The sequence below is a fragment of the Oncorhynchus gorbuscha genome, linkage group LG21 (genome assembly GCF_021184085.1).
Source record: "Oncorhynchus gorbuscha isolate QuinsamMale2020 ecotype Even-year linkage group LG21, OgorEven_v1.0, whole genome shotgun sequence".
Lineage (NCBI taxonomy): Eukaryota > Metazoa > Chordata > Actinopteri > Salmoniformes > Salmonidae > Oncorhynchus > Oncorhynchus gorbuscha.
The window spans coordinates 54,665,919-54,738,007 of NC_060193.1; the positions used below are offsets into that span (position 1 = coordinate 54,665,919).

At 42.2% G+C, this 72,089-nt stretch overlaps 1 protein-coding gene and 1 long non-coding RNA gene across 2 annotated transcripts; one reads left to right on the forward strand and one right to left on the reverse strand.

Annotated features, from left to right (window-relative positions):
- Positions 1-20,749: 20,749 nt before the first annotated feature.
- Positions 20,750-45,688, reverse strand: LOC124008790. Its single transcript, XR_006834161.1, has 2 exons — positions 45,560-45,688; positions 20,750-22,383 (listed from the first exon to the last, which is right to left on the reverse strand). It is a non-coding gene; the product is annotated as an uncharacterized LOC124008790 (long non-coding RNA).
- A 1,918-nt stretch (positions 45,689-47,606) lies between these two features.
- LOC124008312 (POU domain, class 3, transcription factor 3-B) lies at positions 47,607-50,936 on the forward strand. The gene is made up of 2 exons (XM_046319478.1): positions 47,607-49,595; positions 49,909-50,936. Exons 1-2 carry the CDS (start codon positions 48,372-48,374, stop codon positions 50,017-50,019), a joined length of 1,335 nt encoding a protein of 444 aa, XP_046175434.1. The 5' UTR covers positions 47,607-48,371; the 3' UTR covers positions 50,020-50,936.
- The last annotated feature ends 21,153 nt before the right edge of the window (positions 50,937-72,089 follow it).

Here is a 72,089-nt window from a genome sequence, read left to right on the forward strand (position 1 = left end):
ATACTCGGCCTTGTCTCAGGATGGTAAGTTGGTGGTTGAAGATTTCCCTCTAGTGGTGTGGGGGCTGTGCTTTGGCAAAGTGGGTGGGGTTATATCCTTCCTGTTTGGCCCTGTCCGGGGGTGTCCTCGGATGGGGCCACAGTGTCTCCTGACCCCTCCTGTCTCAGCCTCCAGTATTTATGCTGCAGTAGTTTATGTGTCGGGGGGCTAGGGTCAGTTTGTTTATCTGGAGTACTTCTCCTGTCCTATTAGGTGTCCTGTGTAAATCTAAGTGTGCGTTCTCTAATTCTCTCCTTCTCTCTTTCTTTCTCTCTCTCGGAGGACCTGAGCCCTAGAACCATGCCCCAGGACTACCTGACATGATGACTCCTTGCTGTCCCCAGTCCACCTGGCCATGCTGCTGCTCCAGTTTCAACTGGCCTGGGCCCTAGGACCATGTCCCAGGACTACCTGACATGAGGACTCCTTGCTGTCCCCAGTCCACCTGGCCATGCTCCTGCTCCAGTTTCAACTGACCTGAGCCCTAGGACCGTGCCCCAGGACTACCTGACATGATGGCTCCTTGCTGTCCCCAGTCCATCTGACTGTGCTGCTGCTCCAGTTTCAACTGTTCTGCCTTATTATTATTTGACCATGCTGGTCATTTATGAACATTTGAACATCTTGGTCATGTTCTGTTATAATCTCTACCCGGCACAGCCAGAAGAGGACTGGCCACCCCACATAGCCCGGTTCCTCTCTAGGTTTCTTCCTAGGTTTTGGCCTTTCTAGGGAGTTTTTCCTAGCCACCGTGCTTTTACACCTGCATTGTTTGCTGTTTGGGGTTTTAGGCTGGGTTTCTGTACAGCACTTTGAGATATCAGCTGATGTACGAAGGGCTATATAAATAAATTTGATTTGATTTGATTTGATTTGAAATAAGTCACCCTGTCATACTGTAGTTGGGTGATTTTGCAAATGCTGGAATTTTGTGTCTCAGGGTTAGATTTTTAAGATACCGTTTTCCTCACATCCATTAAGATTAAGATAACCTCCAACTTTTTTTTCAGGTTTCAATGTTTTTTTATTGAATTTTCTGAAGCATTTCATGACTGGATTTGACTGTTTTGCACTGTTTTTGTCCTGTCTCACACCCAGACTTTTGATCTGCTACTGTATGTATTAAACTTACAAAAGTCATGATAATTAGAAAATATTTAATTCACTTGTTCAAAAAAAGAGTCAAATAAATGGAAACTATATGCATATTAGATGTGAATAAGCCATTTTGAACATTTTTTTACACAAAATACAGTCGTCTCTAATTATTGTGTCATGACCGCCACGACAAGCAAATTACATGAAAAGGCTGTGAACTTGGTTACCATGGATTTGAATAGCGACAGTGGTGAACATGGATGCCATGAAGGGAGATTGGATGGATGCCATGAAGGGAGATTGGATGGATGTCATGAAGGGAGATTGGATGGATGCCATGAAGGGAGATTGGATGGATGCCATGAAGGGGGACTGGATGGATGCCATGAAGGGAGATTGGATGGATGCCATGAAGGGAGATTGGATGGATGCCATGAAGGGAGACTGGATGGATGCCATGAAGGGAGACTGGATGGATGCCATGAAGGGAGATTGGATGGATGCCATGAAGGGAGACTGGATGGATGCCATGAAGGGAGACTGGATGGATGCCATGAAGGGAGATTGGATGGATGCCATGAAGGGAGATTGGATGGATGCCATGAAGGGAGATTGGATGGATGCCATGAAGGGAGATTGGATGGATGCCATGAAGGGAGATTGGATGGATGCCATGAAGGGAGACTGGATGGATGCCATGAAGGGAGACTGGATGGATGCCATGAAGGGAGATTGGATGGATGCCATGAAGGGAGACTGGATGGATGCCATGAAGGGAGACTGGATGGATGCCATGAAGGGAGATTGGATGGATGCCATGAAGGGAGATTGGATGGATGCCATGAAGGGAGATTGGATGGATGCCATGAAGGGAGATTGGATGGATGCCATGAAGGGAGACTGGATGGATGCCATGAAGGGAGACTGGATGGATGCCATGAAGGGAGATTGGATGGATGCCATGAAGGGAGATTGGATGGATGCCATGAAGGGAGACTGGATGGATGCCATGAAGGGATATTGGATGGATGCCATGAAGGGAGATTGGATGGATGCCATGAAGGGAGATTGGATGGATGCCATGAAGGGAGATTGGATGGATGCCATGAAGGGAGACTGGATGGATGCCATGAAGGGAGATTGGATGGATGCCATGAAGGGAGATTGGATGGATGCCATGAAGGGAGACTGGATGGATGCCATGAAGGGAGACTGGATGGATGCCATGAAGGGATATTGGATGGATGCCATGAAGGGAGATTGGATGGATGCCATGAAGGGAGATTGGATGGATGCCATGAAGGGAGATTGGATGGATGCCATGAAGGGAGACTGGATGGATGCCATGAAGGGAGATTGGATGGATGCCATGAAGGGAGACTGGATGGATGCCATGAAGGGAGATTGGATGGATGCCATGAAGGGAGACTGGATGGATGCCATGAAGGGAGATTGGATGGATGCCATGAAAGGAGATTCAAGTTTTGATATTGGAACATTATAGAAAGGTATTTAAGGTATTTATGACTTGAGAAGATAATGTTTTTATTGTAAGTCATTGCCAAATAGCCTATAATTTAAAAAAAACGATCATTACATATTGTATTATTTTAGGATGCTTGAGGAATTTTGATGTCTATTTATGTGACTTATTATGGTTACGGACTTCAATTATAAATGTTTTATTTTTCTATAAGATACACCCTAAATCAACCAACGACAGGACAAGGAAATAAACTATATATACAAAATTATGTGGACACCCATTCAATTTATTGGATTCGGCTGCTTCAGCGACACCTGTTGCTGAAAGGTGTATAAAAACGATTGATTGGAAAGTTGCGTCTTGTGAAATATGATGAAGACTCTTGCCCTGGTATTATACAAGATGTTGATGCAGAGAGCTGTGCTCTAGTCAAGACCATGAGTCATGTGGGAGCCAAATGAGAGAGGACACTGAATGGTTCCAACCAGAGAATGTGCTTGGGCTTTTCCCTGAGCCTCACCCAGTGACAAAACGCCATATGATGCTTGATGCGCGGTCTGGGAGGAAATTTTATCTCTCGTTAAGCAGTATGATGAGGTTTTGAGGTTTTTCACTTAATGGTGAGGTTGGATGAGGTTATGAGGTTTTTCACTTAATGGGTGAGGGAATTCAATCATCAAGAATTCAATCATTTTTGTTTCAATATGAACCCTTTTCTTTTACAGGTTAATATGTTTAGGCCTGGTCCCAGATCTGCGCTCACCCCACAGCCTGGTCCCAGATCTGCTGTTCCCCGCAGAAATATCTGGGAACTTGCAGGTGCCTTGGTGGAAGAGCGGGGTAACATCTCACAGCAAGAACTGGCAAATCTGGTGCACTCCATAAGGAGGAGATGCACTGCAGTACTTAATGCAGCTGGTGGCCACACCAGATACTGACTGTTACTTTTGATTTTGACCCCGCCTTTGTTCAGGGACACATTATTCAATTTCTGTTAGTCACATGTCTGTGTAACTTGTTCCGTTTGTCTCAGTTGTTGAATCTTATTGTCACTCTCTGACCTTAGAGATCCTTATTATTCTCTATGTTTGGTTAGGTCAGGGTGTGACTCGGGTGGGAAAGTCTATGTTTTTTATTTCTTTGTTTTTGGCCGAGTGTGGTTCCCAATCAGAGAAAGCTGTCTATCGTTGTCACTGATTGGGGATGATATATAAGTTGTGGTTTTCGTTTTGGGTTTTGTGGGATCTTGTTTTCTGTTTAGTGTCTGACAGAACTGTGCACTTTCATTTTTTGACTTTGTTATTTTGTTTGGTGGCATCAATAAAGTTATGATGGACGCTCACCACGCTGCACTTTGGACTCCTTCTACCAATGAGAGTCGTAACACTTATGTTCATACAAATATTTACACGTGTTAAGTTTGCTGAAAATAAACGCAGTTGACATGGAGAGGACGTTTCTTTGTTTCTGAGTTTATCTTTGTTTTTTGAGGTTTTGAATGGTGTGTTCTATATCTGCAATCATATTTAAAATGTACTAATGTGACATTAAAATGTTTAATGGTATTTTTCATCCGTTGTTTTATGTGAAACGTCATTTCCACCACACTCTGTCATTACCACAACGCTAAGTCATTACCATCACGCTACATATCTTGAGGAAAATGTGTATTAAATTACAATTGATATTGATGATTTTCCCATATGTGAACCTTATATGCTTGTTATTAAGATAATTCCTAATGTAAAATATTGAGATTTTGTATGTGGTACATACATGTTTGAGTATCATCAAGGCATATATGCATATTTAGACATGACAATTTGTTATTTATTTTTTATTTCACCTTTATGTAACCAGGTAGGCTAGTTGAGAACAAGTTCTCATTTACAACTGTGACCTGGCCAAGATAAAGCAAAGCAGTGCGACACAAACAACAACTCAGAGTTACACATGGAGTAAAACAAACATACAGTCAATAATACAGTAGAAAAAGTATGTATACAGTGTGTGCAAATCAGGTAAGATAAGTGAGGTAAGGCAATAAATAGTATGAGCTCAGGTCAATGAGGCCTACAAGCCATAAAGAGCAAATAGAAGTTCAAAATTGTAATGTTCACAAGACCTTAAGTCACATATGTCAGAGTCAAGGCCCGCGGGCCACATCCGGCCCGCGAGAAGGTTTTTTACGGCCCCTGGGATGATCTTGATTTATTATTAGAACCGGCCCGCAGACCGCAGCAAGCCGGCAGCCCGCAGATCTTTTACACGCACCAATACTACATTATGATGACGCACCAAGCAGTAGGCTGCTTCATTTCAATATTTATTGGCACAGCAGTTGTCAGCATCACAGTAAAATTAACTTGAGATGAGATGGAGCTGCCTTGGGAAAAACTCGTGGGTTTGACAACCGACGGAGCACCTGCGATGTGTGGACACAGGAGCGGACTGGTGACAAAGATACGGGAAAAGATGCAAGAGGAAAACGCGACAGGTGAGCTGACAGCTTATCATTGTATCATACACCAGGAAGCGTTGTGCGGTAAAGCCTTGAAAATGGAGCATGTAATGAGCATCATCACGCGCACAGTTAACTTTATCAGAGCCAAAGGTTTGAATCACCGCCAGTTCAAGGCATTTCTGACGGAGTTAGAAACGGAGCATGGTGATTTGCCTTATCACACAGAGGTGCGATGGCTAAGCCAGGGAAAGGTGCTTCAAAGATGTTTCGAGCTTCGTGAGGAGATTTGTCTGTTCTTGGACAGCAAAGGGAAAGACACAACACAACTCCGAGACGAAATGTTTCTGTGTGAAATGGCTTTTCTGTGTGACATTACGAGTCATCTGAATGCAATGAACTTGCAGCTGCAGGGTCGGGATCGTGTCATCTCTGATATGTACAGTACAGTGAAGGCATTTAAAACCAAACTGACTCTGTGGGAGACGCAGATGCGGAAAGAAAATTTGAGCCACTTTCCCAGCTGCCAGACCATGAAAGAGAAGCTCTCTACCAGTGCGTTCCCGAGCGCACAGTTGGCTGATAAAATAGGTATGCTTGCCGCTGACTTTCGACGCCGATTTGCTGACTTTGAAGCACAAAAAGCAGGTTGGAACTGCTCGGTAACCCATTTGCTGTTGACGTGGAAAGCTCACCACCAAACCTCCAAATGGAGTTGATTGACCTCCAATGCAATGATGCACTGAGGGCAAAATATGCTGCAGTGGGTGCTGCGGAGTTCGCCCGTTTCCTCCCCGACACAATGCCCCAGCTGCGCATCCAGGCTGCTCAAACGTTGTCTATGTTTGGCAGCACATACCTGTGTGAACAACTGTTTTCTTTGATGAACTTGAACAAAACATCACACAGAAGTCGACTTACTGCTGAACACCTCCACTCAATTCTGAGGATTTCCTCAGCTCAGAGCCTTACCCCGAACATTGATGAACTTGTGGAAAAGATGGGACACCACCAAGTATCACCCTCAACCTCAAACAAGTGAACATTACTGTGCAATCACATATTTAGAGTTTTTACTCAGTTCAAGTTTAAAAGTTAAAGTTTAATATTTGTTTTCACTGCATGTTATTTCTCCTTAAACAAAGTGTTGTTTTTGATTAATAGATTTTTGCACTTTATTTTATTGTATTTCAATCCAATTATATTTTTAAAATATTTCAGTTGAGTGGATGATAGAAAATTGCTATTATTGTTTTTTTCTTTGAAGTAAATTTAGCCCACTTTTGCTAAAATAGAAAATATAGGCTACTGATGGTGCCTTGAATACCGGTTTCTTTCATTTAATGTTCATGTTATGGGGATTTTTATATAAAGGAAATTTGTCTTTTGTGTCTGTTGAAAATTAAAGATTACTGACAGAGCCATAAGAAAATATTGCTTTATTTATCTGATCATATTGGAATATATTTGTTAGGTTTTCAGTAGGTTCAATTAGGTTCACTAGACTATATGCGTCATTTAAAAAATGTTCAATGAACATTCGAACAGTCCGGCCCTCGGCTTGTAGCTAAATTTTTTATTTGGCCCTCCGTCCATTTGACTTTGACACCCCTGCCTTAAGTTGATAAAAAGATCTAACACAACATTAGGTGATAATATATGTATTATTATGGATTTATAATCAGCTATAATGGGGCGGTCATTTTGGACTGGGAACACACAATTAATTAACATGAAATGAACACAACAGGAGGGTTAAGAAAACTTCTAAATAGTTTTTTTTTAAACATGATTTAAAAAAAGGGAAATGTATAAAATACCACACAACTTCTGTAATTTCCTTTTCAACTAAAATAGCAACATTTATGACGTGATGGGAATGACATTTCCCCTCTGGTATTTGGGGAAACAAACAAAAATATTTATAATATTAAATAGTATAGTCTCAGCCACTATTCGATCAGATAGGTAAAAAAAGCAGTTTCAAGAGGTTTCATTTTCAATAACAGTTATTTATACTGGCAAATGTTTGTCTTCTCAATAAAGAACGAACGAAAGAAAGAGAGAGAAAGAGAGCATGCGAGACAGAGCATGAGAGAGAGCGATTGAGTTTTAAACTACCTTTATTAGGTCTGGGAACTCACAGCACAATATACACTCAGACAAAAACATGGTTCAACGTCAATTAAAAACACAACACCAAATCTCCCTCCACAGTAACTAAACATAACATCCTCTGTATACACCATATGCTCATAAACAGCCCAATAATACAGTAGAAAAAGTATATATACAGTGTGTGCAAATGAGGTAAAATAGGGGAGGTAAGGCAATAAATAGGCCATGGTGGTGAAGTAATTACAAGCAATTAAACACTGGAGTGATAGATGTGCAAAAAATGAATGTGCCAGCAGAGATACTGGGTTGCAAGATAAATAAATAAATACAGTATGGGGATGAGGTAGTTGGATGGGAAATTTACAGATGGGCTATGTACAGGTGCAGTGATCTGTGAGCTGCTCTGGCAGCTGGTGCTTAAAGTTAGTGAGGGAGATATGAGTCTCCAGCTTCAGTCATTTTTCCAGTTCATTCCAGTCATTGGCAGCAGAGAACTGAAAGGAAAGGCCGCCAAATGAGGTGTTGGCTTTAGGGATGATCAGTGAGATACACCTGCTGGAGCGCGTGCTACTGTTGGGTGCTGCTACGGTGACCAGTGAGCTGAGATAAGGTGGGGCTTTACCTAGCAAATACTAATAGATGACCTGGAGCCAGTGGGTTTAATGAAGCGAGGGGCAGCCAACGAGAGCGTACAGGTCACATTGGTGGGTAGTATATGGGGCTTTGGTGACAAAACGGTAGCACTGTGATCGACTGCATCCAATTTGTTGAATAGAATGTTGGAGGCTATTTTGTAAATGACACCGCAAAGTCGAGGATTGGTAGGATGGTCAGTTTTACGAGGGTATGTTTGGCAGCATGAGTGAAGGATGCTTTGTTGCAAAATAGGAAGCCGATTCTAGATTTAATTTTGGATTGGAGATGCTTAATGTGAGTCTGGAAGGAGAGTTTACAGTCTAACCAAACACCTAAGTATTTGTAGTTGTCCACACATTCTTATTTGGAACCGTCCAGAGTAGCGATGCTGGATAGGTGGGCAGGTGTGGGCAGCGATTGGTTGAGGAGCATGCACTTAGTTTTACTTGCATTTAAGAGCAGTTGGATGCCATGGTTGTATGGCATTGAAGCTTGCCTGGAGGGTTGTTAACACAGTGTCCAAAGAAGGGCCAGATGTATACAGAATGGTGTCATCTGCGTAGAGGTGGATCAGAGAATCAACAGCAGCCAGAGCGACATCATAGATGTATACAGAGAAGAGAGTCGGCCCGAGGATTTTATTAATTTATTTCACCTTTATTTAACCAGGTAGGCTAGTTGAGAACAAGTTCTCATTTACAACTGCGACCTGGCCAAGATAAAGCATAGCAGTGTGAACAGACAACACAGAGTTACACATGGAGTAAACAATTAACAAGTCAATAACACAGAAAAAAAAGAAAGAGTCTATATACATCGTGTGCAAAAGGCATGAGGAGGTAGGCGAATAATTACAATTTTGCAGATTAACACTGGAGTGATAAATGATCAGATGGTCATGTACAGGTAGAGATACTGGTGTGCAAAAGAGCAGAAAAGTAAATAAATATAAACAATATGGGGATAAGGTAGGTAAATTGGGTGGGCTATTTAACGATAGCCTATATACATCTGCAGCGATCGGTTAGCTGCTCAGATAGCAGATGTTTGAAGTTGGTGAGGGAGATAAAAGTCTCCAACTTCAGCGATTTTTGCAATTCGTTCCAGTCACAGGCAGCAGAGAACTGGAACGAAAGGTGGCCAAATGAGGTGTTGGCTTTAGGGATGATCAGTGAGATACACCTGCTGGAGCGCGTGCTAACTCTGAGGCACCCCCATAGAGACTGCCAAAGGTCCGGACAACAGGCCCTCCGATTTGACACACTGAACTCTATCAGAGAAGTAGTTGGTGAACCAGGCGAGGCAGTCATTTGAAAAACCAAGGCTGTTGAGTCTGCCGATAAGAATGTGGTGACAGAGTCAAAAGCCTTGGCCAGGTCGATGAATACGGTTGCACAGTATCGTCTCTTATTGATGGTGGTTATGATATCATTTAGGACCTTGAGCGTGGCTGAGGTGCACCCATGACCAGCTCTGAAACCAGATTGCATAGCGGTGAAGGTACTTTGGGATTCGAAATGGTCAGTAATCTGTTTGTTAACATGGCTTTCGATGACCTTAGAAAGACAGGGTAGGATAGATATAGGTCTGTAGCAGTATGGGTCTAGAGTGTCTCCCCCTGTTCCTGGTTCTAAATTTTTTGAATGGGGCATGCTATTTAAGATGGTGAGGAAGGCACTTTTAAAGAATAACCAGGCATCCTCTACTGATGGAATGATGTCAATATCTTTCCAGGATACCCGGGCCAGGTCGATTAGAAAGGCCTGCTCGCTGAAGTGTCTTAGGGAGTGTTTGACAGTGATGAGGGGAAGTCGGTTGACCGCAGACCCATTACGGATGCAGGCAATGAGGCAGTGATTGCTGAGATCTTGGTGGAAGACAGCAGAGGTAAATTTGGAGGGCAAGTTGGTTAGGATGATATCTATGAGGTGCCCGTGTTTACGGCTTTGGGGTGGTACCTGGTAGGTTCATTGATAATTTGTGTGAGATTGAAGGCATCAAGTTTAGATTGTAGGATGGCCGGGGTGTAAAGCATGTCCCAGTTTATGTCACCTAGCAGCATGAGCTCTGAAGATAGATGGGGGGGTAATCAATTCACATATGGTGTCCAGGGCACAGCTGGGGGCAGATGGTAGTCTATAGCAAGCGGCAACAGTGAGAGACTTGTTTCTGGAAAGGTGGATTTTTAAAAGTAGAATCTCAAATTGTTTGGGTACAGACCTGGATAGTAAGACAGAACTCTGCAGGAGATCTCTGCAGTAGATTGCAACGCCGCACCCTTTGGCAGTTCTATCTTGTCAGAAAATGTTATAGTAAGATATGGAACTTTCAACATTTTTGTGGTCTTCCTAAGCCAGGATTCAGACACAGCTAGGACATCCGGGTTGGAGTGTGCTAAAGCAGTGAATAAAACAGATTTAGAGAGGAGGCTTCTAATGTTAAAACTTCTTGTGACTCTCAAACCCGGATCCGGGAGCGTAATCATCGCCTGACACGAAATAGCATAACGCAACGGACATACATCTTCCTAGAAAATATTCCTGTTCATGAAAATCACAAGTGAAATATATTGGAACACAGCTTAGCCTTTTGTTAATCACCCTATCATCTCAGATTTTCAAAATATGCTTTACAGCCAACACTAGACAAGCATTTGTGTAAGTTTATCATAACCTAGCATAGCATTATGCCTTGCTAGCAGCAGGCAACCTTGTCACGGAAATCAGAAAAGCAATCAAATTAAATCGTTTACCTTTGATGAACTTCGAATGTTTTCACTCACGAGACTCCCAGGTAGACAGCCAAAGTTCATTTTTTCCCAAAATATTATTTTTGTAGGCGAAATAGCTTCGTTTGTTCTTCACGTTTGGCTGAGAAATCGCCTGGAAATGCTGTAGACACCTTGGGGAATACGTAGGAAGCGTAAGCTCGTTGATGGTACATTCACAGCTGAATAGGGAGTCATTGGAACGCAGCGCTTTCAAAATCTGGGGCACTTCCGGATTGCATATCAGGCTTTCTCGGGCTTTCGCCTGCAACATCAGTTCTGCTATACTCACAGACAATATATTTACAGTTTTGGAAACGTTAGAGTGTTTTCTATCCAAAGCTGTCGATTATATGCATATTCTAGCATCTTTCCCTGACAAAATATCCCGGGAACGTTTTTTTTCCAAAAATGAAAATACTGCCCCCTAGTACCAACAGGTTAACATGCATGAAACCAAGGCTTTTACGGTTACAGAAGTCATCAAATGAGAGCACCTGGGGAATAAGAGTGGAGCTAGGCACTGCAGGGCCTGGATTAACCTCTACATCACAAGAGGAACAGAGGAGGAGTAGGATAAGGGTATTGCTAAAGGCTATAAGAACTGGTCATCTAGTACTTTCGGAAAAGAGAGTAAAACGAGGGGGTTTCTGGGCGCAATAGAATAGATTCAAGGTACAGACATAGGTATGGTAGGATGTGAATACGGTGGAGGTAAACCTAGGCATTAAGTGATATTGTCTCTAGAAACATCATTTAAACCAGGTGAGGTTCAACGAATGTGTGGGAGGTGGAACTAAAGGGCTAGCTGAGGCATATTGCGCAGGGCTGGAGGCTCTACAGTGAAATAAGACAATAATCACTAACCAGAACAGCAATGGACAAGGCATATTGACATTAGGGAGAGGCATGCATAGCCGAGTGATCATAGGGGTCCAGTGAGTAGTTAGGCGGGCTGGAGACACGGTGATTCAGACAGCTAGCAGGCCGGGGCTAGCAAGCTAGCAGAAGGGCCTTAGAGGTACGTCGTGACGGAGGAAGTCTGTTATAGCCTCCTTGTGAGGAGCCTCCTCGTACGGTTACGTCGGCAGACAAGTCGTGATGGATTAGTAGGGTTCCGTGTAGTGAAGGGGTACAGTCCAATTGGCAAAATAGGTCTAGTGGCACAAGAAATTGTTCGATGGATCTCTTCAGATAACAGTCCAATATGCTCTAGACAGCTATTGGGCCTCGACTAACAGGCTAGCAGATGGGCATTCAGTGGATGTCGCAACGGAGGGGCCTGTAGAAGAAAATAAATGCGGGCAGATTACATCGGTAGTCCACTCGTGATGGATAAGCAGGTCTCCATGTAGAAGAAGGGGGTCCAGGCCAAATGGCAAAATAGGTATAGTGTTCCAAGAAATTGGCCGATGGACCTATTCAGCTAACAGTCCGATATGCTCTAGACAGCTAGCAGCCCGTGGCTAGCAGCCCGTGGCTAGCAGGCTGGCAGATGGGAATACTGTTCTTTGTGTCTTCCAAATTGCTAATTTAGCTGCCCCTGACACAAAGTTAAGAGAACTGCACCCCTTCGACTAAACCTGTACTTTGGTCCAAATATATACAGTTGGGAAGAGAAAACCTCTCTCAAAGCTGAGAACCAACTAGCGATCACGTCAATCATCTCAACCAACCTGGGACACTGTAAAAACAGATTTACCAGATTTTCAGACTGCACAGAATGGACAACCCTCCCCAACACTAAGATCCAGGTGTACCAGATGCATGCTGGTGGCTATATCCAAATGTATTATCCTCCATTGGAGGTCAGCTGTCTTCTTATCAATAGGCAGTTTATATAAAGACCACCAACAGCCTTATAGGAAGGCACCTGGACTAAACACACCCCCCCCCCCACCGTGTCGATTTTACCCCTTCCAGGGAAGAAGCACAGGACACTTTTACACATATTAAATCAAATCAAATGTTTTTGATCACATACAAATGGTTAGCAGATGTTAATGTGAGTGTAGAGAAATGCGTGTGCTTCTAGTTCTGACCATGCAGTACTATCTAACAAGTAATCTAACAATTTCATAACAACTACCTTATACACACAACTGTAGAGGAATGACTAAGAATATGTACATATAAATATATGGATGAGAGATGGCCGAACGGCATAGGCAAGATGCAGTAGATGGTATAGAGTACAGTATATACATATGAGATGAGTAATGTATGGTATGTAAACATTATCTAAAGTGACATTGTTTAAAGTGACTAGTGATACAATTTTTTATTATTAAAAGAGGCTACAGATTGGAATCAGTATGTTGGCAGCAGCCACCAAGCTTTGATGCAGCTGTACTGACCTTGCCTTCTGGATGATAGCTGAATAACAGGCAGTGGCTTGGGTGGTTGTTGTACTTGATGATCTTTTTGGCCTTCCTGTGACATCGGGTGGTGTAGGTGTCTTGGAGGGAAGGTAGTTTGCCCACGGTGCTGCATTGTATAGACCTCACTACCCTCTGGAGAGCTTTGCGGTTGTGGGCGAAGCAGTTTCCGTACAAGGTGGTGATACAGCCCGACAGGATGCTCTCGATTGTGCATCTGTAAAAGTTTTTGGTGACAAGCCAAATTTCTTCAGCCTCCTGAGGTTGAAGAGGCGCTGTTGCACCTTCTTCACCACGCTGTCTTTGTGGGTGGACCATTTCAGTTTGTCCGTGATGTGTAGGCCGAGGAACTTAAAATCTTCCACCTTCTCCACTACTGTCCCGTCGATGTGGATAGAGGGGTGCTCCCTCTGCTGTTTCCTGAAGTCCACGATCATCTCCTTTGTTTTGTTGACGTTGAGTGTGAGGTTGTTTTCCTGACACTACACTCCGAGGGCCCTCACCTCCTCCCTGTAGGCTGTCTCGTCGTTGTTGGTAACCACTGCAGTGTAGACTGCAAACTTGATGCGTGCATGGCCACGCAGTCATGGGTGAACAGGGAGCACAGGAGAGGGCTGAAAACGCACCCTTGTGGAGCCCCAGTGTTGAGGATCAGCGGGGTGGAGATGTTGTTTCCTACTCTCACCACCTGGGGGCGGTCTGTCAGGAAGTCCATGATCCAGTTGCACAGAGCAGGGTTGAGACCCAGGGTCTTGAGCTTAATGATGAGTTTGGAGGGTACTATTGTGTTAAATGCTGAGCTGTAGTCGATGAGTATTCTTACATAGGTATTCCTCTTGTCCAGATGGATTAGGGCAGTGTGCAGTGTGATTGCGATTGCGTCGTCTGTGGACCTATTGGGGCGGTAAGCAAATTGGAGTGGGCCTAGGGTGTCAGGTAGGATGGAGGTGATATGATCCTTGACCAGTCTGTCAAAGCACTTCATAATGACGGAAGTGAGTGCTACGGGGCGATTGTCATTTAGCTCAGTTACCTTAGCTGTCACGCCTTGGTCATTGTATTTTGTGTTTTTGTTATATGTTTGGGTAGGCCAGGGTGTGACATGGGTTTATATGTTGTATTCGTATTGGGGTTTGTATTATTTGGGATCGCGGCTGATTAGGGGTGTTGTTAGTCTTGGCTGCCTGAGGCGATTCTCAATCAGAGTCAGGTGCTTGTCGTTGTCTCTGATTGGGAACCGTATTTAGACAGCCTGACTTTCGCTTTGTATTTCGTGGGTGTTTGTACATGTCTCTGTGTTGTAGTCACCAGATAGGCTGTAATTAGTTTCACATTACGTTCTGTTGTTTTTGTATTTAGTTTCAGTTATTTCATGTACCGCGATTCTTTCATTAAAGTCATGAGTAACCTACACGCTGCATTTCGGTCCGACTCTCTTCTTTCAACAGACGAACGCTGTTACATTAGCTTTCTTGGGAACAGGAACAATGGTGGTCCTCTTGAAGCATGTGGGAACAGCAGATTGGGATAGGGATTGATTGAATATGTCCGTAAACACACCAGCTAGCTGGTCTGCGCATGCTCTGAGGACGCGGCTAGGGATGCCGTCTGGGTCGGCAGCCTTGCGAGGGTTAACACGTTTAAATGTTTTACTCACGTTGGCTGCGGTGAAGGAGAGTCCACAGGTTTTGGTAGCTGGCCGTGTCAGTGGCACTGTATTGTCCTCAAAGCGAGCAAAGAAGTTGTTTAGTTTGTCTGTGAGCAAGACATCAGGGTTCGCGATGGGGCTGGTCTTCTTTTTGTAGTCTGTGATTAACTGTAGACCCTACCACATTCCTCTCATGTCTGAGCCGTTGAATTGCGACTCTTCTTTGTCTCTATACTGACTCTTAGCTTGTTTGATTGCCTTGTGGAGGGAATAGCTACACTATTTGTATTAGGTCATGTTTCCGGTCGCTTTGCACTGATTAAAATCAATGGTTCGCGATTTCAGTTATGCGTGAATGCTGCCATCAATCCACGGTTTCTGGTTGGGGAAGGTTTTAATAGTCGCTGATGGGTACAACATCACCAATGTACTTGCTAATAAACTCGCTCACCGAATCAGGGTATACATCAATGTTGTTGTTCGACTCTATCCGGAACATATCCCAGTCCACGTGATCGAAGCAATTTTGAAGCATGGAATCAGATTGGTCGGACCAGCATTGAACAGACCTGAGCACGGGTGTTTCCTGTTTTAGTTTCTGTCTATAGGCTGGGAGCAACAAAATGGAGTCGTGGTCAGATTTGCCGAAAGGAGGGCGAGGGAGGGCTTTGTATGCGTAGCGGAAGTGAGTAACAATGGTCCAGAATTTTACCAGCCCATGTCACACATTCGATATGCTTATAAAATTTAGGGAGCCTTGTTTTCAGATTTGCCTTGTTAAAATCAGGATAGGTGGTTTCCAGTTTACATAGAGTCCAATGAAGTTCTTTGAGGGCCGTTGAGGTGTCTGCTTGGGGGGGGATGTACACAAAGATGATAATAATCGACGAGAATTACATTTACATTACATTTAAGTCATTTAGCAGACGCTCTTATCCAGAGCGACTTACAAATTGGAATTCTCTTGGTAGATAATGCGGTCGGCATTTGATTGTAAGGAATTCTAGGTCAGGTGAACAAAAGGACTTGAGTTCCTGTATGTTGTTATGATCACACCACGACTCGTTAATCATAAGGCATACACCCCCGCACTTCTTCTTACCAGAGACGTTTGTGTCTGTCGGCGCGATGTGTGAAGAAAACAGGTGGCTGTAACATATCCCGAGTGAGCCATATTTCCGTGAAACAGAGAATGATACAATCTCTGATGTCTCTCTGGAAGGCAACCCTTACTCGGATTTCATCTAGATTGTTGTCAAGAGACTGGATGTTGGCTAGCAGTATACTTGGGATTGGTGGGCGATGTGCCCGTCTATGGAGCCTGACCAGAAGACTGCTCGATCTGCCCCTTCTGCGGCGCCGTTGTTTTGGGTTACCTGCTGGGTTCTGATCCATTGTCCTGGGTGGTGGACCAAACAGAGGATCCGCTTCGGGAAAGTCGTATTCCTGGTCGTAATGTTGGTAAGTTGACGTTGCTCTTATATCCAGTAGTTCTTCCCGGCTGTATGTAATAAGACTTATGATTTCCTGGGGTAACAGTGTAAGAAATAATACATAAAAAACGAAATACTGCATAGTTTCCTAAGAACACGAAGTGAGGCGGCCATCTCTGTCGGCACCGGAATTATTATGTACATGGCCTTGTTTTCCACCTCCTTGAACTCCCCCGGCTCTGGGGTATGGAAGGAAAGCAACATCCCCACATCCTCCTCTAATGTCCCCACCGCTGTACTAACATTCAGCGCAGGGAACACATAATCCAGACCCTCTGTCCACCGATCAGAGTTGGAAGTATCAGTAGCATTCTGCAGATGAAGTACTGGCATGGAATGAACACACAGAAGCCCCAAAATGCCACAACCAGAAACAAGAGTGTGTCTGCGTGGAGAAAGTCTCCTCAATGAATGGGGGAAAGGTGCATTTATCCCCAGGACACAACCGAGCCCAGGTGTGTCCCATTTCGCTGACGACCCTCCCTGCTCCGCCCACCGACATCCTATTGAGGAAAACAAGAGCAAAGAGAAAGAATGCCAGACAGAATGGGGGGGTTTCACACCCCCCAACCACACCAACCAAACATAAACACAAACAAAATACTGCCCTGGTTAACGCTACCCCACTGCTCCAACCAACCTCATCCTCCTCAGACCTTAGCAACATTTGTGCACAGGAAGCAACCTGTTTGAGGAAATCAATTAAATGAGGACATCAGGCTGTAAAATAATTAGTCTGTGCCACTGGTTAGAGGCAACTAGGTTATTGGCTAGCAGCACCCTTCCCCTATAAAACAGCTGGGGTAGCACCCATTTCAACATAGACAATCTGGCTCACACCTTCTCCACTACACACTCCCAGTTCTTTTTTTTAAGACATCGGAGGTTAGAAAAAAAAACAAGTCTTCATCCCATCTCTGCCCCACTGAGGGAGGGAGGGAGGGAGGGAGGGAGGGAGGGAGGGAGGGAGGGAGGGAGGGAGGGAGGGAGGGAGGGAGGGAGGGAGGGAGGGAGGGAGGGAGGGAGGGAGGGAGGGAGGGAGGGAGGGAGAGGGGATGTGTGTAGGATGCTACTGTCGAAGGCAGCGGGGGAAGCAGTTCCGCCTTCAACAGCATCCCCCTCTCCCTCCCTTTATTGCTCCCCCTCTCCATCCCTCTCCCCTCTTTGCCCCCCACTCCTCTCTTGTCTGCTTCGATGCTCTCTTCCCGACAGAGGCAGCGGTCCATCTCCGGGTGCAGATTGGTTGTGACAGCAGCACTATTTCAAGTGGAGGTTTGAGCTAAATTGGAGTGAGCAATACCACCTGTTCTGTGTGGAGGGGGGCCTAGCCTGTTCTGGTCCAACACTGTACTCTGGAGAGATGAGGGGGGGGGGGGCTGCTACCTGCTACCTTCAAAGCCTACAGCCTTGCATGCAATCTGCCCCAGATGCTCCCTGGGTACTTTGGGTAGTGTGTGTAGTGTGGTGCACTCCTCTTTGCTGCCTGCATGCCTGTCTGTCCGCCTCCTGCCTGCTTGCGGTTTGGAAACAGAGTCTCAGCTTCTCTCTCCTCTCCTCTCTGTTCTTAGAGGGTGTTGCTCAAGGCACTGGAGTTCAAACTCAACACTCATGCATTTTCACATCACATTCCATTACAGTCTGATGAAACCCCACCAGAAAAAGGCACCAACATGGATCCAACATGGATCCAAACTCAAAAGAGCTACACCCACAATGGCTATGAATAATCTATAATGGATGAAACAGAGTGGCGTGGTGAGAAGAGGATGTGTGTGTTGCTGATTGCTTGTGAACGGTGCTGGCTGACGATGGGACTTTTAGTTTGGAGAGAAGAGCAGGGATGGCGTTGAAAGGTTCAGAGCCCAAACTATTTGTCATTGACACATACGGCGGAGTTCACAGGCATCAGAGCAGTGGAGGCTCCTCCAGGGGGGAAGTGGAGGCTCATCCAGGGGGGAAGTGGAGGCTCATCCAGGGGGGAAGTGGAGGCTCCTCCAGGGAGGAAGTGGAGGCTCCTCCAGGGGGGAAGTGGAGGCTCCTCCAGGGAGGAAGTGGAGGCTCCTCCAGGGAGGAAGTGGAGGCTCCTCCAGGGAGGAAGTGGAGGCTCCTCCAGGGAGGAAGTGGAGCGTGGTCTTTTGAGGAGCACAAATAATGTATATTTTTATTTTTAAAACATTTCACCTTGTGGATCTGATCTTGGCATTGGCATCCTAATCCACCTACTAAAATACTATGTGTATATATATCTATTATCTGTAAGTTGCTTTGGATAAAAGTACTCGATATATGATGATAATAAGTAGCTGTACTGGCGATAGTTGGTTCATCTCCTGACTCCTGCACCAGGTTGGGTGATCAGAGAGAGGAGGGAGGGGGGTAGGCCTCCTCCCAGCCAGGCAGGATACAGTAGATATCATTTAGTGGTGAGAGCAATGGGGACAGCATGGGGTTAGTGACGGGGTCGCCACACTTACTGCACGGCCGAGCTCATTTCCACAGATGTCCACTGGCAGGGCTTCCCCTCTGAGAGGAGAGAGAGGGTGGGAGGGAGGGAGGGAGGGAGGGGTCACGTTGTCCAGTGAAACGCTTCATTCACTCACTGATCACAGCCAACATTCACACACACCACACACACACATACACTGAAGACAGACTGTACTGTTGAGAGCAGCTCCTCTGCCCTTGTTCCCCAGTGACTTCAGGGATGTTTCGTTTCCTTAGTGTTACCATAGCTCTGTTATCCAAAGTCTGCCCCATCACAGGACAAGGACTCCTTTGTCTATCTGACCAATATCACATTTAAACAAACAAGCCTTTATGGTTGGTTCCTGTTGGTTCCTGTTTACATTTGTAAACAGATTCCTATTCATTATACTAACATTTGTCTTGTTTATTTGCAGCAATATTACATGATAATCAGAAATGTAGTTTAATGAACATTATACCTTTGTGAGATCTGAGTCAGGCTAGCTTTTATAGCAGACTGCTATAACACACACACACACACTCAGACACACACACACACACCATCAGGCCTGGAGGTAGTATCTGAACCTGTTATATTTATTGGCTTGTATACCTGCCATCTATTTTATGGACATATACCTAACATACATGTATATTCCCGTATGTATCTTCGTGGTAGAATCATGGTAGAATCATGGTAGAATCATGGTAAAAGTGTTATGTTATAAACCAGTGACATACAGTTGTAACTATAGTGAGACGGGTCGGAACAATGTTGAAAATAATCTTGCCTATGCCGCTCTGTACCATCACTCATTCATATATCTTTATGTACATATTCTTTATCCCCTTACACTTGTGTGTATAAGACAGTAGTTTTGGAATTGTTAGTTAGATTACTTGTTGGTTATTACTGCATTGTCAGAACTAGAAACACAAGCATTTCGCTACACTCGCATTAACATCTGCTAACCATGTGTATGTGACAAATACATTTGATTTGATTTGATTTGAAGCTCACAACCCAGCTGATAATTGTTACTCAATTATTAATGATCAATTATTACTTACAGTATGTCAATGTGATGTATATGTTTCCCCCTATTTAAATCAACAGTCAAAATAAAGAGTCATCTTTAGACTGAACAGGCACATTACTGTTATTAGACGGCCCAGCCACCACAGCAGTCTAGTACTGATCTGCTGCCAGGGCACAGCTGGGATGACTGGGGTCAATGGCTGGATTGGTCAGTTGATGGCCGGTGGTTAAAGAGCGGTCAGATGTTACGACCACGTGTTAACCGTGTCAGCTCTGCCAGCCGCTCCTAACGACCGACCAATCAATAGCAGTCTGCCCTACACGGTGACCAATCATATAGACATACTGGACCTATAGGGCGGGGTCAGGGTGGCACTGATGAATAGGCGGTTGTGTGGAGGAAGGTTCTTTATTTTCTTCTTTACTTTATTCCGCCCAATATATGAATAGGAGTTTTGCTCCCAGGATTGCTTTTCTTTGGAGGCAGATGTCCAGGTTTTGATGAGCGTTCAATTAAAAAATGTAAAAAGCAGATAACTGTTATGATCAATGTGGTTAAGAGAGAATGATGGTTGTTGTGGACCAACGTAGTAGGCTGTGGTTGCAGAGCAGTAAGTCGGCCCAGGCAGCAGTGGTATGTAGTTGAATAACACATCAATTATAGCAACTGTGTTGAGCTGAAGTACAGACCCAGCTCTGAACCTCCCCTCTTTCTGTCCCCTCACCACACTCCCTGTCCCTCCCTCCCTTTCCCCCTCTCTCTCTCTCTCTGCTTGATCATGGTGAAGGGTGCAGGGTGTTCAGTTTGAAGCGCTGGACTTGTGATATTAAACAGACCATCTGCGCTGCCAACACAACAACCTCCTCATTGTCCCGTGTCTCTTCGTGACACCGTTCCATCTGTCCGTCCCTCCTGAATGGTCCGTTTGTCCGAGGGCTCTCCAGAGTCCAGGATGTCCAGAACCACAGGGCCCTGTTGGTGATGGATGTCACCCAGAGGAGAGGGCCCTTGGTTGGACAACTGGACAGCTGGACACTCCCTGGCCCAGCGGACTCAGTGGATCACTTGGGAATGACACGGCTGGTCACCAGTGACATGTGACACAGGAGACACATAGGGTTTGGTTGTTCTGTTTATTGGGTTTGCATGGTACACATTTACATATGCATTATTCAATTTACAGGTACACACTTTGTGCTAAAATATCTCAGCCAATTGTAAATTCTTTTGATTTCTACATTATCTCGGTCATGATAGAATGCAGCATAAGATACTACTGAAAATATAATCAACTCAAATATCTTAGTGAAAGTAAGAGGGAAATAAAGGGAAATTGTTCATATGAATTTACTCTACATTTATGATATCACAATATGACAACATTTAAAAGAGAATGAATGCAGGAGAGACACTTTGAGAATGTCCCTGAGCTTATGTTTCAAAATGTCTTGAGGTGTTTGGAAGATTAGGCCTATGGATTATACAAAATACAAAAAAAAATAGAAAATCTAAATATCATCCTACATAACAACTACCCTTCATGTAACATAGAACTTGTATTAAAAAAAATGTAAATTGGGTCATTACGACTTTACAGAAAATGAATTATTATTCAACACCACCATATACAGTACATTGGTAGTCTCCAAGTTCATTAAATAAACTATTTCACTTCTACAAGTCTGAGAGGATTTTTTCTCTTATGTCCCCTGATAATCTGTTTATCCCTAAGTGTCACGTTACATTTGCAAAGCAGCTGGAGGGACCAGTGGTGTCTTGTACGGAGGGCTTCAGCGTGATTAGCCCGGCTCGTATTTGGCGAGCACTCAGACTTGTCAAATCCTTTGATCTGAACTGTCTCCATAATCACTTCAAAAAGTCTTCCTGCTTGAGACCGTGAGGGCTTTACAAATGTGGCTCCTTACTTACTTTCTCTCTCTTCTCTCACTCTCTCTCTCTCTCGCTCTCTGCTCAGGGACTTTATATAAAGGCCTGACTTCCTAGCTGCTACTACCCGTGGTGAAGCTTGGATTTCATCCTAATACCTCTCTCTTTTTCTCTGTCTATATCTCTCTTTTTCTATCTCTCTCTCTCTCTCTTTTCTCTCTCTCTCTCTCTCTCTCTCTCTTTCTCTCTCTCTTTCTCCCTCTCGCTCTTTCTCTTTCTCTTTCTCTTTCTCTTTCTCTTTCTCTTTCTCTTTCTCTTTCTCTTTCTCTTTCTCTTTCTCTTTCTCTTTCTCTTTCTCTCTCTCTCTCTCTTACACAGATGTGATCATATTCTCTTACGAATATGACCACAATGGAAAGAGACAATGGCTTCCCGAGAGAATATTTCTAATATCCTTCCTCTGTACCTGGTCATCTCCAGCTCTTTGTGAGCCTGTGTGAGAGAGAGAGACTAAAGACTGAAGGAAACCCCTCAGCCCTCTCTGCACATTAGACTCACCAGGAACACAAGCGGCGTACAGGGAGAAAAAATACCCTCTACTTTTGGCTCTTAACAATAGCCATTTGCATATTTTTCTAGTCTCTGAAAGAAAACAGCCTGGAGCGTGAATACCCCAGCAGTGATGCAGCAGCGCGGAGGAAGCGGAAGCCGGGGAGACGCTTGTGTTGTGTGTCCGCTACTGGGGTGGGTAGAGGAGGGGAGAGAACACACACTGAGGCCCTTACCTCTGGAGGAGGGGGTTAGAGGGTGGGGGGCATGGGGCCAAGGGGCGGGGGTGGAGGGATGGCGAGGGGACCCTGGTGCTCCTGCGTGGAAAGAAAGAGAGAGAGAGAGAAAGGGAGAGGGGGAGGGAGGGAGAGCGGCTCACATTAAAATCTGATCAAAATCAGATGGAAGAAGCAGCACATCTTTAAATGGGAAATATTTTCTAAATAAAATAAGTCTATTTATTCAAGCGTTCAGCAACACCCCAGTAGGTTCAGTAGGTTACGATAGCATCTCTCCACAAACTGTGCTAAGCTAAAGTATTCAACTATGTTAATGTATTGGCTGTTTGTGGAAACCTGAATTGCTCAGAGTGTGTTATTCTTGGCTAAGACACGGTGGTTGTCTGGCCAGATTGACTTTGTAATGTTGCATACATCATAGAATACAAACTCAACAGACATATTTCCCCTTGCGTCTTATACACAAATAGCGTCCCCATTTGGCAGGTATTTCAGAAACAACAATAACAGGTTAGTGTGTGTGTCTGTGTGTGTGTGTGTTGGGGGGGGTTATAGTCCAGTCCAGGAATAGCATCAGAACAGTGCTTGGTTAAACAGTAACACAGCCGAGGTCAACAGAGTGTTTTACAACGTGAGCGGCTCAAGCACTCCAAAAATAAAGCATTTTTATTCTTGCTTTGAGAATACATATCCCAGCCTGCAGTAATATATCTGTATATTTAGTGGCCTACATATAGGACACGGTAAGAGAGAGAGAGACAGGCAGACTGGAGGAGGCCTGTCCTGCCTGCTGGGGGAAGAAAAAGGACTTGTACAACATTATGTACATATACTAATGTCATATACATTCTGGGGTTTAGGGAACAAATAACTAATCTGGGAAGTAGACTGTTTTGGGATTAGGCCTACCTAACATCTAGTAAATGGTGTGGGGTATATGTCATTTAATTCAGGATGCATTAGGCCTACCTAACATCTAGTAAATGGTGTGGGGTATATGTCATTTAATTCAGGATACATTAGGCCTACCTAACATCTAGTAAATGGTGTGGGGTATATGTCATTTAATTCAGGATGCATTAGGCCTACCTAACATCTAATAAATGGTGTGGGGAATATGTCATTTAATTCAGGATGCATTAGGCCTACCTAACATCTAGAAAATGGTGTGGGGTATATGTCATTTAATTCAGGATGCATTAGGCCTATCTAACATCTAGTAAATGGTGTGGGTTATATGTAATTTAATTCAGGATGCATTAGGCCTACCAAACATCTAGTAAATGGTGTGGGGTATATGTAATTTAATTCAGGATACATTAGGCCTACCTACCATCTAGTAAATGGTGTGGGGTATATGTCATTTAATTCAGGATACATTAGGTCTACCTAACATCTAGTAAATGGTGTGGGGTATATGTAATTTAATTCAGGATACATTAGGCCTACCTAACATCTAGTAAATGGTGTGGGGTATATGTATTTTCATTCAGGATGCATTAGGCCTACCTAACATCTAGAAAATGGTGTGGGGTATATGTCATTTAATTCAGGATAAATTAGGCCTACCTAACATCCAGGAAATGGTGTGGGGTATATGTAATTTAATTCAGGATGCATTAGGCCTACCTAACATCTAGTAAATGGTGTGGGGTATATGTAATTTAATTCAAGATGCATTAGGCCTACCTAACATCTAGTAAATGGTGTGGGGTATATGTCATTTAATTCAGGATACATTAGGCCTACCTAACATCTAGTAAATGGTGTGGGTTATATGTAATTCAATTCAGGATACATTAGGCCTACCTAACATCGAGTAAATGGTGTGGGGTATATGTCATTTAATTCAGGATACATTAGGCCTACCTAACGTTCAATAAATGGTGTGGGGTATATGTCATTTAATTCAGTATACATTAGGCCTACCTAACATCTAGTAAATTGTGTGGGGTATATGTCCTTCAATTCAGGATACATTAGGCCTACCTAACATCTAGTAAATTGTGTGGGGTATATGTCATTTAATTCAGGATACATTAGGCCTACCTAACATCTAGTAAATGGTGTGGGGTATATGTCATTTAATTCAGGATACATTAGGCCTACCTAACATCCAATAAATGGTGTGGGGTATATGTCATTTAATTCAGGATACATTAGGCCTACCTAACATCTAGTAAATGGTGTGGGGTATATGTCATTCAATTCAGGATACATTAGGCCTACCTAACATCTAGTAAATGGTGTGGGGTATATGTCATTTAATTCAAGATGCATTAGGCCTACCTAACATCTAGTAAATGGTGTGGGGTATATGTCATTTAATTCAGGATACATTAGGCCTACCTAACGTTCAATAAATGGTGTGGGGTATATGTCATTTAATTCAGGATGCATTAGGCCTATCTAACATCTAGTAAATGGTGTGGGTTATATGTAATTTAATTCAGGATGCATTAGGCCTACCAAACATCTAGTAAATGGTGTGGGGTATATGTAATTTAATTCAGGATAAATTAGGCCTACCTAACATCCAGGAAATGGTGTCGGGTATATGTAATTTAATTCAGGATAAATTAGGCCTACCTAACATCTAGTAAATGGTGTGGGTTATATGTAATTCAATTCAGGATACATTAGGCCTACCTAACATCGAGTAAATGGTGTGGGGTATATGTCATTTAATTCAGGATACATTAGGCCTACCTAACGTTCAATAAATGGTGTGGGGTATATGTCATTTAATTCAGGATACATTAGGCCTACCTAACATCTAGTAAATTGTGTGGGGTATATGTCCTTCAATTCAGGATACATTAGGCCTACCTAACATCTAGTAAATTGTGTGGGGTATATGTCATTTAATTCAGGATACATTAGGCCTACCTAACATCTAGTAAATGGTGTGGGGTATATGTCATTTAATTCAGGATACATTAGGCCTACCTAACATCCAATAAATGGTGTGGGGTATATGTCATTTAATTCAGGATACATTAGGCCTACCTAACATCTAGTAAATGGTGTGGGGTATATGTCATTCAATTCAGGATACATTAGGCCTACCTAACATCTAGTAAATGGTGTGGGGTATATGTCATTTAATTCAAGATGCATTAGGCCTACCTAACATCTAGTAAATGGTGTGGGGTATATGTCATTTAATTCAGGATACATTAGGCCTACCTAACGTTCAATAAATGGTGTGGGGTATATGTCATTTAATTCAGGATGCATTAGGCCTATCTAACATCTAGTAAATGGTGTGGGTTATATGTAATTTAATTCAGGATGCATTAGGCCTACCAAACATCTAGTAAATGGTGTGGGGTATATGTAATTTAATTCAGGATAAATTAGGCCTACCTAACATCCAGGAAATGGTGTCGGGTATATGTAATTTAATTCAGGATAAATTAGGCCTACCTAACATCTAGTAAATGGTGTGGGGTATATGTAATTTAATTCAGGATAAATTAGGCCTACCTAACATCCAATAAATGGTGTGGGTTATATGTAATTTAATTCAGGATGCATTAGGCCTACCAAACATCTAGTAAATGGTGTGGGGTATATGTAATTTAATTCAGGATAAATTAGGCCTACCTAACATCCAGGAAATGGTGTCGGGTATATGTAATTTAATTCAGGATAAATTAGGCCTACCTAACATCCAGGAAATGGTGTCGGGTATATGTCATTTAATTCAGGATGCATTAGGCCTACCTAACACCTAGTAAATGGTGTGGGGTATATGTAATTTAATTCAGGATACATTAGGCCTACCTAACATCCAATAAATGGTGTGGGGTATATGTCATTTAATTCAGGATACATTAGGCCTACCTAACATCCAATAAATGGGGTGGGGTATATGTCATTTAATTCAGGATGCATTAGGCCTACCTACCATCTAGTAAATGGTGTGGGGTATATGTAATATAATTCAGGATACATTAGGCCTACCTAACACCTAGTAAATTGTGTGGGGTATATGTCATTTAATTCAGGATACATTAGGCCTACCTAACATCTAGTAAATGGTGTGGGGTATATGTCATTTAATTCAGGATACATTAGGCCTACCTAACATCTAGTAAATGGTGTGGGGTATATGTCATTTAATTCAGGATACATTAGGCCTACCTAACATCCAATAAATGGGGTGGGGTATATGTCATTTAATTCAGGATGCATTAGGCCTACCTAACATCTAGTAAATGGTGTGGGGTATATGTAATATAATTCAGGATACATTAGGCCTACCTAACACCTAGTAAATTGTGTGGGGTATATGTCATTTAATTCAGGATACATTAGGCCTACCTAACATCCAATAAATGGGGTGGGGTATATGTCATTTAATTCAGAATGCATTAGGCCTACCTACCATCTAGTAAATGGTGTGGGGTATATGTCATTTAATTCAGGATGCATTAGGCCTACCTAACACCTAGTAAATGGTGTGGGGTATATGTAATATAATTCAGGATGCATTAGGCCTACCTAACATCCAATAAATGGGGTGGGGTATATGTCATTTAATTCAGGATGCATTAGGCCTACCTAACACCTAGTAAATTGTGTGGGGTATATGTCATTTAATTCAGGATACGTTAGGCCTACCTACCATCTCGTAAATTGTGTGGGGTATATGTCATTTAATTCAGGATGCATTAGGCCTACCTAACACCTAGTAAATTGTGTGGGGTATATGTCATTTAATTCAGGATACATTAGGCCTACCTAACATCTAGTAAATGGTGTGGGGTATATGTATTTTCATTCAGGATACGTTAGGCCTACCTACCATCTCGTAAATTGTGTGGGGTATATGTAATTTAATTCAAGATGCATTAGGCCTACCTAACATCTAGTAAATGGTGTGGGGTATATGTCATTTAATTCAGGATACATTAGGCCTACCTAACATCTAGTAAATGGTGTGGGGTATATGTAATTTAATTCAAGATGCATTAGGCCTACCTAACATCTAGTAAATGGTGTGGGGTATATGTCATTTAATTCAGGATACATTAGGCCTACCTAACGTTCAATAAATAGTGTGGGGTATATGTCATTTAATTCAGGATGCATTAGACCTACCTACCATCTAGTAAATGGTGTGGGTTATATGTAATTTAATTCAGGATGCATTAGGCCTACCTAACATCTAGTAAATGGTGTGGGGTATATGTAATTTAATTCAGAATACATTAGGCCTACCTAACATCTAGTAAATGGTGTGGGGTATATGTATTTTAATTCAGGATACATTAGGCCTACCTAACATCTAGAAAATGGTGTGGGGTATATGTCATTTAATTCAGGATGCATTAGGCCTATCTAACATCTAGTAAATGGTGTGGGTTATATGTAATTTAATTCAGGATGCATTAGGCCTACCAAACATCTAGTAAATGGTGTGGGTTATATGTAATTTAATTCAGGATGCATTAGGCCTACCAAACATCTAGTAAATGGTGTGGGTTATATGTCATTTAATTCAGGATGCATTAGGCCTACCAAACATCTAGTAAATGGTGTGGGTTATATGTCATTTAATTCAGGATGCATTAGGCCTACCAAACATCTAGTAAATGGTGTGGGTTATATGTCATTTAATTCAGGATGCATTAGGCCTATCTAACATCTAGTAAATGGTGTGGGTTATATGTCATTTAATTCAGGATGCATTAGGCCTATCTAACATCTAGTAAATGGTGTGGGTTATATGTCATTTAATTCAGGATGCATTAGGCCTACCTACCATCTAGTAAATGGTGTGGGGTATATGTAATTTAATTCAGGATACATTAGGCCTACCTAACATCCAATAAATGGTGTGGGGTATATGTCATTTAATTCAGGATACATTAGGCCTACCTAACATCCAATAAATGGGGTGGGGTATATGTCATTTAATTCAGGATACATTAGGCCTACCTACCATCTAGTAAATGGTGTGGGGTATATGTAATATAATTCAGGATACATTAGGCCTACCTAACACCTAGTAAATTGTGTGGGGTATATGTCATTTAATTCAGGATACATTAGGCCTACCTAACATCTAGTAAATGGTGTGGGGTATATGTCATTTAATTCAGGATACATTAGGCCTACCTAACATCTAGTAAATGGTGTGGGGTATATGTCATTTAATTCAGGATACATTAGGCCTACCTAACATCCAATAAATGGGGTGGGGTATATGTCATTTAATTCAGGATGCATTAGGCCTACCTAACATCTAGTAAATGGTGTGGGGTATATGTAATTTAATTCAGGATACATTAGGCCTACCTAACACCTAGTAAATTGTGTGGGGTATATGTCATTTAACTCAGGATACATTAGGCCTACCTAACATCCAATAAATGGGGTGGGGTATATGTCATTTAATTCAGGATGCATTAGGCCTACCTACCATCTAGTAAATGGTGTGGGGTATATGTCATTTAATTCAGGATACATTAGGCCTACCTAACATCCAATAAATGGGGTGGGGTATATGTCATTTAATTCAGGATGCATTAGGCCTACCTAACACCTAGTAAATTGTGTGGGGTATATGTCATTTAATTCAGGATACGTTAGGCCTACCTACCATATCGTAAATTGTGTGGGGTATATGTCATTTAATTCAGGATGCATTAGGCCTACCTAACACCTAGTAAATTGTGTGGGGTATATGTCATTTAATTCAGGATGCATTAGGCCTACTTAACACCTAGTAAATTGTGTGGGGTATATGTCATTTAATTCAGGATACATTAGGCCTACCTACCATCTAGTAAATTGTGTGGGGTATATGTCATTTAATTCAGGATACATTAGGCCTACCTAACATCTAGTAAATGGTGTGGGGTATATGTAATTTAATTCAAGATGCATTAGGCCTACCTAACATCCAATAAATGGGGTGGGGTATATGTCATTTAATTCAGGATGCATTAGGCCTACCTACCATCTAGTAAATGGTGTGGGGTATATGTAATATAATTCAGGATACATTAGGCCTACCTAACACCTAGTAAATTGTGTGGGGTATATGTCATTTAATTCAGGATACATTAGGCCTACCTAACATCTAGTAAATGGTGTGGGGTATATGTCATTTAATTCAGGATACATTAGGCCTACCTAACATCTAGTAAATGGTGTGGGGTATATGTCATTTAATTCAGGATACATTAGGCCTACCTAACATCTAGTAAATGGTGTGGGGTATATGTCATTTAATTCAGGATACATTAGGCCTACCTAACATCTAGTAAATTGTGTGGGGTATATGTCATTCAATTCAGGATACATTAGGCCTACCTAACATCTAGTAAATGATGTGGGGTATATGTCATTTAATTCAGGATACATTAGGCCTACCTAACATCTAGTAAATGGTGTGGGGTATATGTCATTTAATTCAGGATACATTAGGCCTACCTAACATCCAATAAATGGTGTGGGGTATATGTCATTTAATTCAGGATACATTAGGCCTACCTAACATCTAGTAAATGGTGTGGGGTATATGTCATTTAATTCAGGATACATTAGGCCTACCTAACATCTAGTAAATGGTGTGGGGTATATGTCATTTAATTCAGGATACATTAGGCCTACCTAACATCCAATAAATGGTGTGGGGTATATGTCATTTAATTCAGGATGCATTAGGCCTACCTAACATCTAGTAAATTGTGTGGGATATATGTCCTTCAATTCAGGATACATTAGGCCTACCTAACATCTAGTAAATGATGTGGGGTATATGTCATTTAATTCAGGATGCATTAGGCCTACCTAACATCAATAAATGGTGTGGGGTATATGTCATTCAATTCAGGATACATTAGGCCTACCTAACATCTAGTAAATGGTGTGGGGTATATGTTATTTAATTCAGGATACATTAGGCCTACCTAACATCTAGTAATATAATAATATATGCCATTTAGCAGACGCTTTTATCCAAAGCGACTTACAGTCATGTGTGCATACATTTAATGGGTTCAGGATCGAACCCACTACCCTGGAGTTACAAGCGCCATGCTACCTGAACATCAGAAGGTAAACATCTGTAAATGGTGTGGGGTATATGTCATTTAATTCAGGATACATTAGGCCTACCTAACATCTAGTAAATGGTGTGGGGTATATGTCATTTAATTCAGGATACATTAGGCCTACCTAACGTTCAATAAATAGTGTGGGGTATATGTCATTTAATTCAGGATGCATTAGGCCTACCTAACATCTAGTAAATGGTGTGGGGTATATGTCATTTAATTCAGGATACATTAGGCCTACCTAACATCTAGTAAATGGTGTGGGGTATATGTCATTTAATTCAGGATACATTAGGCCTACCTAACATCTAGTAAATGGTGTGGGGTATATGTCATTTAATTCAGGATACATTAGGCCTACCTAACATCTAGTAAATTGTGTGGGGTATATGTCATTCAATTCAGGATACATTAGGCCTACCTAACATCTAGTAAATGATGTGGGGTATATGTCATTTAATTCAGGATACATTAGGCCTACCTAACATCTAGTAAATGGTGTGGGGTATATGTCATTTAATTCAGGATACATTAGGCCTACCTAACATCCAATAAATGGTGTGGGGTATATGTCATTTAATTCAGGATACATTAGGCCTACCAAACATCTAGTAAATGGTGTGGGTTATATGTAATTTAATTCAGGATGCATTAGGCCTACCAAACATCTAGTAAATGGTGTGGGTTATATGTCATTTAATTCAGGATGCATTAGGCCTACCAAACATCTAGTAAATGGTGTGGGTTATATGTCATTTAATTCAGGATGCATTAGGCCTACCAAACATCTAGTAAATGGTGTGGGTTATATGTCATTTAATTCAGGATGCATTAGGCCTATCTAACATCTAGTAAATGGTGTGGGTTATATGTCATTTAATTCAGGATGCATTAGGCCTATCTAACATCTAGTAAATGGTGTGGGTTATATGTCATTTAATTCAGGATGCATTAGGCCTACCTACCATCTAGTAAATGGTGTGGGGTATATGTAATTTAATTCAGGATACATTAGGCCTACCTAACATCCAATAAATGGTGTGGGGTATATGTCATTTAATTCAGGATACATTAGGCCTACCTAACATCCAATAAATGGGGTGGGGTATATGTCATTTAATTCAGGATACATTAGGCCTACCTACCATCTAGTAAATGGTGTGGGGTATATGTAATATAATTCAGGATACATTAGGCCTACCTAACACCTAGTAAATTGTGTGGGGTATATGTCATTTAATTCAGGATACATTAGACCTACCTAACATCTAGTAAATGGTGTGGGGTATATGTCATTTAATTCAGGATACATTAGGCCTACCTAACATCTAGTAAATGGTGTGGGGTATATGTCATTTAATTCAGGATACATTAGGCCTACCTAACATCCAATAAATGGGGTGGGGTATATGTCATTTAATTCAGGATGCATTAGGCCTACCTAACATCTAGTAAATGGTGTGGGGTATATGTAATATAATTCAGGATACATTAGGCCTACCTAACACCTAGTAAATTGTGTGGGGTATATGTCATTTAATTCAGGATACATTAGGCCTACCTAACATCCAATAAATGGGGTGGGGTATATGTCATTTAATTCAGGATGCATTAGGCCTACCTACCATCTAGTAAATGGTGTGGGGTATATGTCATTTAATTCAGGATACATTAGGCCTACCTAACATCCAATAAATGGGGTGGGGTATATGTCATTTAATTCAGGATGCATTAGGCCTACCTAACACCTAGTAAATTGTGTGGGGTATATGTCATTTAATTCAGGATACGTTAGGCCTACCTACCATATCGTAAATTGTGTGGGGTATATGTCATTTAATTCAGGATGCATTAGGCCTACCTAACACCTAGTAAATTGTGTGGGGTATATGTCATTTAATTCAGGATGCATTAGGCCTACCTAACACCTAGTAAATTGTGTGGGGTATATGTCATTTAATTCAGGATACATTAGGCCTACCTACCATCTAGTAAATTGTGTGGGGTATATGTCATTTAATTCAGGATACATTAGGCCTACCTAACATCTAGTAAATGGTGTGGGGTATATGTAATTTAATTCAAGATGCATTAGGCCTACCTAACATCCAATAAATGGGGTGGGGTATATGTCATTTAATTCAGGATGCATTAGGCCTACCTACCATCTAGTAAATGGTGTGGGGTATATGTAATATAATTCAGGATACATTAGGCCTACCTAACACCTAGTAAATTGTGTGGGGTATATGTCATTTAATTCAGGATACATTAGGCCTACCTAACATCTAGTAAATGGTGTGGGGTATATGTCATTTAATTCAGGATACATTAGGCCTACCTAACATCTAGTAAATGGTGTGGGGTATATGTCATTTAATTCAGGATACATTAGGCCTACCTAACATCTAGTAAATGGTGTGGGGTATATGTCATTTAATTCAGGATACATTAGGCCTACCTAACATCTAGTAAATTGTGTGGGGTATATGTCATTCAATTCAGGATACATTAGGCCTACCTAACATCTAGTAAATGATGTGGGGTATATGTCATTTAATTCAGGATACATTAGGCCTACCTAACATCTAGTAAATGGTGTGGGGTATATGTCATTTAATTCAGGATACATTAGGCCTACCTAACATCCAATAAATGGTGTGGGGTATATGTCATTTAATTCAGGATACATTAGGCCTACCTAACATCTAGTAAATGGTGTGGGGTATATGTCATTTAATTCAGGATACATTAGGCCTACCTAACATCTAGTAAATGGTGTGGGGTATATGTCATTTAATTCAAGATGCATTAGGCCTACCTAACATCTAGTAAATGGTGTGGGGTATATGTCATTTAATTCAGGATACATTAGGCCTACCTAACATCCAATAAATGGTGTGGGGTATATGTCATTTAATTCAGGATGCATTAGGCCTACCTAACATCTAGTAAATTGTGTGGGATATATGTCCTTCAATTCAGGATACATTAGGCCTACCTAACATCTAGTAAATGATGTGGGGTATATGTCATTTAATTCAGGATGCATTAGGCCTACCTAACATCCAATAAATGGTGTTCGGTATATGTCATTCAATTCAGGATACATTAGGCCTACCTAACATCTAGTAAATGGTGTGGGGTATATGTTATTTAATTCAGGATACATTAGGCCTACCTAACATCTAGTAATATAATAATATATGCCATTTAGCAGACGCTTTTATCCAAAGCGACTTACAGTCATGTGTGCATACATTCTACGTATGGGTGGTCCCGGGGATCGAACCCACTACCCTGGAGTTACAAGCGCCATGCTCTACCAACTGAGCTACAGAAGGACCACAACATCTGTAAATGGTGTGGGGTATATGTCATTTAATTCAGGATACATTAGGCCTACCTAACATCTAGTAAATGGTGTGGGGTATATGTCATTTAATTCAGGATACATTAGGCCTACCTAACGTTCAATAAATAGTGTGGGGTATATGTCATTTAATTCAGGATGCATTAGGCCTACCTAACATCTAGTAAATGGTGTGGGGTATATGTCATTTAATTCAGGATACATTAGGCCTACCTAACATCTAGTAAATGGTGTGGGGTATATGTCATTTAATTCAGGATACATTAGGCCTACCTAACATCTAGTAAATGGTGTGGGGTATATGTCATTTAATTCAGGATACATTAGGCCTACCTAACATCTAGTAAATTGTGTGGGGTATATGTCATTCAATTCAGGATACATTAGGCCTACCTAACATCTAGTAAATGATGTGGGGTATATGTCATTTAATTCAGGATACATTAGGCCTACCTAACATCTAGTAAATGGTGTGGGGTATATGTCATTTAATTCAGGATACATTAGGCCTACCTAACATCCAATAAATGGTGTGGGGTATATGTCATTTAATTCAGGATACATTAGGCCTACCTAACATCTAGTAAATGGTGTGGGGTATATGTCATTTAATTCAGGATACATTAGGCCTACCTAACATCTAGTAAATGGTGTGGGGTATATGTCATTTAATTCAAGATGCATTAGGCCTACCTAACATCTAGTAAATGGTGTGGGGTATATGTCATTTAATTCAGGATACATTAGGCCTACCTAACATCCAATAAATGGTGTGGGGTATATGTCATTTAATTCAGGATGCATTAGGCCTACCTAACATCTAGTAAATTGTGTGGGATATATGTCCTTCAATTCAGGATACATTAGGCCTACCTAACATCTAGTAAATGATGTGGGGTATATGTCATTTAATTCAGGATGCATTAGGCCTACCTAACATCCAATAAATGGTGTTCGGTATATGTCATTCAATTCAGGATACATTAGGCCTACCTAACATCTAGTAAATGGTGTGGGGTATATGTTATTTAATTCAGGATACATTAGGCCTACCTAACATCTAGTAATATAATAATATATGCCATTTAGCAGACGCTTTTATCCAAAGCGACTTACAGTCATGTGTGCATACATTCTACGTATGGGTGGTCCCGGGGATCGAACCCACTACCCTGGAGTTACAAGCGCCATGCTCTACCAAGTGAGCTACAGAAGGACCACAACAACTGTAAATGGTGTGGGGTATATGTCATTTAATTCAGGATACATTAGGCCTACCTAACATCTAGTAAATGGTGTGGGGTATATGTCATTTAATTCAGGATGCATTAGGCCTACCTAACATCTAGTAAATGGTGTGGGGTATATGTCATTTAATTCACGATACATTAGGCCTACTTAACGTTCAATAAATAGTGTGGGGTATATGTCATTTAATTCAGGATGCATTAGGTCTACCTAACATCTATTAAATGGTGTGGGGTATATGTCATTTAAATCAGGATACATTCGGCCTACCTAACATCCAATAAATGGTATTCGGTATATGTCATTTAATTCAGGATACATTAGGCCTACCTAACATCCAATAAATGGGGTGGGGTATATGTCATTTAATTCAGGATGCATAAGGCCTACCTACCATCTAGTAAATGGTGTGGCGTATATGTAATTTAATTCAGGATACATTAGGCCTACCTAACATCTAGAAAATGGTGTGGGGTATATGTCATTCAATTCATGATACATTAGGACTACCTAACATCTAGTAAATGGTGTGGGGTATATGTAATTTAATTTAAGATGCATTAGCCCTGCCTAACATCTAGTAAATGGTGTGGGGTATATGTCATTTAATTCAGGATACATTAGGCCTACCTAACATCTAGTAAATGGTGTGAGGTATATGTCATTTAATTCAGGATACATTAGGCCTACCTAACATCCAATAAATGGTGTGGGGTATATGTCATTTAATTCAGGATACATTAGCCCTACCTAACATCTAGTAAATGGTGTGGGGTATATGTCATTTAATTCAGGATACATTAGGCCTACCTAACATCCAATAAATGGTGTGGGGTATATGTCATTTAATTCAGGATACATTAGCCCTACCTAACATCTAGTAAATGGTGTGGGGTATATGTCATTCAATTCAGGATACATTAGGCCTACCTAACATCTAGTAAATTGTGTGGGGTATATGTCATTTAATTCAGGATACATTAGGCCTACCTAACATCCAAGAAGTCTTAGAAGTAGAGTTAGTCCCACGTAAGTACACTTCCTGTTATAAAAATCAAGCCAGAAACATTACCTCTCTAGCCTGACTCCGGTATCAAACTACAATACTGCTAAAACAGCATTTGACACAAAAGCCTATACTTTTAATCTTAATAAAGAAATCCTGAAATTGTCATTGAGTGTTGTTACTGTAATATAGGTAGATGGCTGTAATACTGTTGTATGAGCCACAGGAGTCTAAACATGAAACGCAGGAGTTATAGGAAATCAACCAGGTTTCATGTAACACTTGTTCCCAACCAGGCTGGAAGCCATCAGTCAAAGCAGCAGACAGACTGTCCTGCATGGAAATAAGGACTCAGCTCTCCTCTCCTACCCAGAGATGTGGAGTCAGAGATGTACAGTCAGAGATGTGTAGTCAGAGATGTACAGTCAGAGATGTACAGTCAGAGATGTACAGTCAGAGATGTGCAGTCAGAGATGTACAGTCAGAGATGTACAGTCAGAGATGTGGAGTCAGAGATGTACAGTCAGAGATGTACAGTCAGAGATGTGGAGTCAGAGATGTACAGTCAGAGATGTACAGTCAGAGATGTGGAGTCAGAGATGTACAGTCAGAGATGTGGAGTCAGAGATGTGGAGTCAGAGATGTGGAGTCAGAGATGTGGAGTCAGAGATGTGGAGTCAGAGATGTACAGTCAGAGATGTGGAGTCAGAGATGTGGAGTCAGAGATGTGGAGTCAGAGATGTGGAGTCAGAGATGTACAGTCAGAGATGTACAGTCAGAGATGTACAGTCAGAGATGTACAGTCAGAGATGTACAGTCAGAGATGTGCAGTCAGAGATGTGCAGTCAGAGATGTGGAGTCAGAGATGTACAGTCAGAGATGTACAGTCAGAGATGTACAGTCAGAGATGTACAGTCAGAGATGTGGAGTCAGAGATGTACAGTCAGAGATGTACAGTCAGAGATGTACAGTCAGAGATGTACAGTCAGAGATGTGGAGTCAGAGATGTACAGTCAGAGATGTGCAGTCAGAGATGTGGAGTCAGAGATGTACAGTCAGAGATGTACAGTCAGAGATGTACAGTCAGAGATGTGCAGTCAGAGATGTGGAGTCAGAGATGTACAGTCAGAGATGTGCAGTCAGAGATGTGGAGTCAGAGATGTACAGTCAGAGATGTGCAGTCAGAGATGTGTAGTCAGAGATGTACAGTCAGAGATGTACAGTCAGAGATGTGTAGTCAGAGATGTGTAGTCAGAGATGTGGAGTCAGAGATGTGTAGTCAGAGATGTGTAGTCAGAGATGTGGAATCAGAGATGTGGAGTCAGAGATGTACAGTCAGAGATGTGGAGTCAGAGATGTGGAGTCAGAGATGTGGAGTCAGAGATGTGGAATCAGAGATGTTTAGTCAGAGATGTGGAATCAGAGATGTGGAGTCAGAGATGTACAGTCAGAGATGTACAGTCAGAGATGTGGAGTCAGAGATGTACAGTCAGAGATGTGTAGTCAGAGATGTACAGTCAGATATGTACAGTCAGAGATGTGCAGTGCAGTAGGGCTGAGTAATGGCTGGTGCAGCATCCTGCATGCAGCATTCTCAAAGACGCTTTTGTGATATTGGTAAATGTACACGCACAGACAGGGAGGGAGGGGGGAAGAGAGAGAGTGTGTGTGGGGCAGGAGGGAGAGAGGCAGTGCCTGCATGTGCGTGTGTGCGTGTGTGCGTGTGTGCGTGTGTGTGTGTGTGTGCGTGCGTGCGTGCGTGCGTGCGTGCGTGCGTGCGTGCGTGTGTGTGTGTGTGTGTGTGTGTGTGTGTGTGTGTGTGTGTGTGTGTGTGTGTGTGTGTGTGTGTGTGTGTGTGTGTGTGTGTGTGTGTGTGTGTGTGTGTGTGTGTGTGTGTGTGTGTGTGTGTGTTTCAAGGCTGGATGTAGGGAGAGAGAGTGGCAAAAACAGGCACAGAGGATGTATGTAAACCCATTTAGAAACAAATGGTTCTGACTCCGTAGGAACAGGGACAGATCCATACGAGCTCAACACATAATCCCCACATGAATCAGACTTCCCACCAGAACGGGACCACACAAGCTCATATGAATAGCACATATCACGCACAGTCAACAATATGAACTAACCCGACTCAGTATGAGTCTAGGGTCTTTTCGTGAATGTGAACACAAAATCATATGCAAATATGGTGGCACTACAGCAACTGAACATACACCATGTCTTCATATATTGCATTAGTATGAAGCTTACTCCTGAATCTAGCCTAGGGTCCCATTAAATCTGTGTAGTTTCCGCTCATTTGATAAGCACCATAGTCATTTGATAAGCACCATAGTCATTGATAAGCACCGTAGTCATTTGATAAGCACCATAGTCATTGATAAGCACCATAGTCATTGATAAGCACCATAGTCATTTGATAAGCACCATAGTCATTGATAAGCACCATAGTCATTGATAAGCACCATAGTCATTGATAAGCACCATGGTCATTTATAAGCACCATAGTCATTTGATAAGCACCATAGTCATTGATAAGCACCATAGTCATTTGATAAGCACCATAGTCATTGATAAGCACCATAGTCATTGATAAGCACCATAGTCATTGATAAGCAACATAGTCATTGATAAGCACCATAGTCATTGATAAGCAGCATAGTCATTGATAAGCACCATAGTCATTGATAAGCACCATAGTCGTTTGATAAGCACCATAGTCATTGATAAGCACCATAGTCATTGATAAGCACAATAGTCATTTGATAAGCACCATAGTCATTGATAAGCATCAAAGTCATTGATAAGCACCATAGTCATTTGATAAGAATCATAGTCATTGATAAGTGCCATAGTCATTTGATAAGGTGGCAGGGGGGCAGGGTAGCCTAGTGGTTAGAGCGTTTGGACTAGTAACTGAAAGGTTGCAAGTTCATTTGATAAGCATAATTTGATAAGCACCATAGTCATTTGATAAGCATGATAGTCATTTGATAAGCATAATTTGATAAGCAGTCATTTGATAAGCATGATAGTCATTTGATAACCATTATAGTCATTGATAAGCATCAAAGTCATTTGATAAGCATCCTAGTAATTTGATAAGCATCATATGATGCTAGTATGGTCCATGTCCCAGCTGATGAGGCTGAGGCCAGGCCTAGACAGCCCCTCTGATACCTCCATTCCACTCCCTGTGTGCGTGCGTGCGTGCGTGCGTGCGTGTGTGTGTGTGCGCGAGTGTGTGTGTAAGCACATCGGTGTGTGTGTGCATGCAGTGGTGTCAGGATTGCATTCTGGAGACGCGGCAACGAGGGCATCATTTATCCCTGATTGGAACGAAGGCAGGAGTGCTGAATTTGTGTTACAATGCAGCCGCGCCATAAAGAGAGGCCACATTTCCTCCCCATTTCCCTTATGAATATCAAACACTGAAACTGTGCCATGGCGCGCCACAACAACACATAAGAAAAATGACATCTCTGTTATTTTATTTGTATTACCTTTAATAGGCAGCATATTGGAGGGAGTATTTATTACTGTGTCAAGTTCGTCCTGTAGACATTCTCTGATTTATAAGACAGTCGTCATTAGCCAAATTGTGAAGCGATGTCATTTATATTTTTTGCCTCCTTGTGGTATTGCAACGTTTGCTTAGTTTTGAAAGGAATACCAGTAGGGGTCCGAATCTACATGAGTCTTGAGCCCACATGCCAGCTAGACATGTCTCTATCGTAGGCCCAGTACAGCTCACATCACAAACATGTCCTGGAGTTATAGCTCTATTCCACGTGGACAGACGCACAACAGACAAGAAATTGCATGGGTGCATCTGTACAACTCTATCCTGAGCGAACCGTCCACTGCATTCAAATAGTTTTGTGTCTGTATGTCTCTATCCGATCTAGGAACACGACTCAATCCAATTATGTTGTTAGGGGCATTTCAAAGCAGCTTCCTACCTCGGCTGTACGTAGCTTTGTAAAACCCCATCCACACTGTTCCACAAAGTTACAACTAGATCCATTAAGTTGGAAGAATGAGCAAGAGACAGAGGGGTGACTTATAGTACTCAGTTCCTCCGTTATCCAATTTGATTGGGATTTAGGAGTGATTTGTGGTGGCATCCCCCAGGGAAATAAAGAGTTTGATTAATGCAATCCTGGGCGGGCAGAGAGGTGTCACAAACCCCTCTCCTGAGGGAATGTTCCTGTTTGACAAACAAAAACAAAGCCGCCACTATGGCAAAATGTGAATCTGAACTCGCATGGCAACATGACATACTGTAGCAGTCTGCTGCAACTGGCAGTACTCTCTCACGCTTTCTCCTGCATTCACTTTAAAGGGATTTGACTTCATGTGGAATTAGTTGGTTTACTTATTCATTACTGAAGTTAATAATATGATATCAGTCTTGATTAGCATGCATAATGCTGTCTAATAGAATGCAAACAACAGAAGATTTGTATACTTATTGCCTACACAATATATTCCAGTGAATATTGGCTTGTAGAATGCAGCTTAGCATCAACATTGGTGGGCGTCTGAAGGTCTGGATGTTTCAGTGTGTTATCCTTGTTGACCTGCGTGTACTGACAGGAAGATTGTGTGTGTGTGTTTGTGTGTGTGTGTGTGTGTGTGTGTGTGTGTGTGTGTGTGTGTGTGTGTGTGTGTGTGTGTGTGTGTGTGTGTGTGTGCGTGCGTGCGTGCGTGCGTGCGTGCGTGCGTGCGTGCGTGCGTGCGTGCGTGCGTGCGTGCGTGCGTGTGTGTGTGTGCGTGTGTGTGTGTGCTGTCAGAGAGATCAGGCAGGACTGCCGGCAGGAAGGTGAGGAGCCCAGGGCAGTGCTGACAGAGCGCTCTCTTTCCATCCCTGGGCTCTGTGGAGTGAGTCTAGGAGACAAAGGCCCTCCTACACACACACACACACACCTTTCTCTCTTCAATCCTGTGTGTGTGTGTGTGTGTGTGTGTGTGTGTGTGTGTGTGTGTGTGTGTGTGTGTGTGTGTGTGTGTGTGTGTGTGTGTGTGTGTGTGTGTGTGTGTGTGTGTGTGTGTGTGTGTGTGTGTGTGTGTGTGTGTGTGTGTGTGTGTGTGTGTGTGTGTGTGTGTGTGTGTGTGTGTGTTCGTCCGTGTGTGCGTGCGTGCGTGCATCCATGCTTGCGTGTGTGTGTGTCTGCCTTGTGTGTGTGTGTCCCACACACCCCTCTTTCCCATCTTCTGAGAGTAACACTTTATCCTATCCATCCCTCTGTCAATCTCCAGTCTAGAGGGCTTTGTAGGCTCCAACACCTGCCTGAATGCGTTCAGAGACCAGACCAGACCCCATACCAAACCCATCCTTCTCCAGGCAGCCCTATCCTGTGGAATACATTCACGATCTCATGAAGTCAACTTGTGTATAACCGTTTACCTATTACTGCCAGCTCTCGTTGGTGAGTATCCCCAACTGCCCTTCAAATGATCAAATATCACCATGGAAATATGTGAAGGTTCCCTTTTCCATACCGATATGTCTGGGCCAATCACGTCGAATAGATACACAATCAATATTTCATACTATAACTACACACGGCGGTGATATCAAAATGCTGCTGCTATCGCTGATCAATACAGCAATCTCACTGACCAACTCTAGAGTGGAAAACAAAAGCACAGCCATTATAGAACGATACAAACAAACCCTCCCATTGAATAATTCATTGATGACTAGACAAGCCACCATTAATGCTGTATACAGTATTCTCTAATATTCTCCCTGGGAAGCCACCTAGACATCCATTTAAAGCAAATTATGACATTTACATTGATTTCCGATCCACAAGACACAATCAGTAATAAACTGATATATTGATGAATAATGAGTAGGCAGATGAGGGAGGGAGGGAGGGAGGGAGGGAGGGAGGGAGGGAGGGAGGGAGGGAGGGAGGGAGGGAGGGAGGGAGGGAGGGAGGGAGGGAGGGAGGGAGGGGGAGGGGGAGGGAGGGAGGGAGGGAGGGAGGGAGGGAGGGAGGGAGGGAGGGAGGGAGGGAGGGAGGGAGGGAGGGAGGGAGGGCACATCACAGATCCATGGCAGAAGACCAAGCCAAGCCAATCCCTCTAAACACCAGGCTGAGAGAAGAGGTGCACTGTAAAGGTCAGGAATGCACAGGGAACAGATACAATCAGAATACAATAACTACACTTTACGTTGTACATTTAAGTCATTTATTAGAGGTTCTTATCCTCATACTGCATTCATCTTAAGGGAGGTGAGACAACCACATAGCACAGTCATAATAGGTACATATTAATTGAAATAGATTCCCTGTGTAGTTTACTTTGAGGCTTCAAATTGTGTTTTAATAGCATATAATGCAACCATGTCGCAAATTGAGAATATTTGTATCTGCTTGCTGTTATTCACTGTGCACCTGGTTTAATTAACTGGATGTATTATCATTAAAGTGCGAGGCCTAGCCTACTCCATGTTGGATTTAGCTTTAAATCAACATTAGGCTTGACACGAACACTAAACGTCTGTTATTAACGTATTTTCTGATTAGTCAGTGCATGGACAAAGTGAAGCAAATACACGATGTATACCTTAAGGAGGCCTTTAATTAAAATGACCATTGTACCAGTACATTGTTGACCGTAATAGACGGTCATATGATTTTAATTGCCACTTGCAGTTGTTTTTTTCTTCGTATGTACACTTACTGTGCATGGACAAGGTTTCTACTTCTAACAGAAAGCATGGATTGGACAGAAAGCTCTTGACGTCGGCAATTATATGTCCTTAATTCAAAGGTAAAAGTGTTGTCTCAGAGGATGAGATGTGCCAACCGAAATGAGGAATATGCTGTCCTCTCTAAAAACATTGGTCAAATAAATGCATATGCCCCAAAACATGGGTCTAGTTTATATGCAAATGGCCTATGAGAAGTTGTACAGTCTAATGTCTTCGGATTTGGTGTCGAACGTAAGCCAGTAGTGAAAACAGATATAGGTCATCAATAGAAGTAGCCGCATTATTGTCATTACGATCATTATTAACCTATTATTGTCATTATTATGATGTATTATTATAAATAATGAATAATTACATTATGTTGGTGTTATTAATATTGCCCCGTGGTTTTATTTCTATAGTGTATGATGTTGATGATGATACTCTGAGGTTGATACAGACTAGTTAAATGGCTGGTCAAGCATGCATGGAACCCACAGGAGATTAATTCCCCAGACAGGTTCTAGAGAATCTTGTTCTCATTTGTTATTTGTTGTGGTTTCTGATTGAGTACAGTAACAATTCCATTATATGTCAACGATTAGCGACGAGGTACACTGAAATACTTGTTTATTCTAATGTATGCTTGGCTGAAAACCTATGGGCCTATATTACACGCAGAATCAAGCTTATAAGAAATAATAACCCCATGTTAGCCCATTTTTTTGCATAGCTAGGCCTAGTCCTGAATATAGGCCTACATTAGGATATTATATTAAGTACAATATGTTTTACTTGATTAACATCAAGTTATTTATGTACATAAAAGCAATGTTGTTCATGAGTGTCATTACCCTTATGCCTATATCATGCTGATTGTGTATGTATGTATGTATATGTGACTTAAAATAATGTTTGCGATAATTCAAAGATAATATAAGGATTTTCTAAATATAACCTAATTTCTGCCATTATGTAAAAAATCATATTGTTTCTTCAAAGCATACTCATTATGTGAAACAACAGCTATTGGCGGAGCAGGCAGCGAGTTATAAGGTAGTCCAGGGTTCTTCCTTATTTTCTAAACTTCTAGTAATGCACTGAAAAGCGCGTGAGGAAAAAGTAGATTGCCATGTGGGTTTCGTTTTGTTTCACATCGGCTTACTGCTTGAGGAAAACACTGGGTATATGTTTCCTATCCCAGCATTATCACGATACTTCAAATATTTACATTAATATCAAACATGTATATCAATGAGGACATCACATAGGTGTATAGCCTATTGTAATTCAATATAATCGACAAATTCATAAATTAGTAATTGCACAATATTTTAGTGTTAAGCATTTGGAGTCCAGTTACTTAATTATACAGTCAGTTTCTTTCTCTTCGCAATTATAATTGTGTTTTATTGTCTAATATCGTGTCATTCAGCTTCTCTATTATATCAGGTCAGGTCTGTATTTTTTAAATTGCGTCGCAGTCAACAAAACAATAATGCGACTATTACTCACCAAGGCTGGCCTGCCATCATGAGTAAGCGCGACACCTGCTGGTAGATAATATTTATCTAACCTAAAGTCAACAATGAACTCAATTTAATTTCCCCATCTAAAGCAACAATAGCTCACAGGTGAGGAGAGCGTCTGTCACAGTGTTGGTAATGTGAAGATGGTTCTACATGTATGGCCATGGTGCCGAGAAGAAGGGGAGTTGGAGTTGTTGGCTCTGCTATAGGCATGCTAGATGATATTGGCTTCAACAGCTCTTTCATCTTGAGTCCAGTGCACAAACATATAGCTTAATGCGACTAGTGTTCCCTCTTTTATTCGGCTCACCATGACAACAGAAAGGCTGGGTTCAGAAATGCCTCCCCATCAATGAAACAAACGGTCTTAGCGGGGCTGCGCGAGACGGCATCTTTAACAGCGAGGGCACACACTGTTAACCCGTGAGAAAAACGCAGGAAAGTGAAGAAATTCGACGCTGACTACAAAAAGTATGAAGTCAGAAAAATAGTGCATGTTGTGCAACTGGTATTAGTTGTAAAATGTCCGTGCAATTGTGTTCGAAGCAAACTTGCTTGAGGACCATTCCAGGCGGACTTATGAAAACCTGAATAGTGTTGTCCATCTCTGCATCTGCATATAATCGTTTTAATTTCAGTTATCTTAAGGATTGCTGATAGGCTACATATGCTTTCGGAATAGCTCCATGATTTCGCAAGCCAGAACAAAATAGTCTATATGTTCATAGCCTTAGCCTATTGCAAAATATAGACTATAGCATCTCATTCGATCAGTTATCGTACGCATTCTAGTCCATTGATTAAACTTAAAGTCGTGGGTTATGTCATTATTGTTGTTCAACTTTAAACAAACTTTTCTACAGCTGCACGGGATCGATTTATGTAAACGATTTGATATTCACTGGTGCCTATGCGACTCCCCCAGAGAATTCAACCAAGGGGTATCCTGCTTAAATTTGATTGATTGCACTTTCTCCAGTGGACATTCACTACAAAACAGCACAGCTTAACCGTCTGCTCACTATTTCTAAAAGCGAGGCATGGGAGCGAAAGCCAACACAAAGCACGTATTGATTTTTGGTTTCAAAAAGGGAAAAACAACATATATGTTTTTTATGAGAGTTAGAGGTGGGAAATGTTTATGTCGGCAGTGTGACATAACATATGGGCTAAAATGACATCAAATGCGTTAAAATACGTGTTTAGAAATTGGTAAAGCCATACGTTTAGTATAGTATAGGCTAGTTCACATTACATTGCTTTATCTTCCAGTATGGATAGTATAGGAAATTCAAATATTATTTGACTTACCTTATATCCAAGAATAGTCGAAAAATGCTTTACATGTATATTTGTAATCTATTAATGGCCATCTCCTTTCCTTCGAGTCGGTGCTCCCTAAGATTTTCTTTCCTCTGCCTCAACTGAGCAGAGCACTCCTCGGCTCCGCTATTATTTTCACTAAAATATATGAAAATTTATGCAAATGAAAATCAGCACTAACTGTTCGTCTCTTGTTATACTTGGGGATTTTTTCCCCCTTTCTTTTTTGCATACAAAACAAATGAACTCCCCAGCAGGGAACTTGGGGACCTTGTAAAATAAACAAATAAATAATAAGCACACCATATTTCACAGAGAGTGAATTTAGCGGCATGCATTGAACTCAGGGACATTTTTTTAATAAATGTATTTTTTTACTCTTTTCGGTGATCTTTTGGAAGTGAATTTTTTTCTTTCCCATTACCCGGTGTCACGTTTCTCACCGCCTCGCAAGCCGCCCTTTGAAAGTGTGCAACCTGAAATGTATAGCAGTAATGTAGACAGATATCCTCACTGTATATTAATAAAAGGACGGCCCCATGGCACCGGCCCTGTCCTGTATTCAATGTAAACAACTCCACGAGGCTTCCTCGGTTTTGAGCCGGGTCCAAATGAAATCTACTGGGAATGAAGGAACTCTGGCATCCACTATGTGCTAAACTACACCAGTCTATTATCTTTGCTCATATGCAATAAAATCTCTGCTCAGTCTTTGGCATGGTAGGTTTTATTAGGAAACAACATGAGATGGTTAGGATCATTGTAATACTTTTTCCCGCTTTCTGACCCTATCTCGAACATAAGGTCATGGTTCAGTATTATGGTTTATCCAAAACTTTAAGAATAGCCAATAATACTGGCAATAGCTGCTCTACAGTAGCCAACACTGTAAGCAAGCAGTAGCTCTGAAATCCTGTGCGTCCTTGCTAGTGCTCCTCGTGAACGTGACTGCGTCTCAGCCAGTGGATGCAATATATTATATATGGTATTTATTCATTAACACTGCTGGGTGAATCCATATGCTGAGGGGGTCCACTTAACACAGGCTCATTCATGTCTGTGTTATGGAGTGAACTAAAAAGAAGACGCATTTTATAGGGCCCAAACGTAGACTAGCTGGTTGTAGTATTCAGATTTAAAAGGCAGACTTTTCCCCCTGCAAATCCCCCAAGGGCTGCTCAATTTACCTTTGTTTTGGTTGCCACTTTCTCTTTCCCAGTGGTTCAGTGAGGTTGCCTATGCGTTCTGTTTCCGCATGGAAGCATCCCACAACCTTTGTCCATTAACTTCCGAGGAACCAAAACCCAGCCATCAAGCAAGACGTGAGGACTATTGAATGTGATGGTGTTTTAGGGATAAATGGCACAGAAATGGCCTCACACAACTAGTCATATTGTTCAAAACATTCTCAAGGGCACACAATAAATGGTCTGGTTATGTGAAGGTACTAAGTGCATTACTGTCCTACAGCACATTGACAATGACAGTTGTAGGCCTCCACCAACATCCAAAATGTACAAAAGGTCCCCATCTCCACCAAGCCTATTACAATAGTTTATTTTAGGTGATCGCTGTTATGCATACTAGGCTAATATAAACATATTTTATGGAGATAAATCCAATATATCATTAGGTCTATTTCCATCAATAACCGTTTTAAAACACTTTCTGTTTTTTGACAAGGTTGAATCTATTCTGATTTATATGAAAGTTATAATATGTTTAGAACCCACATAAACAAGAATTCATGTATAGCTCCATATTGCTCACGAATACATTCATCAGATATTTTTTTGTTTATTTCATTCCTATATTTTGTATTAATTTGCTCATTTATTTATTTATTTGGATTGAATTAAAAACCAGCCAATTGCAACGGCCGGAAGGAGGTTTACGCGCCTCAAGCGAGGCTGGCGAGACCTGTCAATCATACCCCGGGTATCCAATCAACGGGAGTCTTGCACTCGACTTCCTCGTATTTGAAGGGGGCGAGACGTGGACGATGTGCGCACGCTTGGCACAGGGTAAACATTCGTGTGTCCTCGAGCTTTGAGGGAGGGACGTAGCGAACTGTCAGAAGAGAAAGAGAGGGAGAGAGAGAGAGAGAGAGAGAGACCGAACAAGCGAATGGGAGAAGAGGCTTGCAACCATCGCCGTGCACTGTAATACTGAATTGTACTTCAGCGGGAGTTAGCGGTTTGGCAGGTTTATACACATCAAAACAGAACAAAGAGAAAGACTCTACAGTTCTATAAAAGGAACAGCGAAAGAAAAGAATAAAGCAACAAGGGAGAAATCTCAGTGGCTAAATTTCAAAAGAACCAAGGAGCCAGTGCTTGTGTTTTTCTCCCCTGCAATAGGAACATAAACTGGGACTTTGTATTTCGTGGAGAAATTGATCAATTTCTTCGACCACTAGAAGTTTGTTGGGGCAAATATCTTTTTTCTGTGTATTTTAATTTGAACTCTCAGACGTTCTAAATTACGACACAAACTTTATTGACGGACTGCACATGGTTCCAAACTGCTTTTGAGAACCTGGATTTTTATTCATCGCTATTTTATCCATTTCTATTTGAAATACATAAATGCGCTAAACACAACAAATACGGATTTTAATTCATTTTTGCTATCCTTTTTATTCTTCTGGCGTTTGCAGAACAAGTCAATGGTATTTGCCAAAATACAACCCAGACTTTTAAAGTTTGAATAATTCATGAGATACAATTTGCCTGCTCGAAAAAAGTAACTGAAAAAGGGAGGGGGGTAATCAACAAACATATTCATAAGGGTTAACGGAATGGCCACCGCGGCTTCCAACCCCTATCTGTCCAGCAATAGTATCCTCTCGTCCGGCTCGATCGTGCATTCTGACTCTGGAGGCGGTGGTATGCAGCCGGGCAGTGCTGCGGTTACCTCGGTGTCTGGTGGGTACAGGGGAGACCCCACAGTAAAGATGGTACAGAGTGACTTCATGCAGGGAGCTATGGCAGCGAGCAACGGAGGACATATGTTGAGCCATGCTCATCAGTGGGTGACATCCCTGCCGCACGCCGCCGCTGCGGCAGCTGCAGCCGCTGTAGCAGCAGCCGAAGCCGGCTCGCATTGGTCGTCGAGTCCCGTCGGTATGACAGGCAGCCCTCAGCAGCAGGACGTGAAAAACAACTCGGGCAGAGATGATCTACACACGGGCACCGCGTTGCACCACAGGCCCCCACACTTAGGTCCTCATCAGACTCACGCAGGGGCTTGGGGGAGCACAACTGCGGCTCACCTCAACTCGATATCAGGGGGACAGCAGCAGCAGCAGTCGCTGATCTACTCCAACCCCGGGGGCTTCACGGTGAATGGAATGCTCAGTCAACCAGGGAGCCAGAGCCTGGTGCACCCGGGTCTGGTAAGGGGGGACACCCCAGAGCTGGACCACGGCAGCCACCATCACCACCATCACCACCAGCATCCGCATCACCAGCAGCAACACCACGGAGGGGTGAACAGCCACGACCAGCACTCCGACGAGGACACACCGACCTCGGACGACTTGGAGCAGTTCGCCAAGCAGTTCAAACAGCGCCGGATCAAACTGGGCTTTACGCAGGCGGACGTGGGCTTGGCCCTGGGCACCCTGTACGGGAACGTCTTCTCTCAGACTACCATTTGTCGGTTTGAAGCTCTCCAGCTCAGCTTTAAAAACATGTGCAAGCTGAAGCCATTGCTAAACAAATGGCTGGAGGAGGCGGATTCTACCACTGGCAGCCCGACCAGCATCGACAAGATAGCGGCACAAGGAAGGAAGCGAAAGAAGCGCACGTCCATCGAAGTAAGTGTGAAGGGAGCTTTGGAGAGCCACTTCCTGAAATGCCCCAAACCCTCGGCCCAAGAGATAACCTCACTGGCGGACAACTTGCAGCTGGAGAAAGAAGTGGTTAGAGTGTGGTTTTGCAATAGGAGACAGAAGGAAAAAAGGATGACGCCCCCAGGAGTGCCACAGACGCCGGAGGATGTGTACTCGCAGGTCGGCAATGTGAGTGCAGATACACCGCCCCCCTCCATGGACTGCAAACGAATGTTCAGTGAGACATAGAGCAGAACACAAGACTAAAAAATATTTTATATAAAATTAAAACTGATAAAACACAGACTATCGTCAAGATAGCCAAAACATTTTTGATACTATGATTGTGATGGAATAGGAATAAGACTGCAAATGTGTTATATATTTTTCACCAGAACAAAACAAACCCCCCTTTTCCACCCAACCCCAAAACGCACCGATAACCTTCTTCCAAGCCCTGAAATGTCTTAACCTAAAAGGTTCCTTCTGCTCTTTCTTTCAGGGACATTTTTTAGTAGATTACTTAAAAGATGCAAGTTTAACTGGGCCGAGTGAACCGACCGACCAGAGGGTGACTACAAGTTCGTTCCATCAGGTAATTTTGGCGCATTAACAACACCAACTGGAAATTTCAAAGCAAGTAGTCCTTATTAGAATTTTAAAAAGATTCCCCCTGTACCCTGTATCTGATTTGCGAAAGACAAGAGGCAGGCATTTGTATATTTAAAAATGGGACATTTTAAACCCCTACTTTAACAAAGGAACAAAAACTGCAACAGCGTCAATACGAAGAAGAGTGGCATCCACGAAGCTTCCAACATATTTTTTTGCGGGGAGGACTGCATGGTTTAAATTTTCACAAAGAGGAATTGGGATTTGAGGCCCTCCACGCCTAATGATAAAATATAAACTCACCAGGACTGTCGCCGCCATCTGATCTAAAAGATCACCTCTTTTTTTCAAGTGGGATTTTTTTTCATGGGACTTGAACACCGTGAGTGAAGAAATAGAAATAGACATTTGAAAAGACTATCTTCAGCTGCACTTATTTGAAATTCTTCTCCTCTCCGTTGCCAAGTGTGACTGAATGGGTGCTGTGGATGTAACTGTACATGCTGCCATTTCTAAGCAGTATTATTTGGTAGGTTTTAATAAACAACAGACTCTGTAAAGCCGGCAATATAGATTCATTAGATCAGATGTTGATCTGACTTATTTACTTTATATTTTTCATCAAAATGACTTGTTCTAATAATCTATTCGGAATAGTTATCAATTATTCCAAACGGTAATTTATTTTCCCCAGAACTTTGTGTAAGATGTTTTGCTTTACTGTTTTCATTGTTGACTTCATTTGTTTTGTTTCATTTTTGTATTCTCGTTTCTAAAAGGAGCACAAATCAACATAAGCTGACATTGACAGTTGTTAGGTAATAAGGGTATATTTTGATGTGATAATTTGATTGTAATTTAATTTCAGTAGTGATTCCTTACGAGCTGATTGAGACCAATAAATTTGTTAGAATGAAATTACGTCATTGTGTGTTTTGAGATTTATATTTGAATGTAATACTTAGCTACGTTTGTTTATGAAACAAGGCATGCATTCGTGATATTATTTAATGTGAGAAAGGTTAACGCAGAGAAATTGCCGATTGTTCTTGTTCCAACTACTTTTGTCACAGATTTGCATTAACATAAGTTTACAAAAAATACTATAATTTAGGAAAAATAGGCCTATGTTATATCGAACGCTGAACCTCTGTGCATCTCTGATGTCAATGTTATTGGAGCCCCATAGGGAATTATATTTGACAATTTCACCGGGCTATATTTGATTTATTCACAATTCATATTTATCTTTAACTAATTCGCTTCTCCACCTTCATCATAGCAGCATCCGATAACTGTATTGATAATGTAGCATTTGCATCATCTAGCCCTATATTAGTCCGTAGACGACTCGTCACTCAAAGTGCGGTCTATGAGTTTGTTTACATCCACCGCGTGACACTTCCTCCGTAGGCCTAATATGGGGATCTTGCGGATCTTATTCCATAGCTCTGGTTAATGCTGTAGGCCTATATCTCACCGGAACTGTGCGTCATGTTTTACAGACAAACATAAAGGTAGTCGTTGCTACTGATATTGTTTGTCAAATATTTAATCATTCGCCCTACGTCAGTATATGAGTAAGACGATTCGATTTAAAGCAGTATAGTCTATATATTTTAGTGTTATATTTTTCATGCGCCAGTGTATTCATATATTCAGAGTGAAAGTTATATCATGGGCCTGATTTAAGTTTTGAGAAACAGTATTGTTATTTCGCAAATATGCACATATGGTCAAGATTCTTCATCCCGACACACACATGCATGCGCATGTGAACACACTGTAGACTACCCACTGTTGTCATTACGTGATTAGTGTTTTGGCATGGGATATTCTACTTTTTAGTTGCAAAATGATGACTGTATCCTACGCTGTTTAGGTTTTCCTTATAGGCCTATGGTGTAAATATGCTCTTGCATGGGATGGCGCAGGGTCCCCGGACAACTCGTTTTTCATTGACTATAACCTAATGCTTCCGAATTCCCATTATTGTAAACATGCTTTTGAGATGATTTAAATTAAACATACATCTCATTAGTGTGATAACAACACAACAAGCATGATGCTGACCTAATGCAAAGCGAGTCTAAATATCTCATGTTACCCTCAAAGTATGGTAGCCTTGGCGTAGACAGATGTTTTATGGTTTAAAATAATACCTAAGAGAACATTGCGATTTCACATTGACACCAGGCTTTGGGGCAATGAGTTTGACATTGATTGAACATTGGAGCCAACGAATACAAATAGATACAATAATGGCGTTTAAACATGTTTGAATTAGCTTTTGTTGTGTAAAATTGACATTAGCGTTGAGAATGCAATACCTATAAGGTTTGCGCATGTTTGTTTTATGTTGTGTGACTTTGGTCCAGTTTAGGACTATAGGCCTGTGGTTAGGCTACATCTCTATTTGCGTAATAGTGCATGCCACGCCATAAACTATGCTACAGTGTAGCCTATATAAACTATTTCGATTTCTTAAGACTGAAATTAGGACGAAACCTATAGCTTGGAAATGCACTCGGCTCTCCAACTTTTTCGCAAGTTGACTATTCAGCTAAATGCACTATCCACGCTCGAAGATTTAAATTTCGCGGATGATTTACCATACACTAGTTGCTTAGCAACTGAATTCAACGTTATAGAAGAAGTATGATTCACTTTCCTTTGTCCTCATTAATAAAAGTGCCAGTCAGACACGCGGGTAGATTTGGTCATTCGAATCCATGAAATTCCAGAGAGATGGGCAGCTATAGCCAACGTTCTGATTATTGACGCATGCAGTTTGGTTCGAACGGAATAATACAACAATAAATGTTAGTATTGGATAGCTTCCACTTGCAATATGCAATTTGCATAAATGCCTATAAAGAAAAGTAGGATCATTTAAGACAAGCATACAAAAAGTAAGAATATATTTCGTTTGGATATTTCAAATAGCCAAGATAATTGTGAGTACACGCGTCCATCCATATAGGCCTAAACAACTTTACGCCACCAACTCACCCAATATAATCGAATTGGTATTTGTAAAGAGGGATAACCCATTGACTAAATTTAGTTGTTAATAATTCCAATCTAATAAATGGGTGGGGCATGATATAACACAATATATAATAGGTCCAGGAAATCTATATTATTTTCCATATTCTCCATATTTGATCATCTAGGGCTTATTGCCCACATTCGAAATGTGATAATGTCACATGACGCGTGTGATATGTTTCCCACGTCTGCAAAATGATTTAGATCTGAATCGATGTTTCTGCGTTATGGGTCTAGTACAGGGATTAATAGTAAATTAATTATAACCGTTATGCAAACTTGGTGCATTGTGCGTTTGCCATTCATGCATGGGAAAAAGTGCTTGTGCAGCATTATTTGTCTGTGCGAAGGGCTCAAAATGATCCACATTTATAGATGTAAAGACTTCCAAAATAACATAAGTGGTTTTGATTCTCTTTATGCACAAACTCTCTCTCGCCCAGCCAGCCTGTTCGCTCAGCATTTCATGGGTCTTCAAAATCTGGTGGCCAATACCCTGGCCTAGTCCTTTGTCTCCATAACACATAAGGATATTTCTCGTTGTGGAATCTGTATGGCAGCGTAACTTTCTCTTTTAAATCGTGAACAATTGTTACCCGGGTTAAAGGGGAGGCCCCCCGTCACCCCAAAGCCCTGCAGTTTGGACATTCTCTCAACACAATGGGGTTCAACATAAGACCGTTTTCATATAGAATATTTGTTTCGCCACCAGATCAAGCCATTCAGTGGCAGCAGAAATGTTCCTCGACGTTTTTGATTTGGTTAGATGTCTGCAAATCCATCTATGCGCCCAGTTTAGGCCTACAGTATGTGACAGATTAACGTTGAGTGTTTTTGGATTCATTATTCAAATATCAACACTTTCTCTGCACTTCAGAATAAATCCGTTCAGTCACGGCGCAACAATGGGCCTCGCATAACGAATGGCAACGTTATGGACTGCTGATAGGTAGATTTGGGTGACACATATCAACAACAAAGACCGAAAAACAACAACATAACACAACAAATTGTGAAATAGCCGGATTCTTCAGATTGTGCTCTTAGACTCGATTACACGTATAGGCCGAATATGTTATGATCTAGGCCTGTGTGCGTTTTTTTTGACAGGATCTCAACATTGTTATTACGTCATAGCAGATTGAGGAATACATTTCCTCTATACTAAAGTGTTTAATATGGTATAGTTTAGGCTTATTTCTCACAACATCGGTTCTATTATGCAAGCACGTATAGTGTTTTGAATTCCTTGAAAGTCTAATATCCCAGTAAAAATTGGACCCACACAATCGTTTCCCTCATATTCTACTTCTCCCACGTGCCGTCCACATGAATATGCATTAAACCGGCGTTGTTTTCCATGGGGAGGCTTCCTCGATGGCCTATAGTTCATATCCTGTTGCGAAAATTGTAGTCTTCTGTCGGTGATATAGATCACCCCCCCCCCCCAAAAAAAAATCTACGCCCCCTCGTGTTCTGCTCTTGACTGATGTGATGATAAAATCGAATGTATATATTTATTTGATATATTCCTAATGTCTTACGAGTCATGACGTCTCCTTCCCAACTGAACTACTTCTTGGGCCTTTTGTTCTATTGCTAATATATCTTTTTAAATCCCTTAGCCCAGCTCTTTTTCAGTAGGCCAAGTCTAATGGGCGTTGTAATGGGGTACTTCCCTTGGTTATGTTATATTATGTCAATACTTCCACATGAAGCTCCATTTCATCAGAGATGGCCCTTGACGACAGACACTTCCTGTTTCCCTTTCTGCGGGCACAGACTCCAGTGTCTCCCTCTAAAAATGTTTGGTTTGATATTCCTTATATGCATTTCATTGCCTGCAGGTAACCATCCTATTCTCCAGAAAGTGAAAGATAAAACATTTAATCAACTGAAAATGATGTAACCAGTGATATTATAACAAAAACGTTCAACATTCTGGTGATTGGTTGTATTATTTAATTTGTTTTGAAGAGTAACTTGAGCACAAAGGCATTGTGTCGTATATATCTACAATATTATATTATACATGTATTATAAAATAGACTAATCAGTAGCATATTTGTATTATTATTTTGTAATAGTTTCAAGTTAATGTCACGTGCACAAGTACAGTGAAATGCCTTTCTTGCAAACTCTAAAACCAACGATGCAGTAATCAATATCAATGTAGTACTAAACATAACACAAGGTAGAACAAAAACACACGAGAAATAAAAATAAGAAATAAGAAGAACATGAGAAGTAAGAAACTGATATACAGGGTCCGTTAATGTGTGACTGATTCAAAGCCATGAAGATGTATAAATAGTTAATATAGTGCGTGCTCTCTATAAACGTTGCACCAACTTCTTATGGCCTCATCCCTGCCTATAACATGTAGGTTATTGGACTTCACTTACAGGTATTTAGATCCAAATTAAAACGGAAAAGGTGAACATGTAATAGCACGATAATAACCACATATACAGAATATAGGTCTACTATATATCATTTATCACTCGGCATTCTGACAGCGAGGGCCCGGAGATTGGACCGTACAAAGAACAGATTGAATTCCACGGATTGGCATGATGTGCTGCACGCGGGGTGCCTATTCCTAATTCCGACTGCCTCGTGCCTACCCGACCTGACATTCTCACGCGCAAGAATGGAGGAGGACGCTTTAAAATATGTATGGCGGTGACGCGACTCTTGGGGTTTCCTTTCTATGAATCGTGAAGGTCAGGGTTTCGTGGTCACAGCGGATGGGTAGAATAGAGTCTGTTTAACTAAGTACTCGAAACTAACATGCTTCAGTATCTGATCCGCCTGTCAACAATACAAAAAAGTAACTTCAAATGTAATGTTTTATTTTTAAATGTGTCATCCCATTAAAATGTAGGCCTACTAAACACCGGCCCTATGGCTATACACATGCAGCTAAACGTGTGACAGCCACAACAATAAACGAATAATCAACACATAAAGACAACGAAATAGACGTTGATCTATAAACGTATTGTCCGCTTCCTTCTTCCGTTTCAAGGCGCGGTATTGATTCACGTTTACAGAAATAGGTTAACATATCCAACAACCTGAAAATACAGTGTCGAGATGTAACTGGCCGAACAGTTGACAACTCTTCAGTTGCAGGTCAGGCACCGTAAAGAAGACAAAGTGCACATCACCCAGTCGCACTCATCCCTTCATACTCCATCCCTTCATACTCCTTATAAGACAACTTGTGAAATTGTCAAATAATCTAGGAGGACTCGGCTTTGGTCTGCCCTGCAAAGGTCTCTCACCCAAGTTGAACGGCGGGGTTTATGGTAACCCACTTTCAACCCACGAAGAGCCGTGCGTGAGATCCTGCTACATTACAAACATACCCGCAGTCACGCACGGATGACTTCATTCACCAACCTCGCCAACCTCCCACAGCATCCATACATCTGATGTCTGGGCATCACCAACCTCGCCAACCTCCCACAGCACCTATACATCTGATGTCTGGGCATTCAGGACGTCATCTGCACAGAGGTAAGATTTGATATATTCGGGCGTACAGAATTTGGGGGGTTTTGAATGGACACTCGCCGCACTCTCTTCCTCATCAGGTCTGTTGCACGCATCTGTTTTTGACATATTGAGATTTATCAGTAAACTTTGGATACATCTATCGGGTGGGTTTAAATACAGAACTTTATCAAGCTTTGGCAGGAATATTAATGGCATGTCATTTTAAATGTGATAAAATATGTCTTCAATTTGTTTTGTTTAAGTCAAGAAAAAACGTAGCCTAAATCCGTTTTGCCTTAGGCCTACCATTATAATGATTAATAGTAAATTCATCTTTATAATGCGTTCAACAGTAGCTGTGTTATTATTATTACTAAGCTGGCACTTTACTTGATACAAGGAAATACGTAATGCTTCAAATATTCACATGCGAATCTAAATTCAGATCATGTGCAAGCCTCAAGTTTTCCCAAAAGCTGATAACAACGTGTATCACTTTTCCTCGATGCACTTCATATACAGCCATGACACTGCAACAAAGCCACGTATTTGCTATGGGTTGTTTTGTCTCATGTCAAATTTCTTGTAGTAGAAAATATCGATATGTTATGAAAATAACTTAAGATATGTATTATTTTATTATTCATCTCTTTGATGTATGAAATGGATTTTGGGGTAAATGTGGCTCTCCAAGCTTCTATGACATTACAGCGCCATCTGCTGGAATTAATAGCTGGGTCTAATATTCTGCAAAGTGAAGATGCTTTTTATTTTGTTTCCTACAATTTAAAAAAACAGTATTGCATACAAATAATAATGATGATATTGGAAAGACCACGATAAAAACAAGAATTTCAAGTGGGAACATTATTTACAAATTAGGCTACTCTGAATGTCTTTGTGCGCATTATGTTCGCATTATATTCAAATATGTAAACTGTTTTAATCAGTGAAAGTCAACTGTTTTTGTCATTGTTTAAACATAAATTATATTTATCATATAGGCTAGATTTATAATAATACATTTTTTTTAAATCATATGTGAAGGATTCGTATGCGAATTGCGCGAATCCTGATTTTAATTGTAACACAATGTTAGCTGAGAGTTATAGTAGCCTACGTATAGACAGACCTCTTGCCCTGAACCCTTCGGGAAAACAACGCTGCTGCTATGCACGAGACATTAATAACAACAGCATTTTAAACATGTACTTTCTCTGACTTTTAACTTGTTTGAAAATTGCAACAGGTATACGCAAATTGAGCCTACATGTTTGTCATGATGCGTGAGTTGATTTTGTCTCAAAGTCTTCCCTTAAATGTAATTGTTAGGCTAGTGTTTTATGTAAGTTTGATTTCGTTCAAGACTGGAGATTTCGTTCAATTTTGTAAGTCTTTCCCATGCAAAGTATTATTGTATTTAAAGTAGGCCTATTCATTTTATCCAATTTGACTTTGTATATTATTATCTTCCACAAAATACAAAATAGATTTTGGGGTATTTTTTTAGGACTATTTTCAATACAGAGGCCTTGAAATCACACACATTTGATCAACCTGATGTTACTGTTAGATAGCCTATGCTAGAGTTGGGTGACCCTCTCATTCACTTCTTTCTGCACAACACAGTTAAATCACCTATGTTTGGAGGGGCCTTAGTGTGTCTCATACCCACTAACATAGACAGAGTTTTACCATTACAGTTTCAACCCGCGTCGTAAGATACAGTAAAACGACAATAGACCAAACTACTGTATAGCTCCCGCTCTCCTTTCTTCCTCTGTGTTCTCTGCGTTTTATCATCAAAGTCAGCTGTTGACCAGTCATTCCCTACTCTCCTCTCTGCCCACTTCTCTCCTCTCCTTACCAAACCTCTCCAGAGAGTTGGACATCTCCACTAAGGAGGGAGGGGGACATTTGAGGGCGACACAGTCCTACAAGACCCGAGTCCTCTGGATGACATCATAGCTCTGATGATGTCATCTCCTTTTCAGGTAACTGATTCAATGGGGGCGAGAGGATGTCTGATGGCATTGTTCATCAAGATGTTGTTTTCTTTCCAACAGGCCCAGCATGTGAGCAAGGTATAGGGTTCACGTAAGGTCAATGGTGGCTTCACTGTGTGTAAACTAACTGTGTCCACCAAGGGAAAGAACCCAGACAGTTTCAATAATGACAACCAGATTATCTCTTGACATTGTGTGTTTAGTATTTTCAAACCACAATATGACAACTCATTAAGTCTACAGTGCACACTTTGGTCCACAAGCCAATTAAACCACTGCATATTTCAACACATGACTTGATGAATTATGCCTCTGAATTAATAGATTGTTGATCACATCTAGTATCTATTTCTAGATGTTCTTAATGTCTGTTCTGTCCTTCAGACCTGGGTTCAAATACATGTGTATTTGAGTATCTGGTATTTAAAATACTTTTTCTGTGTATTTGAGTATTTTCAACTACACAGCCCAAAACAAGTACTTTTATTTGAGTATTTGAGTGGTTATATAAAAAAATGAAAAATAAAAAAGTCTGCTTAATTGTATTTGACAGGACTTTCAAATACCTGTTAAACGCATGGTCGTGCAGGCTATTTGAGTCAGTGTATTTGAGCATTTCAAATGCTTTCGAAGTGTATTTCCAAATACATTCAAATATTAAACTACTTGTCTTGTAAAATAAAAAAAATATGTGAGAACTTACTTCGAATGTATGTGAAAGTAATTGCGATATTTGAAATAATATTTGAACCAAGGTCTGCGTCGCGTATTCAGCCAGGCTCACCACCACATGTGGTTTGGTTCTCACATATCAATACGCAGCAGAGAGAGGCTGTTCAGGCGATCTACGGCCCCAGACCTTGTGTCCGATTGCTGCTCCACACAAAACAGAGCATTCCAAACAACTGACGCCCACAACCACAGCAGGCCAGTGCCAATGAAAAATGCTTCAAATCGCCCTTCGGGAATATTGTTCATACTTCACAATGAGAACTAGTCCAGAAGCCTGCCTAGGGCCAAACAAATATTTTATTTAAAAAATGCATTCTTTAAAAAGTGTTTACAAAAACAAAAGAAAAACATTTCTCAACAGCAATTTCACATAGACAAGAGAATAAAAAGTTTCCATCATACATAAACAGACATCTGATCTCACTGTGTGGTTATTGGTTAATAATCTAAATATTACAGGATAACTCCTCAGACCAAACCAAATCAATTCACAACAAATAAAACCCCTAATAATCAAATCTCAATATAAGGATTCCTGAACTGGGCACAACAAAGTTTCAAATGAATCATTGAAATCTATTAGCCTACCACCATTATTAGCCTACCACCACTGACTGTCTGGCCCCGAAATGCTAAACAGTTACCTCCCTCTCTCATGTTTGACTGGAATCAATGTATCCAGAGAGGGTCTGGTTTGGTCTGGTGACGGGGACATGGAGGGGGCTGGGCTGATGGATCGATGGCTGGGACCATGAAGGGCCCATCCTCAGGGGGTCCGGTCGCGGTGACATCTCCTGCCACACGCAGCCTGCCGCGGCCTCACGGCGGCCCGCCAGCAGAGGTCAGCTATCCCAGCAGGCAGTTCACTTGGGCAGCAGTTACCAAGGTGACAGCATGTCAGAGACGGCCCCTGAGTCCTGCAGGGTGAGCCAGGAGCCGATGCATCACTGCCTGTGATGGATTTGTCAATAATACTTAGACTGCAAGGAGCGAGGCCTCGCGTGACACACACACACACACACACACACACACACACACACACACACACACACACACACACACACACACACACACACACACACACACACACACACACACACACACACACACACACACACACCCTGATGGAGAACTGTCCGTCCTCAACACACACACACACACACACACACACACACACACACACACACACACACACACACACACACACACACACACACACACACACACACACACACACACACACACACACACACACACACACACACACACACACACACACACACACACACACATACGCATATATGCACAAACACGCAAACACGTACAAACATGCCAAAACAGGTGCATACTATATGCACAGACTCAAACACACACATTCACTCACTCACACACCCTTCACAAGAACGCAGCCTCACACATGCACTAGTGACATGCTGATTGTTTGAGGAGACATGTGCGTTTGCATACATGCATGGATTAAACCATGGGAGCAGGAGGCTAGAGCAAGCTGGCAGATAGAATTACTGTATACTCTGAGACCCAAAGGAAACAGAGAGAGAAAATGTGAAATGTGAAAGGTAGAGAGAGAGAGAAATGTGAAAGGTAGAGAGAGAGAGAGAGAGAGAGAGAGAGAGAGAGAGAGAGAGAGAGAGAGAGAGAGAGAGAGAGAAATGTGAAAGGGAGAGAGAGAGAGAAATGTGAAAGGGAGAGAGAGGGAGAGAGAAAAAATGTGAAAGGGAGAGAGAGGGAGAGAGAGAAAATGTGAAAGGGAGAGAGAGGGAGAGAGAAAAAATGTGAAAGGTAGAGAGAGGGAGAGAGAGAAAATGTGAAAGGGAGAGAGAGGGAGAGAGAAAAAATGTGAAAGGGAGAGAGAGAGAGTGAAAGGGAGAGAGAGAGAATGTGAAAGGGAGAGAGAAAATGTAAGGGAGAGAGAGAGAGGGAATTTGAAAGGGAGAGAGAGAGATGAGGAGAGAGGGAATGTGACTCTGTATCTCATTAACCAGAGTTAGATTGAAAGCAGAGAGAATCTGCTGGGTTTTGCCTCAGAGGGGTTGCTGTGTAACCATTTATAGGTTGGGGATTGAATAGATTACTAATGGTTGGACACAGGTATTTTCAAGTTAGGTATTAAGGCCTCAGGCCCAAAGATAGTTTGTGGTTAATTCATGCATTCTCACCTCTCTTTGGTTCTTTAGTTCTGTTCTACGAACTACACATAGAATATTTGCATAAGAATGTGAGTTTCTGGTTGCGTTGGTATAGGGAGCTTTGAGGGATATTACACACATGCAGTTTCAACTCCACACCAGAGAGGATATGGAGTTTGAAATCATGTTGCCTTAATGGCTTATGTCTATACTGTTTATACGCTGGTTTCAGGTCATGACCTATGCCCTGGATTTATACAATACGTATTCAATGACCAAGCCTCTGAAAGACATGAGGTAGAAGCACAACTCACTCTTCATGATGGAGTGACATTTTTACCATCCTTTTCAGCCATCGGTAAATAGCATCCACACTGGTCCTTCAGCCACTGTACAGTGGGAGGGAGGGAAGAAGGGAAAGGGGGAAGGAGAGAGGGAGGGAGGGGTTAGAGTGTGAATAGCAACCACACTGGTCCTTCAGCCACTGTACAGTGGGAGGGAGGGAAGAAGGGAAAGGGGGAAGGAGAGAGGGAGGGAGGGGTTAGAGTGTGAATAGCAACCACACTGGTCCTTCAGCCACTGTACAGTGGGAGGGAGGGAAGAAGGGAAAGGGGGAAGGAGAGAGGGAGGGAGAGGTTAGAGTGTGAATAGCAACCACACTGGTCCTTCAGCCACTGTACAGTGGGAGGGAGGGAAGAAGGGAAAGGGGGAAGGAGAGAGGGAGGGAGAGGTTAGAGTGTGAATAGGACCCAGTGTTAGTCTTGTGTCTCTGCCAGCTGGGCAGCACCAGAGGATGGCAGTCTGCAGCATAGAATGTGTCATCTGTATAGAGAGGAATGAATGGGGAAGTCACATGACTAGTAGTGTGCAGTACACCTGGAGAAACCGGGGGAGGATTGGTCAATAAAGGACCAAGTAAGTATGCATGATCATAAGATGACCAGGTATTGTCTTTGACTCCCGAGTGGCGCAGCGGTGCTAGAGGCGTCACTACAGACCCAGGCTGTATCACAACCGGCCGTGATTGGGAGTCCAATATGGCGTCGCACAATTGGCCCAGTGTGGTTAGGGTTTGGCCGGGGTAGGCCGTCATGAGAAAAAATAAAATTGTTAGTAAGAATTTGTTCTTAACAGACTTGCCTAGTTAAATAAATACAAATACATTTAGACTAGTGACATCATCCTAATGTGACACATCACCAATTAACTACTTGTAACTTTTCTGGCAAAATAAAAATGTTTAAGAAAATATTACAATGAATGTACATAATGTTACAGATTTGCCTCTGCCTCAAGTCTACTCTTCTCTGTTAGGAGCACATCTCTATCACATAGATACATAATGTTACAGATTTGCCTCTGCCTCTGGTCTACTCTTCTCTGTTAGGAGCACATCTCTATCACATAGATACATAATGTTACAGATTTGCCTCTGCCTCTGGTCTACTCTTCTCTGTTAGGAGCACATCTCTATCACATAGATACATAATGTTACAGATTTGCCTCTGCCTCTGGTCTACTCTTCTCTGTTAGGAGCACATCTCTATCACATAGATACATAATGTTACAGATTTGCCTCTGCCTCTGGTCTACTCTTCTCTGTTAGGAGCACATCTCTATCACATAGATACATAATGTTACAGATTTGCCTCTGGTCTACTCTTCTCTGTTAGGAGCACATCTCTATCACATAGATACATAATGTTACAGATTTGCCTCTGGTCTACTCTTCTCTGTTAGGAGCACATCTCTATCACATAGATACATAATGTTACAGATTTGCCTCTGGTCTACTCTTCTCTGTTAGGAGCACATCTCTATCACATAGATACATAATGTTACAGATTTGCCTCTGGTCTACTCTTCTCTGTTAGGAGCACATCTCTATCACATAGATACATAATGTTACAGATTTGCCTCTGGTCTACTCTTCTCTGTTAGGAGCACATCTCTATCACATAGATACATAATGTTACAGATTTGCCTCTGCCTCTGGTCTACTCTTCTCTGTTAGGAGCACATCTCTATCACATAGATACATAATGTTACAGATTTGCCTCTGGTCTACTCTTCTCTGTTAGGAGCACATCTCTATCACATAGATACTAACTAACGAACAGAATATGCCCGTTTTTAAGTATGTGCTCTATATGAATCAGCACGCACCGTTGTTTAAAGAGCTTTGCTACTCGCTGAAATAAAAGTAATTAATTGGTGGTATACACCAAGGACATAATTATATTTTTCAGTAACTGGCACATATTTAATTACCAGTAATTGTTCCCGAGCCTTGTTGAAAAGTGTTGTACACCAGACAGTGGTACTGTATTGTACATTAATCCTGGTGCTGATACACACTCATTACCACGTTGGTGTCAAAGAGTAGGCATGAAAACAACAGTGGAAGATTATTGCCCCCACCTCCTTCAATGATGTGATAATGAGCTGACATGTAGGGGAGACCGGGGCACAAAGTAACAGTTTCGCTCTTTTGCTTATTTATGAAACATTATCTGAGTTAGATTCATGACATATCTCGGCTACCATTGCACACGGTAACTACATTTCTAGGACATACCAGTCATTTACAAATGGCGGCAGTCAAAATGTAGGCGGGGTTCATTGTAACAGGCTGCAGGGTTAAATGGAACACTGTCTTCAATTGTACAAATGAGGGGTAATTGAACAATTTAATGATTTGGAACTGATATTTGAAACTGATATATGAAAATACCCAAAACTGACCAAAAATATGTTAATTTAATCTTTTAGGTAAAAAATGTATAACATTTTATATAAGATACATTTAGCATTCAAACATATAAATATGTTTATGTTTTAAGGTATTATCTTAGTTGTACTGGGAAACTTGATGGAAAGAAGTGAAATGTTATATCATTATGTAAATGTGTCTAAATACTATATAAAATACCATCTAATTTTAGGTAAGGGGTTTAATAGTGACAAATGTTACAATTTGCATCTAATCTTGTGAGAAAATACAAGAATACTTCTAATCAACTACATCAATGAAAATACGTATTCTTACTGATAAAAATCCTATATGATTAGAAACATAGGGGATGTTCCACATGTCAATAAAAATAAAATACAAAACGACTTGTTGCCAATACAACAAAATATAATGTCATAGGAGTGTAGATACACGAACCAATCATTTTCACATTGATTAACAGCTTTCTAACTGGTTTCTAATTGGAGTTATTTCGTTGTTACTCTGTGCCCCGGTCTACCCTACATACATGTAGTACATACACATACAGATCTGCTCCTGGTCCACATGCCTTTGTTTCCAGTCCTTAGGCTCAATACCCATCCTCCACCATAGGTGTTAATGCCAGCCAGATTGGAAAAGAGTCATTTAAGACCCCCTGTCTACCACAAAGGGCACCAATACTGATTAACAGGACTTTCAGTGAAGTGTGGTCCCATTTAAAAGTGTTAGGAGCTAAACGTACCTGCTGGGCTGATGGGAGGAGGAGGGGGGGGGCTTGAACATGAGAACAGGGTTTAATAAGTAAACAGAGACACGGGAGGAAAGGAGAACAGGGCTTGTCATCCGGGCTTATTTGCCCCCCCCCCCCCCCCCTGTGTGCCGCAGTAGCTGATTAGCCCTGCCGATTGTACCTTGTAATTGCTCTGCCTTGACCCCCTCTAGGCAAATATTACATTTTAGTGGTTTAACCTTTGCAGGCTACAGTGTGGTGAAATTGCCAGAGCAGATGTCTATGGAGCCCAGCAGTAGTTCCCAGGTCCCTCTGATCAACAGAGAAAATGCCTCCCAGATTGGACCCTTGACTATAGTCCCAATTTGCCGCCGCAGCCTTTCAGTCAGACGGCTGATTTCTTTACAGTGATTTCCCCCCAAAATGATTTCACTGCTCCTGTCTCTAGGACTACCTACCCTGGCTGTGAATTGAGGTTGTGAGCGTGGCGTGTCATTTTGGATCTGCGCAATCACTGTAATTATAGAGAGAGAGAGAGAGAGAGAGAGAGAGAGAGAGAGGGAGGGGATCGATCAACGGAAAGATTGTCAACTGATCAATCAAACTAGTCTAGCCATCAATCTATCTATTGAATTCAAATATCAATCCTAAGACTCTATTCGACATAGGCCTACAATATTGTTAACTCTAATAGTTCAAATGATTCCTTTTCATTGGGTTAATTACAACCATGTCCCCTAATGAAAAAAAGGAAAACTTGTAATGGTGCAACCAAGGACAACTCAAAGGTTTCTCTCTCTAACTGAGAGCTCTAGTCTACATGAAAGACTTGACGATGTACAATTTCAGTTATTGACAATAAAACAAATCCGTTATGTGGTGAAACAGTGGTAACCAACTGGTCCCATCGTGTTGAAGGATCCATGAAGGCTGAAGAAAACAACTCATTCCCACTGACTGTCATTGCTGTAATATTCCATGCATCCACAGATGACTCGAGGAGAATGTAGAGTCAAACTCCTGTCACGCAGTCGGATAAAAGCATTATTTTCAGACAAATCTTTTTTTTTGTAATAAACTATGATTGATTTGCGACGACATGCTAGATTTCTCTCCAAACCTCCATCCAACCGCAGGCAAAATGAAAACAATATGAATATAGTTGCAAAAAGCTCACACAACCACATTGCACACAGACTGGAATTTCCCTGACTTTCAACTTCCATGTTCAAATATCTGAATATTTATTTGCCCAGATAGGTCTTCACTGCAACTAGCACCAGTCTGATTCAACACGGGCATAAAGTAGACATGCTTTTGATTTGTTTGTGAAATCCTTCAGGTGTTACAATAAGTAAGATAAACTCGCTGTGAAACAAGTTGTTCCAACTTGAAAAAGAAGTTACCCAACTTCTTTATTAGGGGTTTTTGTGTGTACGTACATGTATGTGTATGAGTCCTGTCTCCCTAAGTGTCTCTGGTGTAGGGTGTGGGGAGACCCCTACTCATCCTATTTGGCTGAGACCATTATGGGAAATGTTGGTGGGACGGAGGCGGGCGGAAGTTTTTCTTAGGGCATTCTCAGCTATTTCCAGGGGCTCAGGTTTCCCCTGTCCCGTCTGGGTCCCCCCTCCCGCGCACCTCTTCCTCACAAACTGCCGCCAGCTGGCTCCCAGGGCCCCCAGCGCCCCTCTCCACACAACGCTGTAATGACTTCCTTCCTGCTGCTCCCTCTCTCCGGTGCAGGGACTCCCTGCCTCTGCCTCCACCTCACTCACCTGAAATGAGAAAACTGTCCGGTGGAAGAGGGAGCAGGAAAAAGAGACTACTTCTTTATTTCAACCTGGGAAAGGACTGAAGTAACCCCTTCAGTTTGTTTCAGGGGGGAAACCTAATACAGACAGAGAGAGAGAGAGAGAGAGACAGAGAGAGAGACAGAGAGAGAGAGAGAGAGAGAGAGAGAGAGAGAGAGAGAGAGAGAGAGAGAGAGAGAGAGAGAGAGAGAGAGAGAGAGAGAGAGAGACAGAGAAAGAGATAGAGATAGAGACAGAGACAGAGAGAGAGAGAGAGAGAGAGAGAGAGAGAGAGAGAGAGAGAGAGAGAGAGAGAGAGAGAGAGAGAGAGAGAGAGTTCTCCAAAGTGGTTCCATATGCTAGACAGAAGCCAAGCTTGGTCTGGGAGCCACTGGGCCACACTGGTTCACTACAGAGACACAGACATCTGATGGTCACACCCAGACCCATACAGACAGAGACATCCCATAACTAAGACAGAAAGTCCAACAGAATAAAAGAAGCATAGGGGCCAAAAGGACTGACAAATATCATGAGTTATCTTAGAAAATGGTAAACCGTGTGATGTTATACTGTTTTATATAGTCGCTTATTTTATTACATTATATCATAGCTTGTTATATCCTGTCATACTAAATCATGTTTACTGTTTCATTGTCAAGATCTCTAGAGAAACCTCCAGGGCTGAAGCCCCAATAAGACATTAGATGTGAATCCCTGTGTTCAGTCTGAGGGTGGCTACCTTAATGTAGCTCTCCCAGCCAGCTCTCCTCTCCTCAGCAGGACAGCCAGGCTCCCCGTCTCCCTATGGGCCCTTGCTAAAAAAGACTAATATCTGTGGACATCTATACATAGCTGCCACGGTCCAATCTGTCTCAGTGGTGGATTCGTTTCACGGCCTGCCAGGAGTGTTTTGTAATTAGCCTGATATTGATGAAGGCTGATTCCAGCAGGTAATCGCTGACAGTTCAGCTTTGTGTCTCCGCTCCGCAGAATGTCTCTATTCATTAAAAGGTTTCACGAGTGTGAATTCATTTCCACTTCATGCTTTTGCTCTTTGATCAGCTGTGAGGGGGGATTTCATGGCCATCAGAGATAGGATATCTAGCTAAACAGTCTTCACGGTAGGAGACTGTGTGGCTCAGCGGGACGGGTGGGAAAATGGCCGTGGCCACAGCAGAGTGATCGGGGACATCTGATCTCATACTAGATTCGCTGTGGGAATCAGTGTCCACTGATGATCCGTTTGTGGGATTAGTCAAAGACCACAGACACACTGATAGTAATACCAATACCAGATGGAAGGTCTAATAGTGAACCTGATGTTTACTGCAGAGTAGTCTGGACACAGCGGTCTGAGGCACTGCATCTCAGTGCAGAGGCGTCACTACAGAACCTGTTTCGATCCCGGGCTGTATCACAACCGGCCGTAATCGGGAGTCCTATAGGGCGGTGCACTATTGTCCCAGCTCCTTCCGGGTTAGAGGAGGGTTTGGCTGGGGTAGGCCGTCATTGTAAAATAAGAATTAGTTTTTAACTGACTTGCCTAGTTAAGTAAAGGTTAAATAAAACATTTAAATGATTCATATCCACTTTAGCAGGGCACTCCACTCTTGCCCTACCAGGTCCAGAGCCTGCTGGTTTTCTGCTGGTTTAATTGCACACACCTGGTGTCCCAGGTCTAAATCAGTCCCTAACTAGAGGGGAACAATGGAAACAGGCAGTGGAACTGGCTTTGAGGTCCAGAGTTGAGCTTGAGGGTACTTTAACACAGGAGTCTGGTGGCACCTTAATTGGGGAGGACGGGCTCGCTGTAATGGCTGGAGCAGAATCAGTGGAATGGTATCAAATACATCAAACACATGGTTTCCATGTGCTTGATGCCATTCCATTTGCAATGTTCCAGCCATTATTATGAGCCATCCTACCCTCACCAGCCTCCACTGTACTACAGGGTTGATAGAAAACCCTTTTGCCATGAGATAATGAGTAAGGAGACAAAGGGCTGAAGAGAAGTGTTGGTTAGGAGTGGAATAGACATCCATTATTAGAACCACTATAACCCTCTGGCTACCAATGCCACCCACCACCACCCTCCTCATCGTGGCACTGCTGCCTATACCCTGAGGCTGGCTACGGTGGTGGTGGGCGAAATAGGCTTTTTGACCCCAGGCATTATAGAATGACAACAATTACCTCAGCTCGTCTCTTTAGCGTTTTGGTCAAGACAAGCTGGCTGCAGTCTGACTGGCCTCAGGCCAAGCTAGGCCATTAGTGCCTGGCCACATTAGAGATGCATTAGGTCAGAGCCTAAACTGTCCTGCACCCCAGCTGCTAACTGAGGCCCTCAGTGAGGGGCCATGTTGGGGCCAGGACCGGGACGGCTGCTCTCTGGGCTCAAATTGTACTATGGGGTTTTACACACAAACACACGCACTCACGCACACACAGCCTGTTTATCACAACAAGGTAACTCCATCCCGGCCTATGTGTTAATACTGTATGAAAACTTATATTGCAAAAAATGGTCAACAGCCCAAATAAAGAAAATCTCCTTTACAGTCCTTTTGAACTTTTAGCATGCGTGTACTAATATACTAGTTGTTCAGGTGTGGCACAGTGTGTGCATCTGTGTGTGTGTTGTTCTGAATGTGTGTGTGTGTTTTGAAGGCTGCTCGCTGGACTGGCTCCGCGACACCATGTGGTCGCCTCATATCCCCAGGCTGCCTTTTCCAATCACTGCCTGCCTCCCTCCCTCCCTCCGCTCACAACAGATAAGAGGCCAATCAGTGTTGGCTTGGGTACACATGCTTGTTCCTGAATGAGGGAGGAGGTGGGGGTTGTTGAAGAAGGCCTGGGGATATGTATGGTGCGCTGGCATCCATGACAAAAGCATACGCCTGTTTCCACAAGGGGGAGGGGGAGCAACTCTCTCTCACTCTATACTCACCTCACGCCTGCCTCTCCTCTGAGATTAGTTATTAAGCAATTTGGGGGATTCACACTCCCTCACACTCATACACACGCACACACTAAGAGGAGACAAGCGGTTTACACTATGCAAAGCATTCTCTATGAAGGATGAGTTGGGGGAACTCTTGACAGAGAATAGCAGGGTCTTGAATTAATGTAGGTGCTTGCAAGTCTGTTTGTCACGAAGGAGTACCAGAGGAACGAGAGAGCCAAGGAGAGGAATAGGAAACATTATTAATAAATACGGCCGGCAGGTAGGCAGGTAGGGAGGCAGGTAGGTGGGTAGGTAGTCAGGTAGGGAGACAGGTAGGTGGGTAGGTAGTCAGGTAGGGAGGCAGGTAGGTGGGTAGGTAGTCAGGTAGGGAGGCAGGTAGGTGGGTAGGTAGTCAGGTAGGGAGACAGGTAGGTGGGTAGGTAGTCAGGTACGGAGGCAGGAAGGTGAGTAGGTAGGCAGGCAGTCGGGCAGGCAGGTAGATAGGCAGGTAGTCAGGCAGGCAGGTAGTTAGGTAGATGTAGGCAGGTAGGTAGGTAGGTATGTAGGTAGGTATGTAGGTAGGTAGGTAGGTAGGTAAATAGGTAGGTAGGTAGGTAGATAGGTAGGTAGGTGGGTAGTTAGGTAGGTAGGTAGGTAGGTAGGTAGGTAGGTAGGTAGGTAGGTAGGTAGGTAGGTAGGTAGGTAGGTAGGAAGGTAGGTAGGTTGGTGGGTAGTTAGGTAGGTAGGTAGGTGGGTAGTTAGTTAGGTAGGTAGGTAGGTAGGTAGGTAGGTAGGTAGGTACGTAGGTAGGCAGGCAGGTAGTCAGGCAGGTAGATAGGCAGGTAGTCAGGCAGGTAGTCAGGCAGGTAGTTAGGTAGGTAGGCGGGTAGGTAGGTAGGTAGGTAGGTAGGTAGGTAGGTAGGTACGTAGATAGGCAGGCAGGCAGTCGGGCAGGCAGGTAGATAGGCAGGTAGTCAGGCAGGTAGTCAGGCAGGTAGGTAGGTAGATAGATAGATAGATAGATAGATAGATAGATAGATAGATAGAGAGAGAGAGAGAGAGAGAGAGAGAGAGAGAGAGAGAGAGAGAGAGAGAGAGAGAGAGAGAGAGAGAGAGAGAGAGAGAGAGAGAGAGAGAGAGACAGAGACAGAGACAGAGATAGAGATAGAGACAGAGAGAGAGAGAGATAGATAGATAGATAGATAGATAGATAGATAGATAGATAGATAGATAGATAGATAGATAGATAGGTAGGTAGGTAGGTAGGTAGGTAGGTAGGTAGGTAGGTAGGTAGGTAGGTAGGTAGGTAGGTAGGTAGGTAGGTAGGTAGGAGGGTAGGTAGGTGGGTAGGTGGGTAGGTGGGTAGGTAGGTGGGTAGGTAGGTGGGTAGGTAGGTGGGTAGTTAGGTAGGTAGGTAGGTAGGTAGGTAGGTAGGTAGGTAGGTAGGTAGGTAGGTAGGTAGGTAGGTAGGTAGGTAGGTAGGCGGATAGGGAGGTAGGTAGGGATAGGGAGGTAGGGGTGGGTAGGCGGATAGGGGAGGTGGGTAGGCAGGTAGGTAGGTAGGTAGGTAGGTAGGTAGGTAGGTAGGTAGGTAGGTAGGTAGGTAGGTAGGTAGGTAGTTAGGTAGGCGGATAGGGAGGTAGGCAGATAGGGAGGTAGGCAGATAGGTAGGTAGGTAGGTAGGTAGGTAGGTAGGTAGGTAGGTAGGTAGGTAGGTAGGTAGGTATATAAGTAGACATATAGAGAGGGACATCATGTCTTTGATGCATTGATGCTGTCTACTTCTGCAGCGTGTTAGGCCTTGGTTAGAGAGGAGAGAGGGGCATCACCCAGCTTATCTTAGAGGACATCAGTACAGGCTGGGGGAGGATGCCCTTGGACATGCTCTCGTTCCCACAACACTGTATGACTACCTCACTAACGGTCTAACTTGGTGGAATCTTTACTAATATACATACTATAGATACATACAGATGAATGGTAATAATATAGTTACTACAAGGTATACTCCAAGGGAATCCATTGATCATTTACTGGCCATGCACAAATGTGTTGCAACAGCCCCTGTCGTCCATTGTGATCTATAGGAGGTTCTCTGTTACATATCAGTGGGGTAAATACCAGGGAAAATGAGCTTGTGCAGACTGGCCCTCTGAGTCCATGTTTGTGGATGGACCATAATGGATTCTTAAAGCGATGAATGGCTTATAGGCATGACAGCCATGTTTCAGCGGGATGGGCTTATCCACGGCACAGGGCACTAAGGATATTAGGGAATCAGCGTAAAGCGCAGAGGAGACGACGACGGGAATAAAGCCTTGGCTCGCTGGTAAGCCCTCTCCCTCCTCCCTCGCCAGCCAGACCAGCCTGGAAACGTACGTGGTGGAGATGAGGAAGCAAGAAGACCTGGCACACAGCCATATT

What these genes read in the sequence shown, in the direction of transcription:
- LOC124008312 (XM_046319478.1), top strand. Translation starts at nt 48,372, where the DNA reads ATGGCCACCGCGGCTTCCAACCCCTATCTGTCCAGCAATAGTATCCTC. An exon ending in TGTACTCGCAGGTCGGCAAT is followed by an intron (nt 49,596 to 49,908) that starts GTGAGTGCAGAT and finishes TCTTTCTTTCAG; the next exon opens with GGACATTTTTTAGTAGATTA.